This window comes from Leucopleurus acutus, assembly GCF_964270905.1.
Source record: "Leucopleurus acutus genome assembly, chromosome: 6".
Classification (NCBI taxonomy): Eukaryota; Metazoa; Chordata; class Mammalia; order Artiodactyla; family Delphinidae; genus Leucopleurus; species Leucopleurus acutus.
In genome coordinates this window covers 100660992-100729657 of record NC_139149.1, presented here as the reverse complement: position 1 = coordinate 100729657, position 68666 = coordinate 100660992, and the positions used below count along the sequence as shown (strand labels likewise).

The 68666-nt window shown below is 54.9% G+C and overlaps 4 protein-coding genes and 1 pseudogene across 6 annotated transcripts in view; 2 read left to right on the top strand and 3 right to left on the bottom strand.

The window, feature by feature from the left end:
- Positions 1-3912, bottom strand: part of SLC4A3 (solute carrier family 4 member 3) — a gene marked incomplete at both ends in the record, with an annotated part of 13076 nt that extends 9164 nt beyond the window's left edge. Inside the window, 5 exons of the mRNA XM_082841422.1 lie at positions 1594-1793; positions 2203-2318; positions 2477-2754; positions 3366-3531; positions 3862-3912. Of these exons, the coding sequence (XP_082697548.1) occupies positions 1594-1793; positions 2203-2318; positions 2477-2754; positions 3366-3531; positions 3862-3912 (811 nt within the window). The remainder of the gene's footprint in view (positions 1-1593; positions 1794-2202; positions 2319-2476; positions 2755-3365; positions 3532-3861) is intronic.
- Positions 3913-16835: 12923 nt separating this feature from the next.
- Positions 16836-30593, bottom strand: STK11IP (serine/threonine kinase 11 interacting protein). Its single transcript, XM_082841153.1, has 24 exons — positions 30500-30593; positions 28220-28425; positions 27938-28012; positions 27564-27659; positions 27058-27165; positions 26862-26933; positions 25733-25859; positions 25400-25503; positions 25175-25270; positions 24882-24923; positions 24539-24685; positions 24277-24361; positions 23438-23734; positions 23060-23265; positions 22636-22752; positions 22360-22537; positions 20776-21000; positions 20578-20681; positions 19441-19538; positions 19170-19348; positions 18891-18972; positions 18617-18687; positions 17893-18140; positions 16836-17157 (listed from the first exon to the last, which is right to left on the bottom strand). The coding sequence occupies exons 1-24, from the start codon at positions 30558-30560 to the stop codon at positions 17008-17010; spliced, it is 3174 nt and encodes a 1057-aa protein (XP_082697279.1). The 5' UTR covers positions 30561-30593; the 3' UTR covers positions 16836-17007.
- Positions 30594-36759: 6166 nt separating this feature from the next.
- On the top strand, positions 36760-39186 carry LOC309963310 (UBX domain-containing protein 2B-like; annotated as a pseudogene). Its single transcript has 3 exons — positions 36760-36793; positions 38371-38720; positions 38810-39186. The product of its transcript is annotated as a UBX domain-containing protein 2B-like (transcript).
- Positions 39187-44944: 5758 nt separating this feature from the next.
- On the bottom strand, positions 44945-47404 carry INHA (inhibin subunit alpha; the record flags this gene model as incomplete). The annotated part of the gene is made up of 2 exons (XM_082840873.1): positions 44945-45777; positions 47143-47404. The coding sequence occupies 2 exons, from the start codon at positions 47402-47404 to the stop codon at positions 44945-44947; spliced, it is 1095 nt and encodes a 364-aa protein (XP_082696999.1).
- A 1086-nt stretch (positions 47405-48490) lies between these two features.
- OBSL1 (obscurin like cytoskeletal adaptor 1) lies at positions 48491-67888 on the top strand (the record flags this gene model as incomplete). Of its 2 annotated transcripts, XM_082840715.1 has the most annotated exons (21): positions 48491-49502; positions 51046-51315; positions 51400-51651; positions 51817-52119; positions 52292-52588; positions 53861-54133; positions 55191-55463; positions 56103-56375; positions 59179-59451; positions 60480-60755; positions 60829-61116; positions 61305-61580; positions 62203-62472; positions 62612-62884; positions 63903-64169; positions 65028-65140; positions 65680-65836; positions 66014-66175; positions 66479-66583; positions 66884-67153; positions 67812-67888. In XM_082840715.1, 21 exons carry the CDS (start codon positions 48491-48493, stop codon positions 67886-67888), a joined length of 5760 nt encoding a protein of 1919 aa, XP_082696841.1. The 2 variants fall into 2 exon arrangements, with proteins under 2 accessions (XP_082696841.1, XP_082696842.1); XM_082840716.1 differs by lacking the exons at positions 59179-59451; positions 60480-60755; positions 60829-61116; ... (8 more) ...; positions 66884-67153; positions 67812-67888 and adding an exon at positions 56781-56905.
- Positions 67889-68666: the final 778 nt, after the last annotated feature.

The following is a 68666-nucleotide window of genomic DNA, read 5'->3' as shown; positions in this document are numbered from 1 at the left end:
CAGGGTTCCAGCTCAGGGCCTCGGGGCCATTGCCAGTCCCTCCAGCTCTGCCCAGCCATTCTACTCGGGGGGGGGGGTGCCACAGTCACCCAGGGACCATGCCGACAAAACCATATCGTCCAGCTGGGCCATTTCATACATAAGGAGACTGAGGCCCAGAGAGGGGAAAGGACTAGTCCAAAGTCACACGGGGACACTGGCTAAGCCACAGTAAAAAGGCAGACCCCCAACTCAGTCCACAGCCCCGGTCACGGCCACTGCCTCTTACTCGGCAGTGCCAGGACCCACATTAAGTCACCAGGCCCCGCGCCCTCGGCACCTTCCCTGTGCCCCTCGGCAGCCATGTGTACTCCCCCATGGGTACACATCCAGACGGACTCAGGCAGAGCTTCTCTCCCTTCCTTCCCATCTGCCCCTTCCAGGCCCACAGCTGGGGGAAGGCCAGCAGCCCAGTTACTCACAAGCCGGTCCGCCCACCATGGGGCTCAGCTGGCCCCTGATGGATTCCCACAGATCATAGTCCTCAAGGTCCAGCACAAACATCTCTAAGTCCTCTGAGGCCAGCGAGTCTCGAGGGCTGGGGGCTGGAGCCCTCTGAGGGCTCTGACCCTCAGCGTCCCCGGGCCCAGGGCTCAGTGCCCTGTTGGGCTCTGTGACCTCCTCCAGCGGGCTCATCATTCCCCAGATGGCCAAGGCCTCAGCCCCTGCTCCTTCCTAGAGCCCCGGCTCTCCTGAGAGGCAGGAGCCTGGACAGCAGTGGTCTTGGTCCAACCAGAGCTTGAAAGTGGCCGGGCCTCCTGACCCCGACTCCCCAGGTCCCCAGGCCTGCTCCCTGCTGCTTCCAGCCTGCACCCTAGGTCTGTAAACACGCCCTCCCCCTGACCACCCCCCATCCCACCGCTGCTGCCACCGCCGCTGCTGCTGCTGCTGCTGCTGCCATCGGATTGTTCCTGTCCCTGTCCTCAGGCCCTGGCAACTTTCCATGACGTATTGCACTCAGAGCCCTCCCCCCTCCCACCCCACCCCTGCACACACACTGTGGTTCCAAGGGGGAGGAGGGCGGGGTCGGTGATGCCCCTGGCTGGGCACAGAGCCCCATGGGTGCGGACAGGTGGCACAGAAACCAGGGCACTGATAAGATGGAACGAACGTGCCGAGATCACAGCCAGGCCCGACCGAGGGTGGTGTGATGGGAGTAGGAGGCTCCTGACCCAGGGAGAGGCAGGGCCTGGTGGAGTGGCTGGGACTCAGGGCCCTGGTTCCAAGCGGGTAAAAAGAGTTTGCCCCGAGAAGAGGAGCCTCGGGGGAGGGGGGGTACAATGATGTCTCCAAACGTCGTGTGGAAAAAGGGCTGCCTTATTCCAGGGGTGACTCAGAGGACACAACCAGGACGGAAGGGCAAAGGCATCGTGAGGGGAAGTCTCAGCTCTGGCACCCGAGGCATGGCTTGGTTAGGTAGTGAGTTCCCCATCACTGGCCACATTCCAGCAGACAGGGATACCGCAGAGGAGCTCAGCCCTGGGTTGGGGAGAACACAGAGCCTCTCCAAGGTCCCTCACAGGCTGGGCACCCCTGGAAGTGGGTGTCACTCACTCTTCATGTCGTCCAGGTCCGCGGAGCCCAGCATCTGGGCCTCCGCCTCATCAGTGGGCACCTGCTGCTCCGGGCCACCCGGGCTGCCCAGGGCACTGCCTGGGCATAGCCGTTCCCGCAGGTCATAGCTGGCTGACGGGCTCCGTGGCCGACTCTTCTCTCCGGCGACTCGGGAGACCCGGGCCCGGGGACTAGGGGAGCTGAGGAGGCAACACGGCAGCCTTGAAACTGGCAGGGACCCTCGGTGGAGGTGGGCCAGGGCAGGGGGTTCCTCTGCCCTCCCCCAGCTTGGGGCAGGGCCTGGAGAGGCCCCCTGGGGACTACACACAGGCTCCTCCTGAGCAGAGAGAAAAGCTTACCTCCACCTTCCTGCCCCCGTTGCACTGGTCCCCAGTTCCTCTTTGTCCCCATCCTCCTTTTCACCCAGACACCCTCTCTCTCCTGGAGGACTCTCCCTGCCCGCCCTCTGGTGCTCTCCTCCTTGCCAATCATGCAGAGAAGGGGCACGCCCTCCCCGGCTCCTCCGCCCCGCCTCCTTTCCTCCTAGCTTCTCCACTGGGGTCAGGAAGGAGCCTGGGACCTGCTCTCGGCTGGGCTGGAGGCCAGTACCTGACCGAGTGCTGGGGGCTCTTGTCGGAGCGCGGGCCCACCGCGGGCAGGGGCTTGGTGAAGGCGGCCCTCCCCGAGAGGCCGGGACTGTCGTCCTCGTCACTTCCAATGGAGAACTGTGGATAAACCCTGTGTGACCTGGGTCCCTGCCCTGACTCAGCCCCAATACCCCACTCAGCCCCGCCTCCCCCTAACCCTGCCGGGCCTCCCCTCCCCCCACCAGGCCTCCCCTCCTCTCCCTGAGCAGCCAGCCCTCCCTGGGGACAGACCTTACCTTTGCTTTGGGTGGGGACCCTGCGGGTGGAGGTTCTACAGGCTCTGCCTCAGACTCCCCTTCCTCTTCCTCCTCCTCTTCCTCCTCCTCATCCACTCCGGCTCCCCCCTCCTCCTGGATGGGAGGGGTCCCCTCAGAGGGGGGAGCAGAGGTTCTCTCCTTCTTCCTCTTCCTCCTGGTTTGCCGGGCAGAGGTGGCGGGCAGTCGCCGCAGCTTGTGGGGTGGAGGCAGGCGCACCGAGAGCGGGTGGTGGGTGTGGTGGGATGTGTGCCGGTGAACTGGGGGTGCAGGAGAGCTGGTTGGGGCCCCCACAGCAGAAGGGGGCCCCTCACCACCCTAGGGACGCATGCCTTATTCTAGCTCAAGGCCTCAAACAAGGGCGCCCTAGTCCTTCCTCCAGAGTCAGGCTCCCCCCAACACCTGTACCCATAGCCTGTCATTGGGAAGGCCTGGTAGAGTCGGGGGGGATGGAGTGATGGAGAGGGGAGGTTGTGACAGGGAGGATGCGGGGATGAGAGGACAGGACACAGCAAGGAAGGGAAAGGTAGAGTCAGCAGAGCTAAGGAGGGGAGGAGAGGTGGCAGAGAGACGAGAGCAGGGCCAGAGGTATGACAGAGCCTTGAGGAAGATGAAGGTCACCAAGGGAGGCCTCAGGCCCATCTCCCTACATCTCCCCTGTGTCTGGGGCTCAGCTCCCCTAGCAGGCAGACAGGTGATGGGTAAGTGAGGCAGGATGACTTAACATGGCATGGTGGCCCAGCACAGCATCCAGCACAGCATCCAGCATAAGATGACACCGGGTGACCAAGCCAGTGGTGAGCACGGTGATGGTGGCAATGAAGGTGATGGCGGTGAGGGCGGCCACACTAGGGGTCCCCAGGCTACCCACACTCAAAGTCCCGCTCGCTGTAGCTGCGGCTGGGCTTCTTGGGGTCCCAGGCCGGGGGCTTGTTGATGAGGTCCCCAAACCTGCTCACAGCCAAGGTCTTGCCCAAGTCATCATCCTCCTCCTCCATGTCTGGACTCAGAGGGGGCTCCTCCAAGGGCACCCGGACCTGCAAACCCAACAGCCTCTTCTAAGGAACCCTGACGCATGAACGCCACACACCCACCCCAACTCCAAGCCCTAGGTGGAGATGGGGGAGACCAGCAGACTCGTCTTCTACTCCCTGTGGCCCAGGCTGGGGTCAACCTCCCAGGCTTCCAGGGCTTGGGAGGAGAGGGGGCAACAGACCCGAGAAATACCAAAAGACCCCCTCTTTCTCCGTATCTCCCGCCCAGCTCTATCCCTGGATCTGGGGGTCCCAGGGTCGACCAGAAGACCCCCCTATCCTCCTTGAGGTCCCTCCCCCTCCTCTTCTCCCACCCCCGCGAGCGTCAGTCACCTGGGGTAGGGGGGAGGCGCCCCCGGGCGGCGGAATCACTCCATTGGCCATGTCCGGAGAGGCGGCTTGGGGGGACTTTGACTCACTGAGGGACCCGTGACCCGGGTGAGAAGAGGGCGCTGCGCGGACCTAATGGGGAGCCCTGGGGGAGGAGGGCGGGGTCAGGAGCCTCGCGCGGCCGCCCCCCTCCCCCTCCCCGGAGCTGTATCCCCCGCCCGCCCGAGCGCCCATCGAGGCCCCGCCGCGCCCGGGATGCCCCGGGGCCCGGCCCGCCGCTCCCCGCCCCGCCCTGCGGTACCTCGGGGCTCCGGAGCGTGCGGGGCTCGGGCCGACCGCCGCGCCCCATCTCCTTCCCGCGCTCGCCCCGGGGCCTGTCGCTGCGCAGGGCCGGACGGCCTGGGGGCGCCCGCGGCGGCAGCGAGCCTGGCGGGCTGGGCGGACGCAGGCGCCGGAGCCCGCAGCCCGCGGCCCCACCTCCTCTCGCTCGGCTCCGCAGCTCCGCCGCCGCCGCCGCCGCCGCCGGGCCGCACAATGGGAGCGGGCGGGCGGTGACTCACCCCGCCCCGGCCGGCCCGGCCCCCACGCGTGGGCCCCCGCAGGACCCCACCTGCCCCGCAATCCCTTCTCCGGCGCCCCACGCGTTGCCGAAGGCGGGTGCGCCGCCCTCCACTCCCACAATCCCCAGATGCACGCACCACCTTGCTTTTAGCCTCCTCTCCCCGCAAGAGCCGTGGAGGCGACCCCTCCGCAGACGCCAGCCCCTCCAATCTTGGGAACTGAGCTCGCAGGCCTACGGGAACACCCACCACCTGTCCCTTCGGTTCCGGTATAGCCTCAGATGCCTGGCTTCTGCCACCAGGCAGCGCCCAACATTTGACCTTGTCAGTTACCTCCCTGGCCTCGGTTTCCTCAACGTAGCCAGAGGGGCCTGGAAACGGGGTGTTCCGAAGTTCCATCCAGCTCTAAGATTCTGCACCTCAGTTTCTACACCCTCTCTCCCCCTCCTCCACCCCCCTAGGTCACATCTCCTTTTCCAAGGGCAAAGGTGTTTGGAAGGAACGACTGGATCCCAATTTGACCTTCTGGGGGTCTCGCTGAAACTGAGCACCTAGCACAATGCCAGGTCCCTAACAACCCCTCATTAATAGCTGGTGGAGTCACGTCCCTGAATCCTGAGGAGAACTTAGGAGGATGCTGGGGGAGAACCCAAGGTGGAGCTGCTGGGTAGGAGAGGGGCCAGGCCCAGGAGAGAGAAACCAACGCCTGCCCTGGCGGGGGCGGGGGGGGGGGCAGGGGATGCCAGGATGCTGGACACGATGGTCTCTGTGTGGGGAAGAGGTTTAACCCTGTGACCTTGGGCATGTAATTTACCCTCTCTCAGCCCTGTCCTCACCTGGGTCTCAGCTCAACCTGAGGGAAGATTCTCTACGTTCAGAGCCGTCAGGGGGAAGAGGGGAAGGCAGCTAGTATCTGCTGAGCCCTTGGCTTTGCACCAGCAGCCCCGTGCTGGGCCCTCTCCATACTCATCCTGGCTTCACCACAACAGAGATTCATGGAGCCTTGTTACCCTGCCATGGTCACAGCTGGGAAGCAGGCTGCTGACAGGGCATCATGGGTGTATGTCCCAGCCACAGCCGTTTACCGCTCCAAGCCTCTTTCAGGGAAAGAGATGTGCTCGGCCTCCCCGTCTCAAAGGGTGTGCAGAGCATGAACCATAAGGCCCACCTGAGAGCCAGCTGTGTGTAAGTAGAGTGTGTGAACTGTGCCCCAAAACTCAGGATGTGAGACCCATCTGTTATGGGTTGAATTGTGTGTCCCCCTCCACCACACACACACACACACACACACACACACACACACACACACACGCCACCAGTTCATAGGTTGAAATCCCAACCCCCAGTACCTCCGAAGGTGACCTTATTTGGAAATGAGGTCATACTGGGGTGGGGTGGGGTGGGCTCCTTTCCCAATATGAATGGTGTCCTTCTAAAACGGGGAAATATGGACACAGACATACTCAGGGAGAACGCCATGTGAAGATTGGAGTTGTGCTGCCACAAGCCCAGGAACTACCAGAAGCCGAGAGAGAGGCTTGGAACAGATCCTTCCCTTGGGCCTTCAGAGGGAACAGGGCCCTGCTGGCATCTTGATCTCAGACTTCCAGCCTCCAGAACTGTGAGACAACAGATTTCTGTTGTTTAGGCTGCTCTGTTCGTGGACCTTTGTTACAGCAGCCCTAGCACACTAATACACGGCCCAATCCCTTATCGCTCTGAGCTAGGTAACGCGGTTCCAAGTCTCTACCTTGAGTGTTTTGGCAGGACATGCCCTTGCTCAGAGACACACAGGAGACTTGGAGTTCCCCGAGTGGGAACCTTTCCCAGGGCTCTCTGACCTTCAGTCTACCTTTGACACCTTTGTCCTGCTCATGGCCCCCGTCCCTGTCTTCTAGCCTGTAAAGTCGGACAGCACCTGCTTTAATACCAAGACAGCCTGGGGAGGGTCTTGCCAGCCTGGGTCCTGGGCATTGATGCCTTACCACCCGACTCATCCCTCTGAGGCCCCACCCTCCCCAGGAAACAGCCTGAGCCCAAGCCTCATCTTCCTGGGGCCCTCAGAGTCCCATTCTCTTCCCAGCTGGGGAGTCCCCCCACCCCATGCCCAGTCAGCAGCTTTGATCTCTAGCTTTGCAAGCCCCTTCCTCTATCCCCTCACCCCTGGGGAGTGAGATGGAGTGAAATCTCCCCTCAAAGGATCTCTAGACACCCATGCTCATCTCTCCTTCCAGGGTGGAGAAAGAGATGCTGATGGCCCCAGTTGTTTCATACCAACTCATCCTATTAGACAGCAGTGTGTGCCTTCGTTATTCCCACTCAGATCTGCTGGCATCCGGGAGGCTTTTTCACTGTGCATCTGTAATTGTCAGTCCCCTGCGGAAAGTGCCCGATGAGATCTTCATTCTTATGACAAAAGAGTGCTCCTTGCATGCACAAAGGATGGCCACTCTGTATGCATGTCGTGTGTGTGTGTGTGTGTGTGTGTGTGTGTGTGTGTGTGTGTGTGTGTGTGGTGGAGGCTTTGTTGCCCAATGATAGGAGATAGAGGCTCTGGTGATGTGGCTCATTATTCCCAGCTCTCTCTTCCTCCCCAAACTACCACCTAATATTCACTATTCCCTTTAATAAATTCCTTTCCAGCTTAGAGTAGCTGCCATTTGCAGCTCGGCGTCCTGACTGATAGAATCAGAGAAATGGGGTCTGAGTCCAGGGCATGAGCTGTACAGGCACCAGGCATTAATGGTACCAATGTCACGGAGCTGGGGGAGAGCAAGAGAGAGAATAATATCCTATTAGCAGGCCCGGGTAACCCCTGCCTCTCTTATTACGACATCATTCCTCACCAACTCCATCCTTCAGTCCTAAAGATAACAACCATGATCATCTTATTACCTTAAATTTTGGCACAAGCCACTTTAATATTCATATTCTCATGAGCTCACAGCAACCCTCTAAGGTAGAGCATCTTTTTTTTTTTTTTTTTTTGCGGTACGCGGGCCTCTCACTGTTGTGGCCTCTCCTTTTGTGGAGCACAGGCTCCGGACGCGCAGGCTCAGCGGCCATGGCTCACGGGCCCAGCCGCTCTGTGGCATGTGGGATCTACCCGGACCGGGGCACGAACCCGTGTCCCCTGCATCAGCAGGCGGACTCTCAACCACTGCGACACCAGGGAAGCCTAAGGTAGAGCATCTTAATCCCATTTGACAGGTGAGACGAATGAGGCTCAGGAAGTTTAAGTGACTTGGCCAAGGTCCAAGGCTCATAGGCAGCATAACGGAGGACTGAACCCAAGGGCTTCTGGCTTCATGTCTCGTGTTTATCCGCACACCCACAGCGCCCCGTGCCCACCCCCACCACGCCTTGGTGCCTTCCCACAAGTGATAAACTTGCCGTGCCATGAGCACAAACTGAAATATACCACTCGCTCCCCGGATGAGTTTTTTAAAGAGACTTCCTCTTTGCTACTAGAAGCCATTTAGGGGAGTGATCAAGCAGCACAAGTTCTTAGCCCAGCTCTGCCATTGATACTTGCATGACCTGGAGCAAGTTATTCACCCTCTATGGGCCTCAGATTCCCCATCTGCAAAATGGCAGTAAGAACAGAGTTGTTGAGAGGATGACATGAGTTCATCTGTGTGAAACACTCAGACCAGTGCCTGGCGCATAGTAAGTGCTCAATAAACGCTAAGCTAGTTTCAATATTACTACAAATCAGAGACACAAAAGCCTCAGGTAACTTGAGATTTGAAAAATGATGAAATGTACACACCTGAAATAAGTAGAAGTTGGCTTATATCTCAAAGCGCAGTAAATCTTCCAGCCAAACTGAAGATACCAACCACGCCAATTCAAAGAAGACAGAAAGATCCGAGATCTAACTCCATCAGGGTAGATTCTGACAGTCCTTGGGCAATGAACCAATCTTTGCAATTATAATCCTAACTTGGCAGGCTGAAGAGTTTCTGGAAGATGATAGGGTGTGGGTTCATGTAGCCCCAGGTTGTCACTGAGACTGGCCTGGAATTCTTTCTTGCCAACGGTACCTCCTCCCTGTTTCCCAGGAGAGAGCACCCAGTGCCGTATGCTGTTGACTGGCCTCGTGGTGAGTAAGACCTTATTTTATTTTTACTAGAGAAGTAACGTGGCTTTGATAAAAAGCCTAGACTCTGGAGTTAGAGATACCGTATATAAATGCCAGTTCAATGCTTGGCACAGAATATGTGCTCAATAAATGTCATTCTTCTTATTTACTATTGTTGTTACTCTGCAGTGGTTTATCCTGTCATAATCCATGTGTCCATCAGTAAGCCTGGACTCAGTTTTGAAACAAACCCAATCCCAGGACAACACCGCCTGCCCTTGAAGTTTCTCTCGCCCTGCGGAGCCCACCTTTCAGCTCCAGAGGAATGGATTCATCTGTGCTAGGGTGACATTTTGACATATGAGTCTAGGTCCCTTCTTCTCCCCTAACCCCGCCCAAACAGTTAGCCTGCTTTGGATTTCGTCATTTTGGGGGAATGGGTGGGACGGAAGGCCAGCAAGCCTTTTTGCCTTTTGCTAATACAGAGCCGAAGTCTCAGGAAACCTAGGGAGGCTCGCAGAGGAAGAAAAAGAAAAGGTTAGCAAGACCCTCAGTGTCTTGGCCAGAAACTGGGGAGGGGAGGGAGGGGTGGAGGAGCCACCCTTTGCCCTCCCCAATCAGCAAAGCAGAAGGAGGTTACCCCCCGTTCCCCGAGATGGGGGGAGGTCAGTGAACCCTGCCAACCCCATGGAATGGGGGCTTGAAATAAAAGGTTATTTTGAAAATGTTGCAATGTTTCTTTCACTCCCAAGTGTGTAAACTGAGACCCACACACTCACTCTACACTCTACTCCAGGTGTTGGGTATACCTCAGTGAAGAAAATCTGACATGGTCCCTGCCCTGGGGCAGCTTACAGACAACAAACAAGCGAAAACATGAATCATAATTATGCCATGTGGCAAGCGCCACGGCGGGAAGCCCATTTACAGAGAACATTCATGTAGCAGAGTTAAGAACGTTCTCTGTAAAGAGGAGACAATTGCACTAAGACCTGAAGGGTACAAAAGAATCAGCCATGCAAAGAGGGGTGCATTGGGGAAGCAGGAGAAGCATCCCGGGCAGAAGGATGAGCTCGGGAAAGGCCCCGTGGCAGGAAAGATTGGCATCTGCACAGGTATCTGGGTGCTGAGGGTCTGGATGGTGGTAGGATGCGGTATCCCTGGAACCTGGTGCCACAAGGGGGCAGATTGAAAAGGACTAGAGGGTAGGCACCCTGGAAGGTCTAAGAGGCAATAAGGTTTCAGGGAAAGAGAAGAAGGGCCGGCGTTGGAGATCCAGCATCCCCTTGGTGAGAATCACCTTGCTTAACCTGAGTCTCAGCTTCCTCCCCTGTAAACTAGAGATCACACTTTTCCCTCAAGGTTGTACCAAGTGCAATGATGTCAATGAAATGATTAGTACAAAGTAGATGCTCCAAAATGGCTGTTAGGATGATAGTCTCTTTCCATAATCTTTCCTGTCCTCATGACCCAGCTCCAAGGTGCTTTTTCCCCACTCCCTCCACGGACTCCCTCCACCTCCTTGAGAGCCAGAGCATGTCTGGTTCATCCTCATATCCCACCCCTTCCTCTCACAGAGAGCCTGGCACACTTTAGGAGCTCAGTAATGTCTGTGGCATTGAAGGCGAGTACACAAGTAGTTATAGTAACTAATAAACTGAAGAATGTTTTTGTGGAGGGCGTAGAAGTCACTGAGTCCAAGATGATCAAATGACTGAGGATGGGCCAAGAAGAAAGCATGCCATGGTCTGCTTACGTCCCCAGCAGTGTCTGAGGTTCCCTCTGAAGCACACTGGAGAAATAGCCACTCATAAACACACAGGCAGGAAGATGCAGGCTTTCCCTCTCCGCTTACAAAGGGCATTTCTAGGCAACATAGCAGGTTGTAATAACAAACAGGCAGGGTTTTTAAAAACAGCATTTATTTACTGCTTTATGATTCACATAGTGCTTCCATGTACATCACTGCACTCAACAATTTGGTGACCTGGATAAGATATTGATTAGTCTCCTCTCCTCACTGTAGATGAAGGAGCCACAGAGCAGCAAGGGCAAGGTGCTTGCTTGTGGTTAAATAGTGAGATGCAAAACTAAACCATAATCCCGGATCTTTTGGGCCTAAATCCCCTGTGCCTTTTCCTATATGACCATCACACACACTGACTCTTGATTAGGTGGATGCAAAATGCTGCACGCACCCGGAGATGGGCAAAGCAGCCACACAGAACGGCGCGTGAAATTCCAGCCACAGCTAACCAATCTGGGCGGGGTCTTCTTAGAAGCTACCGCAGCATCTTGGCAACAGAGAAGGACGTCACCCCTCACTCCTCATGAAATGATTCATCAGCAGAGATGGACCCTCTCCCATTGAGAAAGAGGGATGGGTCTTCAAGCTGACCTGTTCCCCTCTTCCAAAGTCTTAGGAATCAAAGCTTACACCACTCAGTTGGGCCACTGACCGCCCCCCAGGGCTTCATATAAATTTTTAATATAATTTTTGAATCATAACACATTGAGAGTTTTTTAAAATACTTTTCAGCTAAAAAGTAAATAAAAAATAAAAGTCAATTCCACCCCTCTCCCCCTTCTGCCTCGTTCTCATCTTCGTCCCCTACCACAAATATCTGTTTATTCCCTCCAGAATTTATTTACACAAACAGGAGCAAACAGGAATGTATATTTTATCCCCTCCCACCTTATTTCTACATATGTTGTTATGTACAATTTCAGGGAGAGAATCCTTTCCCTCCACTGCCTTGGGCCTCCACTGCCAGCAAGCCCAAGGCCAGACAGGCAATCGATAGGCACTCGTTGGAGGGGAAAGGCCAGACTGAGCGGACAAATCGATCTCCGGTGTCAGTCCAGGGTGTGTAAGGCAAGTCCTGCAGACTGACGTCTGTGCACAAGTGTCAATGGCAAAGCAGCCCCAGTTTCTCAGGATGTAGCAGGGTCTGAGGAGGAGGTGTGTCCCGGCAACTCCTCCAGGTGGGGTGCAGAGCTAAAGGTCAGACGCTCCCAGGAGTAATGACCTCGGCAGGCAACACCAGCACCTCTGTCCTCTGGCTCACCAAACAAAGAGCGTCCTCAGGACAAAGGGCGCAGAGGACTTCGTTGAATTGTTACAGAAAACAAAGATGTGCCCAGAGATTTTAAGCACAAGGAAATGGAAGAAGCTCCTCTTTCAAGTCCCCCAGCCTCACACGGCTTTTCAGATGACCCTAAAATGACTGGAGATTATTCTGCTCCATCCGGACCATGACCTGATGGGGCTTCTGGGAATGTGCTTGTTGACGGGCCCGGCTTCCATGAAAGGTAGCTCTGGGCCAGAGGCTGGGGAAGGCTTTTGTCAGGACCAACACAGGCTCTTGTTTGCAGATGGTGCAAAATCACTGATGGGGAAGGGGGGTGTGCACACTGCCAAGAAAGTGGACTAATATTTTTGGGAAGTTTTAATTTGCTTCAATTAAAAATTCAGGCCAGCTCCGCACAAAACAGAAGTAGGTGAACTTATTTCCTGAAACTCTGCACCATCCTTTCTGGGGCCCTCCACCCCTGCAGAAGGCGGCTTGTCGCTGAGAGAACCTCCACCCCAGCCAGCTTTTCCCAACTGGCCAGTTCCAAGATTCACACAATTTCCTCCCCATTCTCCGGCCAGATCAGACCTGGGCCCTGCTGGGGATGGGAGAGAGGAACCACCTGGCTCCAAGAGACAGGAAAAACCTGTCTCTGGGGCCTCAGCGCCAGCCTTCCAGGTCTGGGTCATGTCTATACACTCAGGGTTCTTTTCTTGAGCTTACGGGCTCTGTACCTTACAACCAGAGGAACAGGAGAAACACTTGAGAAGATCAGATGCTTTGAACAATGCATGGAACACAGTAAGGGCTCACTAAGCCACAGCTGTTAGGTTGTTACCTTTGTCAGTATTTAGGGGTGTTCCTCTATAAATCTTTAACGGAGCCTCAAATACTGGCCCCACCACATCCTCCCTGCAGTCCTGGCCCAGAGAATGTAGTTGTTTCGAGGGAGTAGTTTATGAGCCACTGGGGAACACCTTTGGCCCTGACATATGCTCTAATGGACTCTGCGATAGAACCTGTGTCCTATTAATCTCTGTGGAGTGAAGGAATGAATAAATGCATCCATTCCCTGGGTTTATGAATGAGTATGTAATGCACATGCTTCAGGAGAGGAACAAAGCCGACCCACATGGAGGTCAGGAAAGGCACAGCTGCTCAGAGTGGCCCTAAACACTCTAACGCCTCCTCCCCCGCTGGGGCCCAGCCGTTCTTTTCCCTCCCTGGAATCCAGGGACCTCGATATGGGACTTTCAGTCCTTCATGAGGAGGGCCTGAGGCTAGTAACTGTCCTCCAGTGGCACCGATTCTTTCCCACACGGTTCCATCCTGCCGGGGCCCAGGGTTTGCAGAGGGCTGGCTGGGTCAAGGGTGGAACAAGATCCCAGGAGGATTTAAGTCTTCTCCCCGCCCCCCAGTCCCAGGAGCCACCCCCCGCCTTGGACTTCCCCAAAACAAAGCTTTACAGTGAGGCCTAAGTTATCAGAACACATCTCTCCCTGGGGAACCCTAAGTTGAATGCCTCTAGTCACGGGTAGGGAGTCACCCTCTAGACCACTGTGAAGGAACCACTTCCCTTGCCCTCTAGGGCCACACCTTCCAAACACTCAGTGTTGACCTTTCCAAAGGTAACAGATAGGAATTCCAGAAACACAGTGGTCTCCCAAATTCAGGTGTGCAAAAAACTAGAACTTTTTCCTCTAAAACTCAACTTTATCTTCGTGATGAGTCCCCATTTCTAACCGACAGAAAAGTCAGCCTGGTAACATTCTGATAAACTCAGCCCAATCAGTGATTTAAACTCAATCAATTCAAGTCTAACTTGGTCACTTCCCCACATGGGGGCCAGGTCTATCCCGCTCTCCTGAAGTGACCCCTGCAGCACTCTCTCAGCTGACCTCCAGGCCCCACTGCAGGCCTGCAGGATCTTCTGGGCCACCTCCCTTCTCTAGTCAAGAGAAGTCTGAGCAAATGTCACCAGCCCTATTCACTTTTCTATTTTTGATCTTGCTCAGTTTTTTTTTTTTTACTTTTTATTGGAGTATAGCTGATTTACAATGTTGTGTTGCTTTCTGCTGTACAGCAAAGTGAATCAGTGATACATGTACATATATCCACTCTTTTTTAGTTCCTTTTCCCATATAGGCCATTACAGAGTATTGAGTAGAGTTCCCTGTGTTATACAGTAGGTCCTTATTAGTTATCTATTTTACATATAGTAGTGTGTATATGTCAATCCCAATCGCCCAATTTATCCCCCCTCACCCCTTTCCCCCCGGTAATCATAAGTTTGTTTTCTACACCTGTGACTTTGTTTTATAAATAAGTTCATTTGTACCATCTTTTTAGATTCCACATTAAAGTGGTAGGATATTTGTCTTCCTCTGACTTACTTCACTCAGTATGACAATCTCTAGGTCCATCCATGTTGCTGCAAATAGCATTATTTCGTTCTTTTTATGGCTGAGTAATATTCCACTGTATATATGTTCCACATCTTCTTTATCCATTTATCTGTTGATGGACATTTAGGTTGCTTCCATGTCCTGGCTATTGTAAATAGAGCTGCAGTGAACATTGGGGTGCCTGTATCTTTTCGAATCATGGTCTTCTCTGGATATATGCCCAGGAGAGGGATTACTAGATCATATGTTAGCTCTACTTTTAGTTTTTTAAGGAACCTCTATACTGTTCTCCATAGTGGCTGTACCAATTTACATTCCCACCAACAGTGTAGGAGGGTTCCCTTTTCTCCACACCCTCTCCAGCATTTGTTGTTTGTAGATTTTTTTGATGATGGCCATTCTGACCAGTGTGAGGTGATACCTCATTGTAGTGTTTGTTTTTTTTTTTGCAGTATGCGGGCCTCTCGCTGCCGTGGCCTCTCCCGTTGCGGAACGCAGGCTCCGGATGCGCAGGCTCAGCGGCCACGGCTCACGGGCCCAGCCGCTCCGCGGCATGTGGGATCTTCCCGGACCGGGGCACGAACCCATGTCCCCTGCATCGGCAGGCGGACTCTCAACCACTGCGCCACCAGGGAAGCCCCTCATTGTAGTTTTGATTTACATTTCTCTAATAACTAGTGATGTTGACCATCTTCGCATGTGCTTTTTGGCCAACTGTATGTCTTCTTTGGAGAAATGTCTATTTAGATTTTCTGCCCATTTTTGGATTGGGTTGTTTTTTGATATTGAGCTGCATGAGCTGTTTGTGTATTTTGGAGATTAATCCCTTGTTGGTTGCTTCGTTTGCAAGTATTTTCTCCCATTCTGAGAGTTGTCTTTTCGTTTTGTTTATGGTTCCCTTTGCTGTGCAAAAGCTTTTAAGTTTAATTAGGTCTCATTTATTTATTTTTGCTTTTATTCACCAGCCCTATTCTTCCAGGTCCTTCCCAAGTGCCATATCTCCATCTGCCCCGGTGGCCTGGGGAGCATCTGACAGGTCACTGTCCTTCCTAATTCCAAACAGGGAGCAAGGCACAGGGCCCACCGCCCTGAGAGCCCCCCAATGTCAGGGGAGTTGCACCGACACTGCCTCTAATGCTCTTCTCTAAAAACCCTGCCCTCTCCCGCTCCAGACCTCTTATCTAGTTAAGGTCCCTTTCACATCTCTTCTCACAGCTTAGCCCTTTCACTTAAAACTGCAAGATCCAGCATCTTGTTCTCTCCAGTCAGCTGGGAGGGGTGAAAACCACCCATGAATTAATACTTCTCCTAACATCTCACCACACTCGGGAGGAAAGAAAAACTTCAAATATGGTGCATCTGGGCCTCCCCGTCCTAGACAAGTGTATGGTTATTGAGAGAGCCCCAGCCCAGGATAAAGTGCGCAGTGATCCCGCTCTAAGCGGGGCTGGCACAGAAGCCCACGCACTGCAGTGAAGGGGCAGGCAGTGCACCCAGTGGTTTGCTGACGGCGCAGGTTTGAAGTCATACTAGCCTGGACTCATCAGGTCTCCTCTACTTACTGACGAGATCTTGGGCAAATCATCCACCTCCTCTAGGCCTCAGTTTCCTCACCTGTAACAAGATGCCACCACCTCCCAGGACCCCTGCATGGAGCAGACTGCCAACACTGAACTCAGTGCCTGGCACGTACCTGCTCCCAAAATAAGGCCCACCCATTAGTTCTCAAAACCACACACACACTCCACCAGAGCCAGGCCCTGGGGCTCAGCGGGAATCCCCACGCTCCCTTCCCAAGCCCTTTTACCAGGACCTCTCTACACGAACGTGTGGGAGCCACTACTCCCCTTGTGTTCATTCTTGGGTGCAGGAAACAGATCCCTACTCAGGCTGGGTCAAGTCAGAATAGGGGTGTATGTAGTTCGGACCCTTCAGCGGCTCATATTCGGCTCAAATTAGCTTAAGCCGAACAGAAAAAAGGAGGGGCTCCCCTTTGGCTCACATAACCTAAAATTCCAGGGCTGTCTGCCTGCGGCCACTATGGACCCAAGGACTCCACGGACGCCTCCCAGACGTGGCCTTGCCTGCCCCGCCTCTCAGCTCTGCCTCCCTGTCTCGGCATGGCTCCACCTCCCCTCAGGGCCAGCAGCTGCAGGCTCGTCCTCTCAGCCCTCCTGGGGGAAACTTGCGTCTTTCTTGGCTGCTCCAGCAAAAGGCCAGGACTGGGCCTTGGTAGAGGCCAAACCGGGCCGCATGGGAATTCCCGAACCGATCACCACAGCCACAGAGACACAGGGAGAGGAGTGGGATCAACCCAACCAGGCCCCTGGGCTGAGTGAGGCAGTACTGACAAGAAGGCAGGAACGGAAACCACCAGGTGGCTGCCCTCCCTCCACAGCCTGGCTCCACGAACCCACTCCCCAGTCACACTCGTATTCAGCTCCCACCGCCAATGGCCTGAGAGTCTCGTTAGTCCCCAGCTGAAACTCAGGAGAGTGACAATGTAAGTGTCCCAGCTCTTTGTTAGGCAGTGATTTCCACACCAGGCCTCATGACAGGTGCTGCTGGCTGAGGACTGGTGCCCATGGGTAGGAGTCCTACTGGATCCCATCAGAGGGGGCAAAAAGCAGGGTTGGAAGATGGGGTCTCACAGTTCAAACAGGCTGCTTGGCCTGTCCGTTGGGGAAGAGCCATGGGCGGGGCAGTTTCTGTTAGAAGTAGTAGGGGAACAGCAGGCCTCACGAGTGACACATCCAACTGCACCCATGGCATCCGGAATGGAAACAACTTTATTGATACCTGAGAAAAAGTGCAGGAGAAACATTCCTTCTGACCACTCAGCCCGTTCCCTCGGGCCAGGTCATCTGGAGGCTGGACCAGTCCTCTCACCCTGCCCCTGAGTTTTGGGTCATTTGGGGCCTTGCTGACCAGTGCCCAAAGGCCAGAGAAGTCTGCAGCCAGAGTCTGGAGAGAGAACATCTGTAGCCGTGGCTCCTGAGGCCGGGGGCGGGACCAGCATGGCAGCCTCACTGGCCAAGGTCTAGAGCCTCTTGGGTCACAGTTCGGAGTCCGATGGAAAACAACTCCTCCCAGGGCTCCCGGATCCAGGCCAGCAGGGCCGTCAGCTGCTCCGGACACACAACATGGAGTGCCCAAAAGCTCTCCAGCCGGGACACCTGGCAGACAACCGGTAGTGAGGTGAGACTCACAAGGGCCACACCAGAGCAGGGGAGGCAGGGAAGGCCTCAGGAGGACCCACTGCCCCTCCCTGGTTCATGGCCTCTTCTCATCCCCAAGCCTGTGTCACTCCCCATAAAAGATCCTGACTCTGAGTTTTTTAAACAGAACCCAACCAGCCTTGACTGAAGGCCCCAAAAGGGCTTTCGCATTTACCACCTGGTTTCTTTAATCCTCCCTGTTTCCAGAATATCATCAGTTCTGGAGTCAATTCCAAGGAACTGCCTGGGCTTCAGTCCTGGCTCTGCCACTTGTGACCTGGGCAGCTTGGTTAACATTCCCAAGCCTCAGTGTCCTCAACTGTCACTGGACTAATAATCGTAGTACCTCCTCGCGTGGAGGCTGTAAAGATCACACGGCTGGCACACAGGCCCCAGCAGACACAAACTCCAAGTAGCCGGGTGCTTCCGGAGGGCCTCCCAGCTGACACAAGGCTGGGCTTCAAGTCCAGGGTGTTTCTGCTGCCTACAACTGCCTCCCTCCCTACTGTCCAACCCCCCCGTGACAGCCTCCCGGTTCCCCGCACCCTAATCCTCTGTGTTCCCCCCTACCTTGACTGCCCGTGGTAAGTTCCATACAGCCCGACACACACACACACACACACACACACGCACACGCACACGCACACGCACACACACACACACTGCCCCTGTCCCTCTTACACGCTCCCACACCTCGTCGTAGAAGACCAGCCGCAGGTGCTCTGGGGCCACGCGATACAGCAGCACGGAGCTCAGGCTGCTGAGTGCCTGCTGCTCCCTGACATGCACTGAAGGGCCTGGCCCGGGGGGTGGGGCCTTCTCAGAGGCTTCGCCCGATGCCGCTGGAAGAGGGGCCTCTGCCTGGGACCCTATAGGGTCCTCCTCTAACAGGTACAGGGTGGACAGAGTCAGCAACAGGGACACAGGGCAGGTAGAAGGCCCTGGAGGGAAAGAGGCAGGGTTAGGCTCGGAGGAGAAGGCCATGGAAGAGCCCAGATCCCCCGGGCAGCGTCCCAGCGCTGCTCAGAAGAGGAGGGACCACACTGAGGCAGCCACAACGCGGCCTGTGCCTCTGGGGGCCAAGGCCCCCCCTTTCCCAAACACCAGGGCTCTCCAGCCTCCAAGACCGCTGAGGCCCAAGACGAAGGGGACCTGCCTGACCACCCCACCTCCCCGTCGGAAAGGACCAGCTCTCGTCTTCACCACAAGGAAGAGGTGGAGCAGACCCAGACGATCTGGGCCCAGAAGCAAAGGTCTCTGAGCCACGGACGCCCCAGGGCACCTCCTGGCCCCTCCCAGAGGGGCCGGGAACACCAAGGCTGTTATTTGGGTAGGAAGTCCACATCCCAGCACTGAGAATTGCTACAAAGGCACGGAGAGGCGCTGGGGGGCTGGGGGGCCGGGGCGGTGGCCTCACCTTCAACCAGGAATGCCCGAAGATAGAAGAACCGGAGAGGCTCCAAGGAAGGGTCTGTCTCTAGCAACGGCCTGGGGAGAAGGCAGCAGGCCCAGGAAGGAGTAGTCAGCCAGGGGATGGGAAGTACCACGACGGGGTAGAGTGGGGAGAAGGCCAGGCCCGGGTCAGGAGGCATGGGCGCTCAGGGCCCGACCAGGGGCTTGTGGAGAGAGGGCCTGTGCTCCATGAGCAGCGTCTGGGCCTCAGCCTGGCCTCAGCCTCCTTATCGACTCACCAGAGCCGATGCTTCGGGGTCACCTCCTCCTCCGTGGCGCTGACGCTGCTCCTCCGGGTGGGGGGCAGAGACTGCAAGACATCTGGACAGAGCCAGCCAGGGACAGGGATCCCTCAAAGACTCCATCCCAACCTCTCAACACCTTCCCATCCTCTGCACTGCGGAACTTCCAAGAGGGATGGGTCCCGTTACCTGGCTGTCTCCGCTGCGGGCACCAGAGCTGGCGCTGTGGCCCTCGGCCCCCACCCCACCCTCCCTCCTCCCCCTTCCCTCTCTCACCCGTAAGCTCCTCCAGGAAGGCCCGGCAGTGCCTGGCATCTCGGGGCAGCAGGACACAGCCACCTGCCCCGGCCGCCCACTCCAGCCGCAGGCTCTGTCCTGCCAGGCCCAGCTCTATGCTACTCAGATCCTGCAGGGGAATGGCCAGGGTCGGCTGCAGCCAGCCAGCCGGAGGCCCGCTGTGGAGACAGTGAGGGCAGAGCGGCAGGAATGAGTGAGAGCATGGGGGCCCCGGACGGACCCCTCCCTGGCCATGGCCCCGCTCACTCACCAGATCTCCCCTGTCACCTTCAACACGTAGAGCCTGTGATCAGACACAACCACGAGACACAGAAACTCCCCAGGGTGCCCTGCCAACACCACTGGCACCTAAGCGGAAGAGGAAGTTGATGTGAAACAGAGAGAACTAGAGAGGCGGCTGCCAGGCTGAGGGCCAAGCTACCGGTGACCCTGCGCGTCCATCCCAGGCTCTCCATCAGCCTTGCTCTCTATCCCACAGCCCCGCCTGCACTCAGACCCACGGCAGGCTCTCAGCAGGTCTCCCTGCCTGTCATCTCGCCCCCTCCAATCCACCCTCTGACAGAACAACTGTGCCCAAACAAAAAACCAATTGCCGCTCCCCTGCTTCCAAGGCCTGTAGTGGCTCCCGCAAGACTCAGGGTCAAGTCCAAACTCCGTGGCCGACACAAGACAATGTTCCTGAATGACCCCTGCCTGCCTGTTCAGACTCCTCTCAGGACCCCCACCCTGTGGCTGTCCCAATCACGGCCAGTTCTCTCCACTAGCTACTCTCTCAGGCCTCCATGCATTTGCTGCTTCCTTGTCCTAGAACATTCTTCTCCTCCCTCCTCCGTAACTCATCCTTCAAGACTTAGTTTAGCCACCACCACAGGAAGGGGAAGCTTCCCTGGCCCACACAGCCTGGGTCAGATGCCCCTCTACGGCCTGAGCCTGATTCCAGCACCTTCACACCGCGTCACGACTGACTGCTCCTCACACCAGAGGAGAAGATGGAGGGCGAGACCCATGTACTCTAGATCCTTAGTGTCCTGCAGGGCTCAGAGCTCCACAGAGAGGGTCTGATGGCGTGGGGGATAAACAATAATGGCTGGAGACCCCAATTACTAAGCGCCAGGGGCTGCACCGGGCAGCCTGCAGACATCGGCTCTCACGTGTGCTCCACACCCCGTGAGGTAGGCGGTATCCTCCCCGTGGTAGAGGGGAGACAACGGAGACTCAAATACCAAGAAACATATTCACAGCCACACTGAGAGCAGCTGCCGGAGTTTAAACCAGAAGCCAGACCTGGAGGCTCCAGCACAACCGCCTGGACACACTTTGCTGTGGTGGAAACAGGCGGAAACCCTGGTCAGTTGGGGGCACAGGGCAGAGCCAGGCTGGCACAGACCTTGAGGCAGCACTGGAACTCCTCTTGGGCATCGGTGAACACCTCGACGTCCAGGAAGAGCCGGAGTCGGTGGTCCACAGAGCGGAGGCCACGGCGCTCAGGGGCTGGCGGCAAGCAGTGGGCCGTCAGCCTGCACCGGCCACCCTGGCTCCAGCGCCCCTCCCCCGAACATCCCCGTCTCTGTTCGCCTAGACTCACGGGGGCTGAGGCTCCAACTGTGGCGGTCACGGGAGGCCGGTGCCTGAGATGGGGCACTGCTGGCCCTGGTGCCGTAGGCACTGTGGCCAGGAGGGCCATGGACGGGGCTCGGAGACTGCGACGGGGCCGGCGATTGCTCTCCCTGCCTCCGTTTCCCACTGGGGCTTCCAGGGGACAGGAGAACCACGTGATCACTACCACAGTTTGGACACACAGCAGGCGATTCTGGGGGGAGGACAGGCACAGTCCCGTGAATCACACACACAGCACCACACCCCCTTGCTGTGCTCACAGCACTCCCTCCCCACTCCCCCATCTCCAGCTTCACAGGCTAGCTCCAGGCGCTCCCAACCCACCTGATGCCCTCTGCAGGAGTGGCTGCTGACCAATCGCTCCCCGCCCCAGTGAGGGATGAGCAAGCCCGGAGCTTCGGCCCACAACCTCAACACACCCTGCCTTCTTATCTCAGGTTGTCTCAGAGAGGGCCAAACTCAGCCAGGCCTTGCTCTGGGTCCCTCTCACAGCCTTGGGCTGGGCATACACTTGATGTCTGAAAGCCCCAAATCAACAGATAAGGGTCCGATTCCAGGCTCCATTACTTGAAGGCTGTCATCTAAGCAACTCTGACAAGTCACCTAAGCGCTCTGTGCCTGGTGCCTCATCTGTGAGACGGGGATGATGACGGTATCTATCTTAGAGGGTGGTCAGGACGAGGGAATGGAATCGGGTAAAGGTTCCAGGACACAGATCAGCGATGAGAAAGGAAACATTCTTTGAGCAGCTACAACGCACTGGGGACGTGCTAGACCCTTTGACGTTGTATCAAAACTCTCCTGAGGGCTTCCCTGGTGGCGCAGTGGTTGAGAGTCCGCCTGCCGATGCAGGGGACGCGGGTTCGTGCCCCGGTCCGGGAGGATCCCGCATGCCGCGGAGCAGCTGCGCCCGTGAGCCATGGCCGCTGAGCCTGTGCTCCGCAGCGGGAGAGGCCACGGCAGTGAGAGGCCCGCGTACCGCAAAAAAAAAAAAAAAAAAAAAAATCATACATTTCAACGCAGGTGTTACCAAACATATTTCTTTCTTCTTCAGTGTCTTCAAAGACATGGTGTTTGACTGGTCTATAATGGAAAAACCTCTCGTCTTAGAGAACAGGATGTGAAGAGATGCCACGAGGCACTACTGGGTATCAAGTAGCTCACAAGGTCAGTCAGGGAAGGACAGTCTAAGCCAACTCCCACAGCATCCTACTCAGCAGCAAGACAACCCAGCACTGCAGTGGGGGCTCAGGAGGTTTTATGTAGTTTCTGACACATTAGTCAAAAGAAGGAGGGAAAGGCTCCAAGTTATGAAAAATTAATGGGTATGTTTAAGCAGTTACAGAGACGGTATTTCCTGACTTTAAAGGGGGAAAAAGGATGTAATTTCTTTTCTTTCTTTTTTTGGTTTTAATTTTTTCTCCAGGCAGAAAAGTTGGTCCCCGCTCCTTTCTGCTCTAGGGCTCCCCCTCCCCACTCCCACCTCAAAACCATTTTCCCTGAAGCAGCAGGAGGCACGTGGGTATAGGAAGGTCAAGGGCAGGGCTGGTACCTGTCTTCCGGAACAGAGGCCTCCAGCCTTCCTCACCGTCCAGTCCCAACCTGGGCTCCTCTGGCTTGAACTCGTGGCCACAGCGCAGACACTGGAGTCTGCCGCCGGGAGGGTCCCTCGCCTCCCCAAGCTGATGCTTCCCCAAGGTGGCTGCTGGGGTCAACACAGCCAGCAGCTCCTGAAACAGGGCGGGCCAAACAGCACCGTGAGCAGGACCCCAGCCCTCGGGCGTCCAACTTCCCGCAGCCTCCTGGGCCCCACGCCAGGCCCCGTCACCTGGACAGCGGCCTGGGCATCTGGCTCCAGCACCACATAGCGACGCAACTGCCGCTCGGGGCAGATGTAGGAGAAGCGGAGAACAAGGACGGGGCCCCCAGGGCGTGGATCTGAGCCCTGCGCAGGAAGAGGGGGTCGGAGGGATGAGGGTTATACTGAGAGCGTGGAGGAAAACAAAGCTCTGGACTCCATCAAAATGCTTTTGCTGACCGCCATGCTCCAGCCCAGAAGCTCTGCTCCTCAGCCCAGCCTCCCAGGCCGCCTGGGGCCCACCTTGCCCCGCTCAGCACCCCTCCGAGGCTCTAAGCTCAGAGAGAGTGTGGGAAGCACGCTGCCCAGTGCCTGGCGCCCGACGCCATGCTGTCAGAGCCGGCTCCCAAAGAAGCCCAGCACCGCTTCCAGAAGCCCGGCTCCCATCGCTCACCTCGGGCACCGGCTCGCTCTGGGTCTGGGTCTCAGCCTCTATCTCAGCTGCCTCCAGACTCTGGAGCTCAAGCCGTTCCAGGGTTCGAGCTGCTTGGAGCTCCACCTCAAACAGGTGGCCAGCAGTGACCCAGAGAAAGCATTCCCTGCCCCGCAAGCCCTCGGGCCCCTCCAGGGGACACACCAACATGGGGTGGCAGAGCTCCACTGAGGAGAGACCAAGAGAGGGACCCTGTAAGGAGAGACAGGCAGCCAAGACTCTGCCCCTCGTGGGGTGGCCGTCCATTCCCAAGGGGTCAGCCACCCCGCACCTGGGGTCTCCTAACTCCCAGACGCGCCCCACCACTGGCCCCAGCCTCCACGCCCACCGCGCACTCACCCTCCACTCCGCGTGGCTCCTGCCCCTCCTCCTCCTCCTCTTCCTCTTCCCCTCCCTCCTCTTCCTCCTGCGGCTCCGGCTCCACCCCGACCTCCTCTGCCTCTTCCTGTGCAGACTCCGTCTCAGGGGGCGGAGGGCTGCATACAGTCTCTGGGCTCGGGGTGCCCGGACGCAGGGTGCCTAGGGCAGGGGTCCCGGAGGCCTGCAGGTGATTCCTGTACTGCAGCCAGTCACGGCCAAACCGGTCCCGGAAGCTGTTCATGAGCTCCAGCTCCCGATGCTGCTGCACAAACCACCCTGGGCAGGCGGGGGAGAGCAGCTCAGCGAGCCCGGAACCGCCACAGTCCCCGGCGGCCCCGGCCTCTTCTGAGCGTGCCCCTAAGGGTGAAGGAAAAGGGGCTGCGACGGCAGGGCGAGAGCCAGGTCAGAAGGAGCACGGCCCAAAGCGCCTTCTGTGGGACACCGTGGTCACGTGCGACTCAGAAGCACGCAGCACCTGCTGCTTTGGGAGACTGGACAGACCGAGCAGCACATTTAAGGTCCTAAGACATCCTGAAGAAACTACTTAACTCTCGTTTAACACAGCTTTTCCCAGACTGATCGGGCCACGGAATCCTTTCATCACCTGACCTCTGACATCCAACAAAAACAGTGTTCTTTGAAAAACCCTTTGATAAGTGCTGCCCAGGAGCAGTCTCTTCTCTTCCCCAGACTGAAAGGAAAGAGGAAGGACGACGAGGCCCCTCACAAAGCTCCACTCCACCAAAACTAAAAGTCCTCCCAGCCAGAGACTGGAGCGCACTGGACGGGGGCGGGGGGCTGGCGCGGGGCTAACTCACCAGCCGGGGAGGGGTCCAGAGTCCGGGGCTCCGGGTCCGTATCACTGGGTTCCGAGATACTCGCCCGCCTCACACGGACTCGGCTCTGAGGTTGGGTAGAGGGACCACATTCTATGAAAGCCAGGGGCCTGCCACCCAACCTGCCCAAAATACCCACCCACAGGCAAGGATAAGCCCTTACTTACTCCCAGTGCATTGGCTAACCAGAGCCACCATTGAGGCACCCAACCCCGGGCACGAGGCAGCCTAGGACACCGTTTACCTTAACCTTACGAACCGGGGGCTGGACCACAACGCCCCCCGACGAGGGGCTGTCACTCAAGTCAGCGCCGCCGGAGGTTTCCGTGGTACTCCCCACCGGCCGGGGCAGAGGTGGGGCCATGGGGCCAAGGCCTGAGGATGGGGAGGTCTGGCGTGGGGCAACAGGAAGGAGAAAGAGGTCGGAGCCAGGGAGCACCTCTGTCCTGCCCGAGCTCACGGAGAGACGGGCCCCACTTGCAGCTGAGCAGGCAGCCCCCTCCTGCACAGCCCTCTATTTTCCTCAGCCAGTGCCCTCCCTTCACATCCTCCCAAGTCGATTCCGCCATCATTCCCACCACACGAACCTGAAAATCAGTCAGTGACAAGGCCTTCCCATCAAGAAGGAACTGAGTGAAGATAAAAGGGGAGGGTAGTGTCGGTGGGGAGCACACGCCCTGGGGAGCCCCAAGCCAGGGCTGGGGGTCCTCCTAGCCCTGTAAGCACCAGCAGGGTCGGCGAGGGGGAACAGCATGATAGGCAGGGGGTCCGAGGCCTTGGTCCCTAGCCTAGGGATGGGGGTGGAGAGGCAAGAGGGTGCAGGGGCTGGGAGGCCTGGGCAGGAAAGGGAAGGCAGAGCAGACGCGGGAAGACCACTCACCCCAGCAGCAGCGTCCCTGGCACGGGGCGACAAGCACCGGGCGGTGGCCGCTCGGTGCTCAGGGTGGAACCACAAAGGGTTCCCCTCCAGGCAGAGCTGGGGACAGGAAGAGGAGGCTGAGGCAGGCCTTGGGCACCCCCGTGTGAGGAGGGATGCTGAGCGACTCAGCATGGCGGGGAGGGAGGGAAGGAAGGAGGGGCGCAAAGCTAGCTCCTGGGTCCTCACCTTGCGGAGCTCAGCCAGCAGCCACAGCGGCGACAGCTCCCTGTGTCTTTCCAGCAGGTTGTAGGCCACATCCAGGTGCCGCAGGTTCCGCAGCTGCTCCAGGCCTGGGGCAGGGGTGAGGGGGAGGAGGGGCATGCGGGTGAGCAAGAGTGGAGGGGGTGGGGGGCACAGCAGAAAGGCCAGCCTGGGCACATCAGACCTGCCCAAAGGCCGCATGAGAGGCTCTGGGGGCACACGGGTCCCAGGCCGCCCTGAGTCTCACACTGCCGCCGTTCCCCTCCACGTCTGCCCTGTCCTCCCCTACAGCCTGGCCGCCCCATCTCCCCCACTCACCGTGCAGGCTCTGGAGCTCATTGCCTCGTAGTATCAGGGTCCCCAGAGCAGCCCCCGAGGGTCCCATTCTCGGCACCAGACGCAGATGGTTATAGGAGATGTCCAGATGGCAGAGCTCAGACAAGTCCTGGGAGCGGGTGGGGGTGAGGAAGATTCTCTCCTTGACCAAACTCTAGTCAGGCTCCTCTGAACCCTCTTCTCGACTAGGCCTCAACCTTGGCCTATAAAGACTGCAGACTGTCAGCACAAATGATTTCGTCCCCCCCACCTCCCCCCACATTAAGGCTTGCACAAATCTACCAGTTTCTGAGAGCTCCAGAATGACAACTCCAGTCCCCTTACACTGCTGCCCAGAAAAACTCAAGGCTGCCAGAAGGATTTAGTTTGCTCCAGCCAACGCCTGAAGATAGGGCCCAGGTCTCCCAGCCTCCATGGGACTTCGAAAAGTGCCAGTTAGCAAACCAGACAGGTTTCACACAGACCAATGCCCGTTTCCTGCTTTTTGTAAATTTCCACTTCCCTGACTTCAGAGGAACTCGTCTAGAGTTTGGCCAAGGCGAGAATCTGCTCAAGCAGCTCACTCTCCGCTGAAAACGCCCACCGACACACAAGTCAAACTTGAGCTCAGTTCACGCTGAGTAGCTTGTTACTGATTAAAATAGTTTTACTACTAATCAAATATCACAAATAGTTTATTACCATTTTAACTAGTATCCAGCTTTATCTAACAGGGAGACATGGGAGAAGTGTCCTTCATCCTCACCACAAAAGCTACCCTTTTCTGAGCTAGGCACTGGGCTAAGTAACATCAGATACCGTTCACAATCATTTTAATACTATAAAAGTAGGTACTCCTAGGATGTGCACTTTACAGATAAAAAAACTGAGAGACTAACTAATTTGTCCCAAATCACACAGGGATAGGAGTTGAGATTTGAACACTGCTTTGTCTTATGCTGGAATCTGTGCCTCCAAACAGTATCACCTCCCAGAACGTGGCTCCAAGGGGGTTAGGGGCCTGGGGGTGAGGGCAAGGGCAAGGTGGGAGCAAAAGAGTCCAGGAGAGAGGGTCAGAGCAGAACAATCAGAGGCCCCAGTGGCTGGGGCCAGCCAGGCTGTTCCTACTCACCATCAGGAAACCCTCACAGTCCTGGACCTGATTGTGGCTCAGGTTCAAGAAGCGCAGAGCTGACAAGAGACGCTGAGGGAGGATGGGAAAAGGAAGTGGAAAATGGGACGCCCCCAGGCAGCCAACTGGCCCTCCTCCCTAAGGGCCCATCCCTGTCGTTCCCCAGCTCCCCAAAGCCCCTCTGAGGCTCACTCACCAGGGAGCTGTCTAAGGCAGTCAGAGTGTTGTAGCTGAAGTCGGCAGAGAGCAGAGCCAGCCAGGGCAGGGCAGAGCAGAGGTCACCACCGCAGGCTGAAAGGAGCTCCTGCGCAGGCAGGCAGGTGCTGTTACCTCCACTCTCCCCTCCCTACCATGCCAAGACCACGCTCTATCAGCCGGCCGTTCATTCACTCTTTATACACTGAACTCAGTCTGGAGATGAAGACTTAAAGAAAGCCCAGGGCCCTGTCCCCAAGGAGTTCACTGTGGGCAGAGCGGGGAGGCAGACATGAGGATATTGCATACAATATGCTAGGTGTGACTGTAAACATACGGACAGGCACAGAGTGCTGCAGGAACACAGCAGAAGAAGCAAGGACACTGGGTCCAGAGGGAGGTGGGAGGCAGGAGGCAGGGAAGGCTGCAGAGAAGGGGGAACCCCAGAGCTTGGTCCTCCACGTCCCTCAGGACAAGGCATCCACGTTCACCCCTCACCCTCCTCACCTCTAATGCCTGGAGGCTCCTGCTGCAAATCAGGGTCTCCAGCTGGGAATAGATGGAGCGGAGGCCATGGAGGCAGTGGAGGGGGACACCTCGGAGCTGGGGCAAGGGAAGGGAGGGAGGGAGGAAGACTGAACTTCACAGAAGACAGAGGTCTCATCCCCGCCTCCCAACAGGGAGGCAGGAAAAGATGACGAAGCCACCTATGGTTCAGGGCAGCATTAAGTGGATGAGAGTGGGTGGCACAGCACTGCAGAGCAACCAGCACACTCAGGTCTGCCCCCGACACCCCACCAAAAGAGGCCACATCTCTTTCTCTGCCCCAAATGGCTGCTCATGCTGGGTTTTGTGCACCGACATCCCCCAACACCCCATACCTCCAGCTGCCGAAGGGACTTGAATGGAAAGATTTTGATGGGCCCTGGGAGGCCAAGACCTGGGACATGGACCAGCTAACAAAAAAAAAAAAACACTCAGGTCACTGAGGCCCAGCACATGTCCGTTTCCTTGGCCTCTCTTCCCTAGCACGGCCAAGCACAGCTCTCACCTCATCTGAATCCGGGCCCTGCAGACTTCGTGCACTCATGCCGTACCCCCAGCCCCGCCTCCACTGCTCTTTTGGGCTTTTTGTATATCCTACCCCATTCCCACCCCAGAACCTTGAGTGAAAGTGTTTTCTGCAGCACGTCGAAGAGGAACTGAAGCTGGAGGATGACGGGGGAGTCGGCGGGGTGGGAAGGCAGAGCCACAAAGCCTGTCTGGCCAGGGCCCCATGGCCCCAGGTGCAGCTCAAATACGTGGTTCAGCTGCTGCAGTGCGGCAGTGAGCAGGCTCAGGGTGCTACGGCCAGACAGGACCGCATCCCCTGCAGGGAGAGGGGCAGACAGGAGGAGCACATAAGAAAAGGCTCTTTCCTTTTATTCTAAGACTTGTGACCCCAGCATACACCCACTCCAACCCGTACTGTCGATCCTCCACTACAGGATCAAATTTTTTACCTCTTCCTTGCTCAAAAGTCTTCAACGGCTCCCCTCTACCTTCAGAAACTCCTAACTTTTCAGCCTGATATAGCAGACTGCTTCGCTACAAGACTCCAACTTTTCTAAATATTCCTTCACCTTCTACTCAAAAGAGCCGGGCCTACTCACAGTGCTGGAAATACAGTCGACTTGGTTCCCAGCTTCCTCATTTTCTGACACACCCCCTTCCACTCTGCCCAGCTTGAGACGTACCTTCTCTCCCGGAAGCTTTCTCAACACACAACACTGCTGAACTTTTCCCCATAATCACTCATTTTACATTAAAGTTGATTGCTTTATCTGTATTTTTTTTCTGATTGCAAAAGTAACATGCACACTTACAGAAACTTTCAAACAACACTAAAATGCATGTCATGGAAATAATCACCCTACAGCACTAAGGTATTGTTATTGCTCTCCATGTTAAAACTGCTTTCTCCAATGAGACTCTCATCCTTGAGGGCATCTTTGGTATTCATTACTGCAACTAAAAAAGTACAACTACAAGGTAGGCAAAGGGAATTTGTTTTAAGTTTTTTGAAAAAATAAGGATTGACGAGAAGGATTTTGCAGAAATAGTACAGACAGGTCCCGCATACCTTTAAAATTTAATCCCCAATGGTTATATTTTATATGGAGTACAATATCAAAACCAGGAAATTGGCATTGGTACAATGTGCATATATAGATCTATGCTATTTTGCTACATGTAGATTCCTGTAACCACCACTACAATCAAGATACAAATCTATTCCATCACTGCCACACTCTCCCTCCTGCTACCTCTTTAGTCACTTGTGTCCCTGCACGTGCACGCATGCACGCGCACACACACACACCATCAGCCCTAACCCCTGGAACCAAGTCAGATTTCTGCTGAATTATCAAATTCTACAACCTTGTATGAAGGATTTTCTATGTACTAAACACTGAGGAGATACAGACAAGGTTCAAGGATTCTCCCCACACTCAAAGAGCCTCCCAGTCTACAAGCGGAGATAAGACATATGCACAGTTAATACTACAAGCCAGAAAGTAAAAACGCTATAGAGATTCCACAGATACCATCAATAGGAGTGCAGAGTGATGGAAGGCAGCTAACGTTGAGTAATATGTGCCAGACATATGTTACTTCATTTAAATGTCATCAGAATCTCCTAAGAAGCACTGTTAACACTCTCTTACAAATAAGGAAATTGGGCTTAAAAGAAGAATCTCGATTGAGATCATACAGTTGGTAGGAAGTTGTCCATCTGATTTCAAAGCCAGGACTTGTTCTACCACAACTAATGCCATCCATTACTGAACAACGACTATGGCTCCACTGTGCCCAGGCTCCGAGGAAAGAAATTATAATAATTACTACCAATTTTGAGCACTTACTATATATGCAATCGTTGTTCTAAATGCTTTATGTGAATTAAAATTAATCCCCATAGCAACCTTTAAGATAAGTACAATCATTATGTCGTTCTGCTGGTGAGGAAAAGTAAGGCTCAGAAAACTTAAACAATTTGGTCAAGTTTGAAAGACTTGGGATTCCAACCCAGGTGGGTCTGACTTCAAATCTCGTGCTTTTAATTATGCTAAACTTAGTGCTTTGCCACAGAACGAGGATTATGACCAGTCCTTGGTCTCGAGGGGCTTACGGCCAAGTAGCCATCACTTCCCTCTGAGAGTATCAGAGAACGCATGAAGGAAGTGGCACTGGCGTTTGGCCTCGAAGGATGGCTAAGGTCTAGACTGTCAAAGACAAAGAACAACAGAACGAACAAACCCCAGAGGAGTAAAGAAATGAATTCTTCGACACCCAAACCCTCGGAACCCTAAACAGCTGTAACCCCATGACTCTTACGGGGCGTGTCCCTGGAAGGTAGGAAGTACCCCATCTCGCCCCAGCCCAACCGGAAGTCTACTCACCGGACTCACGCAGCAGCCCAGCGAGCTTCCACACCAGGGAGTCCCGCGGGGCGGTAGTCATGGCCACAGGACGCTGGGGGCGGAGCCTGAACAAAGAGGAAGCGGAAGAGCTTCAGGTGGGTGGTAGTGCCAAAAGGCCAAGACGTCCGCGCAAACCGAGGCCTCGCGGAGAGAAAAACAAACCAAAAAGAGGGCGAGTAAGAGCTCCTCCTTGGTGCCCTTTCAAGGAGCATAAGGTCTGGCCAGCCAGACTGAGCTTTCTGTATAATCCTGCCACCAGCTCTTCAGCCCGGCGCCTATCAATAATGGGCAGGAAGTCCCGCCCCGGAAGAAAGGCGCGCGGGAGGGACGGCCGTAAAGCAGGCCTCCGCTGCCGGAAACCACGCCCTAAGTCGTGCGAACGTGTCGGATGGGGGGCGGTGCCCGCTGGTTCTGTCGAGGGCGGGCCTTCTGCGGTGGCAGCTGCTTGAGCCCAGACCACTGCTGCGAGTTGGGCCTCCGTCGACCGTGCCCAGCTGTGGGCTCCGCACGTCCTGAGACGCCCGCTGGGCTCGGCGGTGCTCCTCCGAGCCAGTGAGGAAAATCTGACTCCTTGTTTGCAGACTGGGTGGGGAAGCAAAGTTTAGAGAAAAGGAATTTTCTGTTAGTAAGAAAAAGACTCGTCCAACGTGAACACTCCTTTTTCAATTAAAGGAGAGCATGTCCGCCATGGAGGGACTTTTTTTGACATCTGTGTGAAAGAGCTGGAGCTGGCGGAGGTGCCATCTCTGGGGTTTCTTTGACAGTTTTTACTTAATCTCGCTCCAGACTCGCTTTTCTTTTTTCCTTCATCAATATCGGGCTCTCTCATTAGCGATTGTTAGCCCTCCACGTGCACCTCGTCCTTTGTTTTTTGTTGTTGTTGTTGTTTTTACTTTGTTTTCTAACACCTGAATTTAAAAGTTGTTATTGTTTCGGGATTGAAAATGAGAAAACGGATTCACAAAGCTTAGGTTACTTGGGAAGGTCGTTCAATTAGTAACCGATATTGCTGAGACTGCCAAGTTCCCCGTTGTAGCTTTCACCTGGCTCCCGGTCAAATAACAGACATCGACTACAGAATTAGATTAAGAATAATGTCTCTTAACAGAATTTCTTGTTTTCAAGGAGGCTTTGTTTGTTTGGTTGGGTTTTTTTAATGTAGTGCCCAATTTTCTGATTTATTTTCAAAATGAATCGTAAGCCAGTTGAGAGTAGGAATAAGGAATAAGGTCATAGGCATCTTTATCCCAAGTTGCAAAATTTGAAGGATCTTCTTTTCTGAAGACAAATTATTTGAAATGGCAAGTTATGCCACTAAAGCACACAGTTTGGCGACTATGGCATACTTTGTGTGGTCTGAGCCCAAGCCCTAAAAGGCAGTGAAAGGGACTACGAGGAAGCACGTCATGATCAGCGAAGCAGTATACAAATATGAAGTAAAAGTAGGACCTCGATATATATATATATATTTATTTTTTTTATTGGAGTATAGTTGCTTTACAATATTGTGTTAGTTTACCCTGAACAGCAAAGTGAGTCAGCTATACCTGTACATATATCCCCTCTTTTTTGGATTTCCTTCTCATTTAGGTCACCACAGAGCATTGAGTTCCCTGTGTTCTACAGTAGGTTTCAATATATTTTTGTTGAATTATTAATCCCATAAGGGTGATGATTGTCAGTCCCTGTTTAGCAATTGCCTGGAACCCGGGAGGGCGGGTTCTCCCATACTGTTACTGCTAATTCTATCCTTTTTAGACAAGAAGAGACAGATTCTTTTGATGTTTCTGACATTGTAGTGCTTTGAAATCAATTTCAGAGGTGCCTCACCAGCCCACATCATTTTTCACCATTCACGTGGGTAGCTCCTATAGCCATATTTGTTCTGCATCCCCTTGAATGTAAAAGGGGGACAAAAAGCAGCAAAGAAAGCTGAACTACAGAGGGAGAGGAAACCATCTCCTGAGAGAAGCAACAAGAAGAGACCAAGCAGTTCTTTTCTCCAGCCCTGTGTGAGGCCCACTCCCCTTTCTGCCCTTGGCCTGCAGGGCAGGCCTTGGCCACCTTCCAAAGAATTCTCCCCACCCAACCCCATTTTTTTTCCCTAAGTTAGTTTGAGTGTATTTCTGTAAAGTGCTACCATAAGGACCTGGACTAAAACAAAACCTTTGCAAAAACTTAAAGTCTGAAAGGGAAAAAAATTATCCGTTCACCATAACAGAAAAAGAGAGAACCTAGAACATTTTGAGAAATATGCCATATATATATGAAGAAAACTGGAGAACTTTAAGGACATTAGAAATGACCTAAGTAATTGAAAGATAACATGTTCCTGATGAGAAGATTCAGTATTATAATGATGTCAATTTAATGCAATTTCCATCAGAATTTCAGTGGGAAGATTTTGGAACTTGACAAGTTGATTCTTAAATTCCTCTGGAAGACTATACATATGAGCACTGCCAAGAAACTTTGAGGGAAAAAAAGAATAAGAGGCACTTAGAGGGGACTTGCCCTACCAGATAACAAAATGTCCTATAAAGCCACAGTAACCAAAGCAGCATGATACTGACAAAGAGATGGACAAATATTGACAGAAACAACCAAGATTACATGGGGATTTTTTTTTTACTATCCATGATAAAATTGATTTTAATGGTATAAAAAAAAAGTGAGTTGTTCAATAGTTTTGGGACAACTAGCTGTCCATCTGAAAAACACTAAGTTCCTTCCCTTACACCACACACATGAAATTCCAGGAGGATTAAAGAGCTAAACATTATTTTAACAATTAAGTCTAAGGACTCTTTAAAGTTCAAATTTCAAATTCACCTCTTAAAGAATTATTATCTTTATTAAAAAGACATGCAATGCCATTTCAAAAGAAATTATCCTTAGAAAGTAATATAATATACAGGGCTTGCTACTGCATAATTTCATGTTACCATGAATGAAATTATGTTCCTCAGAGAAATGTCATGACATCATGCTCTTAATTGACAAACACTCTTCTGAGTTTTTTTTTTTTTTTTTGCGGTACGCGGACCTCTCACCACTGCGGCCCCTCCCGCTGCGGAGTACAGGCCCGGACGCACAAGCTCGGCGGCCACGGCTCACGGGCCCAGCCGCTCCGCGGCATGTGGGATCCTCCCGGACCGGGGCACGAACCCGTGTCCCCTGCATTGGCAGCTGGATTCTTAACCACTGCGCCACCAGGGAAGCCCTCTTCTGAGTTTTATTCCACAGGAATAACACTCCACCTAAAATCAGAAATGTGCATCAGGTTTCAGCCCCATGTTATTGTGTGAGGAGGAAAGTGAGTTGTAAGCGGCTGCCACTGGTAGCTTCCCTGCCACCCCTAAGTTCCCTGGGGTAGCATCTGCAAAATGCTTGTTACCAAAGGGGTAAGGGAAGGTGTGCTGGTTATAACTTAGGCAGCAGGAATGGAGAGAAGGAAAGAGAGGGTATCTTCATACAAGAATGACAAAGTCAGCTACCGGAGGATACAAACCAGCATCCCGGTCCAAAGCTTGCTTGTTTCTGCTGCCTTGGAGCAGGCAATCCCCTGGACTGTTGCCCACGGGGGAACAGAAGTTCACCTTTAGGACATGAGCCACTGTCTCTGATCTGGACCTCACCACTCTGGTGCTACAGACTCCTGCAGCAGATCGGATAACCGAAACCTAAGGATTCCTCCATAATGAAAATTTCACACTTGAAATTGCATTGTGGGTAGGGAGGGTGAAATTGCATGATTTCTTTGTTTCCTCAACGAGGTATCTTCATGGATCAGGAAGGCAGCAGGGGAGGGGGGCACAATGGAAAGGAATGAAGAGGTGCATATCACCTCCAAAAATAGATTTTGGTAAAAGAGCTTGCACTAGTTTGTCTGTGCGCCTGGCCCCCTCAGCCCCAGGACTGACTGGTCGGAGGCAGTTCTTTCTATGTTAGTAACCACATACCATGTCTCTTGGCTCTGCTGCCAGACTGAGCCACAAAAGACTGGTGCAGGCATTGATCGAGTCACCAAAATCAAACATATGGGACAAATAAGCAGTACTGGAGGAGATCTGGCATGAGAACTCTGCTTTGGACCGTGACCAAGCATCCTGCCTGGTTCCAGGAGAGACTGAATGTGAGGCGCACAGAGGGAAAGCTGGAGAGGCAGAAGCCAAGCTCAATGCGAAATCAGAGAAGCCAGAGCCTGAGAATGGCTGGCTGAAAAGCCACAAAATAACAATATTTCAGTGACCCAACAGCAGCCATGGTCACCCAGCCCAAGAGGAATTTGCAGTTCTGCACAAAATACATTGAGGGATTCCCTGAGTGGCTTTATAGAAAACCTGAGGTCACCTGAGGGTGCCTTTAATTCTTTTCATTACCTAGCCTGGAAACCCATGGAATCATCTGAGAAGGGGGTTAAGAAGGGCTATAAGAAAGATCGGCCTTGTGCTTAATTCAGAACACAGAAAGGAAAAGATGAGATGAAAACTACATTCCCCATTCCAGCTGGTGGGAAAACAGCAAAAGCCTGATTGGAAATGTGAATGGAGGCAGCCATGGAGAAGAGAAGAAAGCAGGCAGAGTCTCGGAGAGGAAGAAAAAGTCACTGTTTCAGGCATAACCCAGGGAAGGCCTGTGGTAAAGTCAGGTACTTATGTGCCAAGTGTCTTCCATCTCAATTCTGCCTACACGCAGGGCTGAAGAGACGAGAGAAATGGTCCACAGCAAGGGAAGAAGCTGCAAATGGAATAGCAATAAAACCTGCAGACAAGCGAGATCAGAGGGATTAGGGTCTCCAGGACCAGGGGAAGGGGAAAGGCAGAGCCTGCTTGGGAATCTCAGAGCCTCTGTAGAACCTCAAATTCAGAGCAGTTTTTCATTCTTTCATTCGTTCAACCAACATTTACTGAGCACTGACTATGTGCGAGATCCTGTGCTGGGTTCCGGGTAAACACCGGCGACAACAGTATGGCTCTTGTTCTCAAGGGCTGGCAGTGTGGTGGAAGAGACTCCTGTAGTCACATCTCAGCATTGTATTCGCTTCCTATTGCCGCTGTAACAAATTACACAAAACAGTTGCTTGAAACAACACCTATTTATTATCTTATAGTTCTGAAGATCAGAAGTCCAAACTAGATCTCACTGGGCTAAAAATTAAGGTGTCGGCGGGGCTTTGTTACTTTCAGGAGGCTCCAGGGGAGAATCTGTTTTCTTGTCTTTTCCAGCTTCAAGAGGCTGCCTGCTTCCCTGGTTCACGGCCCCCTTCCATCTTCACAGCCGGTAGTGACTGATTGAGTCTTCCTGACATCACATCACTCTGACACTGACTCTGCCACCATCTTCCCCATTTAAGGACCCTTGTGATTACACTGGGCCCACCTGGATAATCCGAGGTAATCATCCTATTCTCAGGTCAGTTGATTAACAACTTTAATTCCATCCACAATCTCAATTCTCCCTTGCCATATAACATAACATTTTTAACTAAATAAATTTGACATATAACATTGTGTAAATTTAGAGTGTAGGTATAACATTTGCCCAGATTCTGGGGATTAGGACATAGACATCTTTGGGGGAAGGGGCCGTTATGCTGTCTATCACAAACATGATGCATGTTATGGTAGAGACAGTGCTATGGGAGATGGTTCCTGTCCAAAACTGCAAACTGAATACATGCTGCAGCCTCTACCTCCCATCCCAAATGGTTAGAAATAACAGAAAACATATAAAAATAAGTAAATAAATTCATAATCATCCTGGACAACAAGGAGAGCCCGTGGTGGGCCAGAAATCATGAGGAATCCCTGAAAGAAGGATGGCAGGTGCAAGTTGGTCAGAGAAGAAAACCACAGCTCAGAATGTCCATAGCAGCAGAGTGCCATAGGAGCCGCAAGAGCGCTCTGTGCCCAGAGAGGGCGGATCCTGAGAGGTCCTGGGCTCAGGGGCCATGCACAGCGCACTGATTTTTCAGCATGCCACAGCACGTCAGCCATTCCACACACACTCCCCCTTCTTGTCTTCTGGGGCCAAGAAATTCCAGCAGGATTATCTGCCTTCAGGTAGGAGCAGTGGATATAAGATCATTAGATGGAGAGAAAGGACAGTGTTCCTGGTGACTGATGGCACGTAGGAGGTAAAGGGAGCACCCATTTGCAGAAGATGAGCTGCCAGAACACCCTACCTCACAGCATATGCCCCTGCCAACGGTAACTGACAAGGTTTTGATGTACACCATGACATTACCTCATACCCCTTTTGCCAAGGAGGGTACAAACAATCAGACTGGAATCTGTGGTAAAGGATGAGCTTCCAACCAATAATTACCAAACATTGGGAGAAAGTCAACATCTTAAAAGAGATATCAGTGCATAGAGGAGTTTTCATGCAGTGAAATAGATCACAGAGCAAGACCAAGACTTTAGAATAATTGTAGCATTCTTGAGTGGAAAAGGATATCACACTGATTGTTTTAAATCAACTGAAAAATGGAACATGATTCTGAAGCAACAAAATCCTCAAAAGAATGATCAGAATAAGCACAGCTAAAGGGTACATGTGTGACCCGGAGGACTGAGTAAATATGTTTTTCTATCACATAGCACAACACCAAATATGCAAAGTATTTTATTTTTTTAAAAGCTAAGATACACAGAGGATCGATCTAACACTTTCAGTATCAGCTAATAATAAAGTTCTGAAGAAGAAAATAGAAAGAATATGAGAGGAAGTTAGAGTCAAATAAAGAACAAAATATCCTAGAATTGAAGAAAAACATGAATCTTCAGTTTGAAAGGGCCCACCAAATGCCAGTTAGGATCACTTTTTCAAACTAACATGAGATCTAGTGTGATGCAATTTCAGATGCCATGGTAAGGAGGAAATCTTGAAAACTTCCAATGAGGGAAAAAAAAAATGAACTACAAAGGTATGAGAATCATGTAGTCTCATTGAAAAACAGGATACAAGAAGCAAAGGGAGAGAATTTTTCAAAATTCAGAGGAAAAATTACTTTGACTCTAGAATTACATACACAGCCCAACCATCATTCAAGTGCAAAAATAAAAGGACTTTTCTGTAGTGGGGGACTCAGAAAGTTTATCACCTACAGACTTGCTCTGAAATAAATAATAAAAGAGGATAGATCAGTACCAAGAAAAAGGAGCCCAGGAAAAAGAAGTGAGGGCTTCCCTGGTGGCACAGTGGTTGAAAGTCCGCCTGCCGATGCAGGGGACACGGGTTCGTGCCCCGGTCCGGGAATATCGCACATGCCGCGGAGCGGCTGGGCCCGTGAGCCATGGCCGCTGAACCTGCGCGTCCGGAGCCTGTGCTCCGCAAAGGGAGAGGCCACAACAGTGAGAGGCCTGCGTACCGCAAAAAAAAAAAAAAAAAAAAAAAAAAAGAGGCTAAAAGCAATGGTGAGCAAAGACTTTAGTAAATTTGTTCACACTAAAGAGTAGGACAAAATGGGGGAGAGGGGATGGAGAGAAACATTAAAAGGGTAAGAAGCCAGGGAGCTGGTGGAAAATAGCCAAGGCAGCACCTAGCCCACAGAGTCGGGAGAGGAGGTCTTCAGGGCTGTGGCCCCCAAAAGCACCGGATTTGCAGAATTTAATAAGAATATGAAGAGCTTGCAAAAAAAAAACACCTGAAAACAATCAAAGCGATGATGTATCAAGAAATAAATTGGCCTTAGCAGAATTGTATGAAGTGAAATGCAAATCTTCCTAATCTGATAGACCTAAAATTACAGTCTTTAAAAGCCCACAAATGCCACCCCAAATGTTTTCCCACTATTGGGGAGATGTTCACTTGTTTAAGGTGCTGACCACCACATCATTCCATAGTAAGGTCCTATTCAGGTGAACATGGGTACAGTGGATTACATATCATTTGACCTTCTACTGGGAAAATTGTGAACGAACTTTTCAAAGAGGCAAGGGAACATGGGACCGTCCCTCTGAATTAAGCCTCAAGAGCTTCGGGTGATCACAAATCTAAGTCATCTACAGGTGGAGGATACAGATTGGGTCATTCCTTTCGTAAGCGATCTGAATGCATCAGTGGAGAAAATCAGCTTCAAGGTATCAGATTCTGCTTAAACTGTGAAGCAACAGTTTCCGTTTAGATGATGGAGAATTGAGACCTTACAACGAACCCAACAAATGCTCAGTTTCTTGAGTCTGTTAAGGGAACGGTGACTCTCTTTGCATGTATACCTGAAATTCAGCAACTAATATTAGAAATCCTTTAAAGTGGCATTATTGCTGGCAGAAGATTGCAAAAGAAATTCCTCTGGCGCTTCTGCAACTGGTTCAGAATGGCCAAGTGAATTTGGATATGGAGGATCATCAAGATCAAGAATACATACAACCTAGAATAAGGTTCAGATAAGGTTTAATAGAGAAAGCAAAAACTTGGAAGCCTTACACCTGAAATAGTCAATACACCTTCCTCCCCAGAAGAGAAGTCAGTACTTAATGCAGTTGTTCCTGTTGACGATTCCGTGCCAATGACAAAAATTCCAATCAGGTTAGCCAATGAGAGTCATTCAATACATTACACACAGGATCCCGGATGTTCCGGACTTTATTGTACAGTCCCATCCTGAACTTGCAACTCTTGACTTTATTCTTGGACTTCATTTCCATAGAGCTCACTGATGAGAGCCTGAAACAGATATTCTTAAGAATATCCAAGCAGTAGCAGATCAGAAAGATGATGTGCTGTATTAACAAGAAACATACTTCCAGCATAAAAACAATCAAATTATTTTTATTACTTTACAGATACATTTTGGTTTTATTCTTATTCTGTCTTCCAGCCTTAGTATAGATACATTTGGACTAGTAATAGATCTTGAGATAAATATGTTTTAGTTTTATGTTGATAACGTTTAAACATCCAGGCAAACCAGTTTGTTATGTGCTCAGTGTTAATGTAATCACATTTGTTTGCAGGAAAAAAAAAAATGAACAAAACCCCTTTTTGATAAATCATTTGGTAGAATTTGCATTCAAGTTTCTCGATGCTGCCTTGACCAACAGCCATTAAGAAACATTTCTTTTTGTAAAATAAGGTTTTTTTGATATATACTGAAAAGTATTTGTATTCTTATTTTGAACTAGCTTGATCATTCAATAATTATTTCTCCTATTAAGATTTTATGCATTTTTTGACTTATTGATTTAGCTATATCACTAGTATCAAAAAAATACAGCTTGGGGCTTCCCTGGTGGCGCAGTGGTTGAGAGTCCGCCTGCCGATGCAGGGGACACGGGTTCGTGCCCCGGTCTTGGAGGATCCCACATGCTGCGGAGCGGCTGGGCCTGTGAGCCATGGCCGCTGAGCCTGCACGTCCGGAGCCTGTGCTTCGCAAAGGAAGAGGCCACAACAGTGAGAGGCCCGCGTACCGCAAAAAAAAAAAAAAAAAATACAGCTTGGCATTGTTACCTATAGAGCTATGACCATCATAAACTAGAAACAAAAAGACATTAAGGTCAGCAATCCTTGGGAATATGTGTTAAACAGCACTTTAAAATCAAATGAGGGGCTTCCCTGGTGGCGCAGTGGTTCCGCCTGCCGATGCGGGGGACACGGGTTCATGCCCTGGTTCGGGAGGATCCCACGTGCCACAGAGCGGCTGGGCCCGTGGGCCATGGCCGCTGAGGCTGCGCGTCCGGAGCCTGTGCTCCTTAATGGGAGATGCCACAACAGTGAGAGGCCAGCGTACCGCAAAAAAAAAAAATTCAAATGATTACAATCCCTTTCAGAGCCTGTCTTGATCACATTCATTTTTTCATTCAACACACTTTTCTAGGGGACACCCTATGTTAACACTATTCTAACTGCTCAACCCAGAATATATTCTACTCCAAGACAAAACTAGTGTAGAAATTCAGGAATGTATTTTTTGTCAAACATACTTGATCCAAAGAATGACCAGCATAAATATTCTGAATTGTACTGAAGCCAAGGATTTCCTGGATGAGGCAGACTACATCAGGAATGATAGAAAAGGGTTTTCTTCTTCCCAGACACCACCTCATCTTTGGTCACTGTTTCTGGTTAGTTTTCTGTTACTGCTGTAACAGATCACTACAAATTTAGTGGCTTAAAAGAACACAGATTAATGATCTTACGATTATGTAGAAGCCTGGTATGGGTCTCACTGGGCTAAAATCAAGGTGACGGCAGGACTGCATTCCTTTCAAGAGGCTCTGAGGGAGAATCATTTCCTTGCCTTTCCAGCTTCCAGAGGCTGCTTGTATTCCTTGGCTTTTGGCCCCCTTCCTCCATCTTCAAAGCTAGCAACATTGCATCTCTCTGACTCTTCCCTATCATCACAACTCTCTGACAGCAGCCAGGAAATATTCTCTGTCTTTAAGGGCTCATGGGATTAGATTGGGCTCACTGGATAATCCACAATTATCTCCCCCCACCTTAAGGTCTGTAGTAACCTTAATCACATCTGCAAAGTCCCCTTTGCCATGTAAAGTAACAAATCACAGGCTCCTTCTGGAGACTGCAGGAGAGAATCTGTTCCTTGCTTCTTCCAACCTGTAGAGGCTGCTGGCATCCCTTAGCTCATGACTGTATCACTCCAGGTCTGCAAGGATAGGTGTAGGGTCTATTGTAAAGGGCTGTTATACCACACAAAGCAAGTTGAACTTTGGGTAGACAAGTTTTTCATCACCTAAGGGACAAAATCACCAAAGAAGTTATCCTCTCCGCACCAGGTGTGACATGGACTGGAGAGGTAGGGAGTGACTGCTCAGAGACTGGTTAAGGAGACTGCTGAATTGCTCAATCAAGAATCGCCCTTTAGAATGTAAATTGGTGCAGCCACTATGGAAAACACTATGGAGGTTCCTTAAAAAACTAAAAATAGAGCTACCATATGATCCAGCACTCCCACCCCTGGGCATATATCCAGAAAAGACAAAAACTCTAATTCAAAAAGATGCATGTACCCAGTGTTCATAGCAGCACTATTTACAGTAGCCAAGACATGGGAACAACCCAAATGCCCATCAACAGGTGATTGGTTTAAGATGTAGTGTTGTATATATATACACATATATATGTGTGTATATATATATATGAATATTATATATATAATGGAATATTAGTCATAAAAAAGGATGAAATATTGCCATTTGCAGCAACATGGATGGACCTAGAGAATATCATACTAAGTGAAGTAAGTCAGAGAAAGGCAAATATTATATGATATCACTTATATGTAGAACCTAAAAAGTAATACAAATTAATCTATACACAAAGCAGAAACAGACTCATAGACATAGAAAACAAACTTATGGTTACCAAAGGGGAAAGGGGGTGGGGGAGAGGGATAAATTAGGAGTATGGGATTAACAGATACAAATTGCTATACATAAATTATATAGGCTACAGGGATTTACTGTATAACACAGGGAACTATATTCAATACCTTGTAATAACCTATAATGGAAAATAATCTGAAAAAATATGTATATAACTGAATCACTTTGCTGTACACCTGGAACTAACACAATTTTTATAAATCAATTATACTTCAATTAAAAAAAAAAGAAGTTCCCTTTAAATGGCAAAATAGTGTCTATGTAGAGAGAGAGAGAAAGGGCTTGATTTGAGACATAATTAGGAGGAGGAACCAGCAGTACTTTTCTTTCAGCATCTATCCCACCTTTGTGTGGTAACTGCACTCTACTTTGGGGAAGCAGGTAATAACTTCACCTTGTGCTTTAGGCTCTGGACTCCAGGGGTAGGACACATGATCTAAGTCATTAACTCATTCTGTTCCCTCAGCCACCTTTCCTGGAGGAGCACATGACCCTAATCAGGACAGTCAGGCCACCAAGACCCAATCTGGGACTTCTATAAGCAAACTCCCTCCTGCTAGACCAAGTGGTGTGATGATGAGAGCCTGGAACTGCCCAGGCTGCCTTGGACCTGGGATGGAGCCCACTCAGGGGATGTAGAGCCTATAGCTGGATCCTGGTACAGTAGTGTCTTTTGACCCCAGAATCAAGCCATACCTTAGCCAGCTATGCTTGTGGACTTGTCATAAGCCAGTGATTTTTTTAATTCTATTTTTCTTTGGTCTAAGCCAGTTTGAGTTGAATTTTCTGTTCAATTTGTCTCTGAGTGAAGATTATTCAAAATGTCTCTAATGATTACCACAGGGAACAGGGAAAATCTCTGAAGTCTACTGCTTTTAGTCTCATGGCCAGGAGTGAAGACAGATTTTCTTAGCCACTGTTGGCCCCTCTTAGGGAGGGGTGGACATTTCTTCCTGACTTGCTAAGTTAGTGGAATCAAAGGCCTTAGAGACCCTGGAAGGGTGGCCCATACCAGCGACTCCCAGACTTTAGGATTTCACAGATTTCAGCAGCGAAATTACAAAGAAAAATCTTCGGATCCAAATTAGAATTGCCAAGTTTTAATTTTGTTAAGTAAAAACTTAAAAACAAACAAACAAACCAAACCCCTACCGTCTACCATCACTATGATATCATAAAAGAAATAACATATTGACACACAGGAAGGATAATTTTAGAATACAGGGCAGCCCTTTAGAAAGAATACCTTTGGCTTTGTGAAAGTTACTATGTGGCACTCATTTCTCTCACTCTGTATCAGATATGTGAAAACACTTCCCTAGCAACACGCATCTGCTCACTGGCCTAGTAGAGAACCCTGTGGCCCTAGGTAGAGTGTCCCCAGCCCTCAGATGACATCCACATCCCTGGCACAGGGAACCTCTGGACATCACAGGGTCCTAGATGGCCCCAGCAGGAAGAGGGAGCATCCTAAGGCTAGTAAGAGGATTGAAGATCTCAGGGACAAGCCCCGTTCAGGGCAGGGGCGACCAGGCAAGGGAAGCCAGACAGGGAGAGAGCGGTGCTTAGACGGCCTTGAGGAAAATCTCCCATTCCCACCACTGGCCCAGCCCAACCAGCCCTCTCCCCAGTCCTCCGCCTGAGTGGGGAGCCCAGGGGCCCTGAGCATACCAGTTGCAATGCTGGGTGTCGATGAAGGTGCTGGGAGAGACCCAGGCCTGTGAACAGGCGGGTTCCCAACTCCCTAGCAGCAGCATTGACTGAGACCGGGCCTCTTGCAGTCGGAGTGCGCTGCCCTGGGGGCTCTGGTGCTGTGAGGAACAATAGCTCACCCAGCTCAGCTCAAGTATCCAGAAGGCATTAGCCTAAGGTGACAGGTTGGGATTCTCCCCCCTCCACACCCCTTCCTGGGACAGGAACTTCCTGGCCCATTCCACACCCCGTGGATCTGGATTAGTAGGAGGGAGTCTTGTGTTAGCATAACTACACATTGCAGTTGTGCAGTCAACATCAGAAAGTGCTCTAGAGTTTCGATCTGAGGGACCTGAACATCCCCAACCCTCCCCCTACACACACACACACACACACACACACACACACACACACACACACACACACACACACACCCCTTAAAGGGAGACTGGATGGAACCTACTGGCTGAGAGCCAGGACCTAGGGCAGAGCAGGAGGATACTAAGAACAAGGGGAGAAGGAGGAGAGTGAAAAAGAAAGCAGGAAGGCCGGGGAAGTGGGGCCCAGTCAAGGTGGGGCAGAATGGACTGATAGGAGATGCAACGTGAAAAGAAAAGAAAAGGACTCTGTGCACTCTGGGCTCTCAGTGTGGGCACAAGTTCACACAAGAGCAAATGGTTTCTCTGCCTTTCCACCGTCTGACATTAAGGGCTGAGTTAAGGGATGATGTAAAGATACACAGGGCACATCTATAAATCGCCTGACCTTGAGCTAGGCATCCATCAGCTAGGGCAGAGTGTGGCAAGGAGGGGGCGGTTAGGCCACTTGGGCATAGGCACTATGAGGTGTGCACAGCAGGCCACCCAACCAACACATCAGGTCCAGCTTGTATGACGGCCAGTTCTGGCTCCAGAGTGGCTGTCCTGAGCTGGGAAGCACCTTTTTGTCATCCCCAAGCATTGTAGCTTCCTACCAGATACACATCCAATTACAGCTGGTAAACCCCACATCTCTGAGGTCAAGTGAGGCTGAGTGACCTGAGATCCCACAATCCCATGCTCCCATGCACAATCCCAGCTGGTAAACCCCACATCTCTGAGGTCAAGTGAGGCTGAGTGACCTGAGATCCTACAATCCCATGCTCCCGGGGCCCAGACCTCACCCCGACACACACAACGTGTCAGAGAAGCCTAAGAATACACACCGAGTCATATGCACTATGCTGTTTATTGTCACGTTACCCGTGGGACAGGGACGGGATAGGGAGGGGAGCCTCCAGGCAGAGAGGTGGAAGGAGCGGGGAGGTGGGAACCCTGCCCTTCCTCCAGGCTGGTAATGGTGACGACTCAGCCACCGGCAGGACCCCCTTAGATGGACCCCCTTAGATGCAAGCACAGTGCTGCGTGAGCAGGTTGGGCACCATCTCATACTTAAAAGAGTAACCTCCATCCGAGGTGGTGCGGACACGTAGGGGCCTCATGGTCCCTGGGAGAGCAGCGCAGCAAAGCTGGGCCCCTGGCACCAAAGAGAGGGGCTGGACAGGGGTAGGGGGTGCCCCGGGGACTGGCAGGGACAGGTCCGGCGGGGTGGACAGCCCACAGCCCCCATGACAATAGTGGAAGATGAAACTGGGAGGGTGCACGATCCACCGTTCCCAGCCCAGCTCCTGGAAGGAGATGTTGAGGGCCGCTCTGTGGCAGTCGGCATGCGCGGCGGGGTCCTCTGGAGGCCTCTGCAGCAGGCGCAGTGCGGCGGGAGACCAAGGCCAGGGCAGCAGGGGCGTGGAGCGGCGGGCTCTCTCCCCTCCGCTGGGAGGCCTGGCCCGAGTGTGGGCCACCAGGAAGGGGGTGGCCTCGGGCCGCGCTGAGCAGGAACAGAGAGGACAGTGCAGGAGGAGCACCAGGACGGGATGGGTCAGCAGAGGGAAGGCAGAGGCGGCCAGGTGCAGCACAGCCCAGCGAGGGGGTGCCTGGCCCAGTGACATGGGCACAGCTGTGGGACCCCCGGACGACAGTGCCAGGAGGCCTAGCAGGGGCTCAGAGCTATTGGCGGCTGCTGTCTCCTGCCTGTCCAGTCCCGTGTGGAACCACAGCTGGGCCGACGTCACCTGGCGGCTGCGTGTGTGCTGGGATGGCCGGAACACATATGTAAAGAGGCCCTCCTTGGCCTCCTGGGCCAGCTCTCCGGCAGCTGGCTCGTCCCCGAGGCGGGCACCTGTAGGAGGCAGAGGGAAGGGAGAGAGCAGCCCTGACTGGCAGAACCCGGGACCCTCCTCCTCAGCAGGAGGGATGTGGCTGCCACTCATAAGCTTGCCAAGCGCCCTACTGAGTGCTTTGCCAGAGCGAGACTCTCCTCAGTCTCGGGGGGAACTGACAGAGGCTCCCCGTTTGTTATTTCATCATTAAAGGACTACAAAAATACCAGACGTTGCCAACTTCTCTCTGAAGTGGTTTTACCAATTAATATTCCCATCAGCGACGTGTAAGAGGGCCTGCACTTTCTCCCCTCACCAACGCCTAGAATTGATAGTTATATTTAAATTTTTGTTCATGTGATACTATGAAATGGTACCTTGAATGCTGTGTACACAAGCACTCGTTATATTACTCTTTATGTCTTTTTATGTGTCAGAAATATTGCATGAGAAAGTCTTTAAAATAATTCCACCTTAAAAAGGCAGGTTAACATCAAGAAGAAGGAGGAGAAGGAGGAGCGGGGAGGAGAAAGGATGTAACTCAGAACGAGGACAGTGCTTTCTAAGAAAATGCAGTTGGCATCCTTACCCTGACAGGTATATAGATGGCACCAAACGATCATGAACCAGCATGAGCTGAAGAACTGGCAGCTGGGGCTGTAGGGTTATGTGGGTTATCTCAATATAAACCTCACAATTGATCCATTTTGCAGATAAGAAAACTGAGGGTTAGAAAGATGAACTGTCATTTAACTACTAAGTAGCCAGGCTGGGATTCTGCCTGATCCCAAAGCCACACTCACTGTGCTGCATGGGGCCCGAAGTGCAGGGAGGCAAGGGATCCTCTCTGAGAGCAAAGCGGGCCAGATTACAAGAAAGTTTAGCCACAGGAGGGCTTTACTCATTGAGTCAGTGCAACATGGGGAGATGAGGAGAGAACTCAAGAGAAGGTAGACTAGTTTCCCAGCTAATCTTTCTCCTGCATCCCTGATATCTTCTCAAGTCTCAGCTACCTGGGGCTAAAGAAGCAGTGTTTGGAGCAGGGAACAAAAGCAAAGATAGAAGGAAAGATGGCAGGAAGGGGCCCATGCCCAGATATCTCTGTCCCTAGAGACCCTTGGCCTCCCAGACGACTATCTCCCAAATGCCTCCTGTGAACCATGCACGCTAGATACACCACCTCACTTAATCCTGAGAGGTAGGCATTATTGCCCTTTTTACAGATGAGGAGACAGAGGCTCAGGAAAGTTCAGTAACTGGTCCATTACTGCACGGCCAGTTGAGTCGCAGGTCTGGGATTCAAACGCAGACCTGCCTGGCTCCCAAGCCCCTGCAGTACCACACTGTTTACCAAAGTCAAGGTGCCAGCTCCCCACCCTCGTTACCTGTAGCCGGGAAAAGGATGGCCTGGGAGACATCCTCTTCCTCGGGCTCAGAGCCCCTGCGCATGAAGCCCCTCACAGCATGTCTTCGGGGCAGACGCCTGACTCCAGGATTCCCACCTTCCCCAGTCACTGCTGGGGCTCCCAACGCATCCAGGAACAGGGCCCTCACCTTGGCCAGGACAAGTTCCCGGTCCAGCTCCGGCCCATGGCAGCCATGCCCACCCCGTGGGGCCAGCAGCAAGAGAAGCAGCTGAGGCCACATAGCTCACCTGGCCCTGCCAACGGTGAACCCGCACCCTGCCCCGTACCCCTTCTGCCAGGGTCTGCCCAGGGCCTCCCCACTCTGCCCTCCCCATCCCACCACCCGCCCTCTTCTACCCTTCTCACCCCAGTCTTCCCCAGCCCTTCCCACGCCCCGCAGTCCAGTTGCCCCTGCCCATGGCATTGAGACCTCCTATCTCTGACGTAGATGTCTGTGGCCCTGAGCCTTATCTCCCACTCCCGCCAGGAATGTGGGGGAGGGGCTGGCGAGGGCTTTCACCCCAAGTGACCTGACCCACACGTACAACCCCTCCCCGCTACACACACACACACACACACACACACACACACACACACACACACACACACACACACACACACACACAGAGTGAGTCACAACCCAGCACCCAGCACAGAGGTGACACCAGGTGGGACAGGAGCCTGGAAGCTGGGGTCTGCCAGCTCCTAAAAGCGTTCCTTGTCAGGGAGACAGAGCGCGCCAGCCCCTCAGAGCTTCTGGGGCCCCTTTCAACCACGTAGCTGCTGGGCCAGTCCTGGGGGGAAGGGCTGGGGCGGGGGCTGGAACTGGGGCTAGGGCGGGGGCCAGGTGGTCCCGCCTGCTCTAAACTTGGCCTGGAGGAGCCAGTCTGGGCTCTCGTCCTCCAGCTGTGTCATCAGAGAATATTTTGGGGATTGGCAGCTGCAGGCGCCTCTGCCACTCAGGCCCAAGCCTGGCGGGCGGCTGGGGACCTGGCGGCTGGAGGTGGGAGGGAGGAGGGGAAAGAGGCCCTGGCTGTGGGAGGGGGCTGGGAAGACTTGGCTCTCCGGCGCAGGAAGCCAGGCCGCAGGCAGGGGAGTCTGAGGGGCCCCTCGCTGGGGAGGCAAACAGGAAGGACTGCCCCCTGAGCCCTGGGCCCCGGCCCGGGAATCGCCGCCGCCAGAGCCGCAGCTCCGGGCCGAGGGTAAGGAGGGGAACCGGGAGCGGGCGGCCAGGGGAAAGCTCCGCGAGTCCCGGCGCCCGGTCCCCAAACGCGCCCCGCCTCCCGGGCTCCCGCCGCCGCTCCCGGCCTTCCCCCGCGCCGCCGCGATGAAGGCGGGCTCGGGGGACCAGGGGAGCCCCCCGTGCTTCCTGCGCTTCCCGCGGCCCGTGCGGGTGGTAAGTGGCGCCGAGGCCGAGCTCAAGTGCGTGGTGCTGGGGGAGCCGCCGCCCATTGTCGTGTGGGAGAAGGGCGGGCAGCAGCTGGCGGCCTCGGAGCGCCTGAGCTTCCCGGCGGACGGCGCCGAGCACGGCCTGCTGCTGAGCGGCGCGCTGCCCACCGACGCGGGGGTCTATGTGTGCCGCGCCCGCAATGCGGCCGGAGAGGCCTACGCGGCGGCCGCCGTCACCGTGCTGGAGCCGCCGGCCCCCGAGCGCGAGCCCCAGCCTGCCGAACGCCCGCGGCCGCCGCCCGGGGCCGGGGAGGGCGCCCCGGTGTTCCTGACGGGGCCCCGGTCCCAGTGGGTGCTGCGGGGGGCGGAGGTGGTGCTGGAGTGCCAGGTGGGGGGCCTCCCCGCGCCAACGCTGTACTGGGAGAAGGACGGGATGGCGCTGGACGAAGTGTGGGACAGTAGCCACTTCTCCCTCGAACCTGGCCGCGCCGAGGGCCGCCCGGGCGCGAGCCTGGCGCTGCGCATCCTGGCGGCGCGGCTGCCCGACTCCGGCGTCTACGTGTGCCACGCCCGCAACGCGCACGGCCACGCGCGGGCCGGCGCGCTGCTGCAAGTGCAGCAGCCCCCCGAGAGCCCGCCGGAGGACCCGGACGAGGCCCCCAACCCCGTGGTGGAGCCGCTCAAGTGCGCGCCCAAGACCTTCTGGGTGAACGAGGGCAAGCACGCCAAGTTCCGCTGCTACGTGATGGGCAAGCCCGAGCCCGAGATCGAATGGCACTGGGAGGGCCACCCGCTGCTACCTGACCGCCGCCGCCTCATGTACCGCGACCGCGATGGCGGCTTCGTGCTCAAGGTGCTCTACTGCCAGGCCAAGGATCGCGGGCTCTACGTGTGTGCCGCGCGCAACTCGGCGGGCCAGACGCTCAGTGCCGTGCAGCTGCATGTCAAAGGTACCGCGGCGCCCCCGGGCGGCCGGGGCCCTGGGGAGGGGCCTCCAGCGCCCTCCCAGACCCTCCTAACTCCAGCCCCACTCAGTGTCCAGAAGACGGTGGGGAGTAAGGGAGGCTAAGTATTAAAATGCCATTTCCCGCCCACCTCGCAACCCCCAGGGATTCGGATTTAGTAGGTCTGCAGGGTACCTACTCCAGGAACTTCTTAGCAAGCTCCCCAAATGATTCTGAGGCAGATGGTGGAAAACCACTCTTAGATAAAGGGCTTTAAGGAATGATTCATGTACAGACCCAGAGGGACCTACAACTCCTGTAGTTAATTGTTTTTCAACCTCTTTGTTATTTCACCAACCTGTCCCCGGATGGAAATCCCATCTGGGGCCCCAATAAATAAGACAGATAAAAAGATCATTTTGTGGGTGTAAACTTCTAAATCCAAATTTATAACATGTACTTATAAAGTCAGTCAGTGAGAACAAGGGGTCTATTTTATTGAATATACACATTTTAACCACACATAACTGGGTCTAGTCTGTGAGCCCTATGGGGAAGGCCTGGTTGCAGGTGTCACATTGAGAAACTCCTGATTCGCACCAAAGGGAGAAAAAAAAAATGCCCCGCAATTTTTGACTATTCTCTCATTAGACTGCTCTCAGGTTTGCAAGGAGAAGAAGGTGAAGGAGAGGAAATTTATATATCAAAGTTGAGTCCCCAACAGTATTTAATAACTGCTTACATTGCTCATAAATAGAAAATTCAGGGAGGGAAAACACCCCAAACTCACACTGGAAGTTAAAGCTCTCCGTAATAGGAGTTCATCACAACTCATGATATTATACCCTCACTAGTTATTACCCAACTTGTTCCCTCAGAGGAAAAAGAGTTGGCAAATCTCCTGAGCCCTGCCTGGCACGCAGTGAAGCGTGTGGCACCTGTGCCACAGTGGTGGCCTCTTGGGTACAGTTTGATGTGCACAAACTGGCCGGGCAGGGCTGAACTCTAACCCCCCGAGGAGAGAAAAGCCCCACATGATGACACAGCTTCCCAGAGCCGCACGACAAGACAGACGTGCTTCCCCAGCAGCCCAAGTGAGCCCACTGGCCGCTTCCATCATCCTGCTTTCTTTTTGTTAAATGCAGTTTTGAAAGTGGTTAAAGTACTTTCAAAACAAAATTCAACTCAGACCTTTGCAGAATTGTGTGTGGTGCCTGTGAAGGGCCCCAGGGAACAATCTGAAAATCACTGATGTGGTCCAAGCCCTTCCATCCCTTTCTCCACTTTACGAGTAAAGAAACTGAGACCCAGGATCATGAAAATGGCCTTGGTCAAGGTGATGTGGCTAGCGAGTGTCAGGGTCAGATGAGAATATGTGTCCCCTGACTTCCCTTCTGGGGGTTTCTCTGATTTCACAATGACTGCTGGCTCTGGGAGAAGAGCAAATGGCCGGAGCTAATGTGGGTTTAGGCAGTAGGTGATGGGAGGAGAGTCTTTCTCCTGGTCGGGCCCTCTCCAGAGCCTTCTCTGGTCTCTCCCTTCTTCACAGAGCCTCGCCTCCGCTTCACGAGGCCCCTGCAGGACGTGGAGGGCCGGGAGCATGGGATTGTGGTGCTGGAGTGCAAAGTCCCCAACTCCCGCATTCCCACGGCCTGGTTCCGCGAGGACCAGCGGCTGCTGCCCTGCCGCAAGTACGAGCAGATCGAGGAGGGCACGGTCCGGCGCCTCATCATCCACAGGCTGAAGGCAGATGACGATGGAGTTTACCTGTGCGAGATGCGCGGCCGGGTGCGCACCGTGGCCAATGTGACAGTCAAAGGTCGGCTGGCCAGTGGGAGGAGGCCGAGACCGAGGCAGGCAGATGCCCAGACCCCGGGCTGACGGACTCCCATCCGTGTCTCAGGGCCCATCCTGAAGCGGCTGCCCCGGAAGCTCGATGTTTTTGAGGGAGAGAACGCGGTGCTGCTGGTGGAGACCCGCGAGGCTGGGGTGGAAGGGCGCTGGAGTCGAGATGGGGAGGACCTGCCGGCCACCTGCCAGAGCAGCTCCGGCCACATGCATGCCCTGGTCCTGCCAGGGGTCACCCGAGAAGATGCTGGCGAGGTCACCTTCAGCCTGGGCAACTCCCGTACCACCACTCTGCTCAGAGTTAAATGTGAGGGCCTGAAAATCCCTAGGCAGCCTCCTCAAGGGCTGGACAGGAGGGTCAGGGCTGGAAGGTGATCAGATGCCACAGTCTGGGTTGGCAAAGTGGACTTAAGGTCAGAGGGCTGTGGGAGGCTGGCGCAGGGCTCGGACGCAAACCCTGCCTTTGTCTCAGGCGTCAAGCACAATCCCCCGGGACCCCCAGTGTTGGCAGAAATGTTCAAGGGCCACAAGAACACGGTCCTGCTGACCTGGAAGCCTCCCGAGCCAGCTCCCGAGACCCCCTTCATCTACCGGCTGGAACGGCAGGAGGTGGGCTCAGAAGACTGGATCCAGTGCTTCAGCATTGAGAAAGCTGGGGCCGTGGAGGTGCCGGGAGACTGTGTGCCCTCCGAGGGCGACTACCGCTTCCGCGTCTGCACCGTCAGCGAACACGGCCGCAGCTCCCATGTCGTGTTCCATGGGTCTGCTCACCTCGGTGAGTCGGTCCCGCCAGCCCAGGCTGACAACCGCTGCACCCCAAGTCACACCCTCCCCATCACCTTCCTCCCTTCCCTGGCCCTCAGTCCCTGTCCTGTTATATGCCTTCTACCTGCCAGTCTCTGCCCTCTGCCCCCTGGTTCTGATGGCCGAACTCTGTCCCATCTCAGTGCCCACAGCTCGCCTGGTGGCCGGTCTGGATGACGTGCAGGTATATGACGGGGAAGATGCCGTCTTCTCCCTCGATCTCTCCACCATCATCCAGGGCACCTGGTTCCTTAATGGGGAAGAGCTCAAGAGTAATGAGCCCGAGGGCCAGGTAGAGCCCGGGGCCCTGCGGTACCGGATGGAGCAGAAGGGCCTGCAGCACAGACTCATCCTGCAAGCTGTCAGGCACCAGGACAGCGGGGCCCTGGTTGGCTTCAGCTGCCCAGGTGTGCAGGACTCGGCTGCCCTCACCATCCAAGGTTCGTGCAGGTGGGGACCAGGGTGGGCAGATAGGGTCAAGACACAGAAGTCCCGTTAGCACAATGAGACAGATGCTATTGCTGCTTCTCACACCTGGGCCAGGAGAGTAAGGGGCATCCATGGTGAGCTAGCTCAGATAGAGGGCTCAGTGATCCCGAAGTTCAGTTTCAACTCATGCGCAACGTATGGGGGACCCCTGGTTATCCAGCATCGTAGCGAAATTCTCTGGGGCACTTTGTGCAGGGTTCTGTCATGTGTGTCATCTCAGAGACACAGACCTCGGCGCCGGGTCCCTGACTGCTTCCTGCCCTATCGCGTAACGGCTGGCGCTATCGGAGCAACTCTCTGTGTGCCAGGCGCTAATCCTACATCGCTTTATATATGTTAATTAGCACAATCCTCTCAACAGCCCTACAGGATGGGTTCTTTCGTCATCCCGTTTTACAAGTGGGGAAACTGAGGCACAGGGAAGTTCAGTGACTTGCCCAAAGTCACAAAGCTAACGAGTGCTGGTGCTGGATTAGGAACCCAGGCGGTCTGGCTTCAGAATCACACTCTGCCACCTGGGGAAAGAGGGCAGGAGAGGGGATGAGGCCTCCCCGAGGACGACAGATCCTGGTGGGGGTGTGAAAGTGCAGGGAACATGCTGGCATTTGCCATCGCACCATCGCTGGAGTTTGTATGGCCAGTCAAGGAATTCCTCAGTGCCAAGTGCAGGGCCTTGAGGTGGTTAGCTGCCAGCATCCCAAGAGGAGGACAAAGTGAGAAATAACCAGCAACCAGAGCAGCGTTTCTAAAGTGCAACCCAGGTTCACTAACATCAGAGTCATGTGGAGGCTGGTCTATAATGCAGATTCCCGGGCCCCTGCACGCTTGGGGGGAGGAGCCTAAGAATCTGCATTTTCAGCAGGCTCCCTGGGAATTCTTATGCACACTAAAACCACTGCTCTTAAGAGTTGGTCTTAAGCCTAAAACTTTTTTTTTTTTTTTTTTTTTTTTTGTCTGCGCCATGCGGCATGCGGGATTTTAGTTCCCCGACCAGGGACTGAACCCGTGACCCCTGCATTGGGAGCGTGGAGTCTTAACCACTGGACCACCAGGGAAGTCCCAGCCCAAAACTAATTTTTAAAACCAGCAAATGCATCGATGGCAATCATCCAGCCTGATGTGCCCACCCCCCTACCCTGAGCACATACCCTGGAGTGGGGTGTTTATTGGGGTAGCAGAGCACAAGTAGGGTGCCGCACATGACCACACCTCTCCCCAAGCAGAGAGCCCGGTGCACATCCTGAGCCCCCAGGACAAGGTGTCGTTGACCTTCACAACCTCGGAGCGGGTGGTACTGGCCTGCGAGCTCTCCCGGGTGGACTTCCCAGCGAGCTGGTACAAGGACGGGCAGAAGGTGGAGGAGAGCGAGTCGCTGGAGGTGAAGATGGATGGGCGCAAACACCGCCTGGTCATGCCTGAGGCCCGGGTCCAGGACAGTGGCGAGTTTGAGTGCAGAACGGAAGGGGTCTCAGCCTTCTTCAGCGTCTCTGTCCAAGGTCAGGGACCGTGGCGGCCTGGGCTCCCCCAAGCTGAGGCTGACCCTGGGGGCTGTGTGAACCCTGACCCCCTGGTCTGCCTGCTTGGGGGTCCCTTCCGAAGGGCCCTAGGGGGCAAGGGGACATGTTTGCAGATCGCACTGCCCATGCACCACCCTCCAGCACACTTGGCCCCCATGTAGCCTTTGCTGGTGGGAAAGTGGGGGGGCCTCAGTTCAATTAAGGGAAGGGAGGTGGGAGCTAACATTTGTTAGGCACCTGCTAGCCAGTTCCTATGCTGTATACTTCAAACGTACACTTGCATTCGGTGTTCACAACTATGTGGGGGGCAGTACATCTCCATTCACAGATGAAGCAGCTGAGGTTTCGAGAGGTTATGCAACTTGCTCACGAGCACACGGCAGCAACTACCCTAGCTGGGTTCACACCCAGGACTGCCCATCCCACTGCCCCAGGCGGCCAGGCTCAAAAGGAAGTTTTAGGTGCAGTGGTCCAGAGGCTCTCAGAAGCCAGTACATGTCTGGCTGCTTCGGAACCACCTTGGAAGCCGTAAGTGCGTAGGCTCCCCCAGGCCTCCAGAGCCAGAATATCCAGGACAGAGCCTGGAGATCCACTCTGGGAGAACAACTCAGGAACCACTGATCCAGCTCCATCTTCTCACTTTGAGTGGCCCCATTGCCAGAAGGTCCTCTGGCCCCTGCCTGAATGTACCAGTGATAGGGAGCGCTGCCCCACGGTATCACCACTAAATTGTTCCCACCTCTTCCCCGTCCTGCGATCAGCCCTCCGGGGGCTTCCTTGAAAAAGCAGCAGGTACGGCCCTGATGTGACCTCCTCTCAGCCTAGACAAAGCCCTCTGTGTCCCCAGCCAACCCCCTCTGATCCTCTGGGAACTCACAGAGCCCTCCAGTGCCATGTGATCTGTCACACCTCACCCGCCACGCCCTCAGTCGTCCGTGTCATTGCCCCAGAGCACCCCACCCCAGCCAAGCAGCCAGTGTGCACTCATGTCTCCTGTTTTGGGGTGTCTGTGTGACCCCATCTCTGCTCCCCCCAGACCCCCCCGTGCACATCCTGGATCCCCGGGAGCACGTGTTTGTGCACGCCATAACCTCCGAGTGCGTCATGCTGACCTGTGAGGTGGACCGGGAGGACGCCCCCGTGCACTGGTACAAGGACGGGCAGGAGGTAGAAGAGAGCGACTTCGTGGTGCTGGAGAACGAGGGGCCCCATCACCGCCTGGTGCTGCCCGCCGCCCAGCCTCCAGATGGGGGCGAGTTCCAGTGCGTCGCTGGGGACGAGCGCGCCTACTTCACCGTGACCATCACAGGTGGGGCTCCAGGCAGTCCACAGGAGGGGGACGGTGTGTCCTGCCCCTGCCTGGGCAGCTGGTACACTCCTGGGCCGCTGTTCCCAGCCCCTGCTTCCCTTCCCCTAGCTTTCTCCCCAAACCATGCTCTGCACCCTGAGGTTCAGTCACCCGCAGAAAATGTATTGTCATAACACACCAGTCACAGCTACATCAGTCAAAGGAAAGCCGCCTTCTCTGTTCTGAAGATCTTCCAAGAGGAGGTTTAGGGGTGGCAGTGCTACCACAGGGCAGGGTCTAGGGTGGGTGCGCCCAGGCACTAGAGGGGTCAGAAGGTCTGAGGCCTGCAGGAGACCCCAGCTCCATCTGGGCACCCAACCCTCCTCTCCCCAGTCCTACCCTTCGTGTTGTCCCTGTCCCAACCCAGAGAATGTAAAGAGTTTCTACAGCCGAGGCTGACACCACAGTCCCCACTGTGCCACCGTGCCCCAACTGTGACTGACTCTCCGAGCAGCTGTGAGCCATGGTCCGAGGGAAGACCCTCTTCTTCAACACACAGCCCACCTTCCAGGAGTAGGGAACAGGCGTGGACCAGGTGGGGCAGCCAGGCACCTCGGCCCCAGCCCCTGACGCCCGGCCACAGCTGTCCCTGTCCTCCAGATGTCTCCTCGTGGATCGTGTATCCCAGCGGCAAGGTGTACGTGGCAGCCGTGCGCCTGGAGCGTGTGGTGCTGACCTGCGAGCTCTGCCGGCCCTGGGCCGAGGTGCGCTGGACCAAGGATGGCGAAGAGGTGGTGGAGAGTCCCGCGCTGCTCCTGCAGAAGGAGGACACCGTCCGCCGCCTGGTGCTGCCCGCCGTCCAGCTGGAGGACTCGGGCGAGTACTTGTGTGAAATCGATGACGAGTCTGCCTCTTTCACCGTCACTGTCACAGGTGTGGGCCCACCCCAGCTCTCCGCAGTCACCAGAGGACAGTCCTGAGCCCTTGGGGGAGCTGGCCACATAGCCCCTAGCTAGCATGTGGGGGAGGGGGGAGGGGGGCTGCAAGTGCATGGACCGGGGGGCCCTGCCCGGAAGACCCCAGGGTCTGTGTTCGAATAAGCAGGCTCCTCCCCGGCGCCCAAGGCCAGGGATAGCTATCCTCCACCGGCTCGTTCACTGAGCACTTTCTATGTGTCAGGTACTGGGCCAGGTGCTGCAGGTCACTGGTGCGTATTGCAGACGTGGTCCCTGCTCCCAGCTGCCAGAGAGCTGGGGAGTCAGCCATTAACCAGGGGTCGCAAACGGGCAGTCCCTAGGGCCCCATACAGCCCACAGATATGTTTTGTTTGGCCTGCAGAGTCTTACCAAAGTCAGGACAGTTCAAATAACAACCCGGAGTTATGCGTCCTCTTGAAAAAGCCGAAGACCCGGCGCCTCTGGTCCCGCTTCCCCCCTTGGCGACGAACAGCTGGCGCTGAGTAGCAGCTGCCCCTGTAACACGGGGCCCACATTCCTCTGTCCCACCCTGCCCGCTGTTCCTTTTTGCTCCCCCCAGACCACTTCAGCCACTGACCTTACCTTACCTGGCCCCCGTGGGCATTTGAGTTTGCGACCCCTGTGTTTAACCAATAAACACGCAAATAAATGTACAGCGACACCTCGTGACAAGTGCTGTGAGGGGTGAGGTCTCAAGAGAGCAGGAGGTCAGGGAGGGCCTCGGGGAAAGTCGGTCGCCGTGCCACCCGGGGTGGGCTCCGGACGGCCACTCAGCAGCTCACAGACGCACGCGCGCACGTCCCTCCGGGAGTGCACAGACTGGCAGGAGAGCCGGGCACATTAGAGGGTCTCAGAGTGAGGGTTGCCGGGTGTCGTGATAGGGTGCAGTGGGTACCCAAAGCTGGGGGCTGCTGACCTGGTTGGCAGGCAGGAAGTGCCTTCGAAGTGGCCATCTGGAGCAGCGGCTGAGTTAGCTAAGTGGGGGTCAGGGTTTGGGCTGAAGGTGGGGGGAGAATGTTCCAATCGGGAAAGCACAGGAGGACTCTGGAAGTGACGGTTCAGTGCCAGAAACTTTGGGACTGCAGCCCACAGCGCCAATCCCAGCGTGTGTGAGGGGGATGGGGAGGGTGGGACCTAGGCAGCTCTGGGCGGCACAGAAGAACCCACTGGCTGCACTGGAGCGACCATCCTGATGCTGGCATCATCTGGTTACCCTGCCCTGTCCCTGCCCTGCCCTAGGAACAATGCTTCAGCCTAGGCTTGAGCTACTTAGGGCCCCCCGACTCCCTGCACCCCAGAAGCACACAAGTCACAAAGCCGAAGAGGCCTTTCTGCACATATTCTGTCCCGTAGTGAATCCCTTCAACCTCTCCCGCCCCAACCCCTGGCCAGACATAATGGCCGCAGACACACACATTCCAGCTCATAACTGGCCTCCCCGCAAAACACCAGATTCTTCGTGAGAGGCTCACACAACACACCTTGTGTGGACCAGGAGAATCAAGTCTGATGCCAAGCTGTGGGCCACAGCTGTGCAGGCACCCCAGCCCCATGGCTGCACCCCATTCTCACTCCACTGCCTCCATCACCTCCCCCACCACTCAGGCAGCCGCACTCTGCAATCTACTGGTGGTGCTGGGCCTCAGAGAACCAGCCTGCATCCTGTAGACTCTTAGAATAAGCCCAGTGAGGGAGGAGGCGGAGGCAAGGGCTCAGTGTGCACTGGTGGGCACATCTGCCCTTACACGCCTCTGCAAAGACCTAGACCAGGAAGCTAGCAGTTCCCCAGCCCAGCCACAAGGGGGCCAAATGCTAAAGGAACACGAAAGTGTCCTGGAGACTTGATTCTGGGAGACCTCCAAGGTACGTGAAAGCATGGGCAGGCCCGGGCTCAGTGCACTGGTCACCACCAATATTGCCATGGCTCCTTTCTGTGAAAGACTGACCACTCCAGAGCAGCTGGAGATGAACTCCTAGAAACAGCATTTAATATCCCTGGGGAAATCTTAGGTGTTGACAACTCATGCACAGATGCAAAATTCATTACTGTTTCCTGCAAGCCTTGGCTTGGAGTCCTTACCACTGCTTGCAGAGTCTGACCCTCCCTTTATCAGATGGTAGTTCTTCCTCCTGCCCTCGAGTAGGTATAGCCAGCTATGACCATAAGGAAGTTGCTTAATCACACCATGCCTCAGTTGCCTCATCTGGGAAATGGGTATAAAATAATACCTACTCCTTAGGATTGCTACGAGGGTGTAAAGTGCTTATGACTGTTCCTGGAACTCTAGCAAGCTGTATATAAGTACTTGCTATTACAAATCCACCATCCCTTATCCACAATTCTGAAATTAAAAAAAAAAAACCTCAAAATCAAAAGGCTTTTTGTAAGTTTGGTATTAAAAGTCATTTCAGTAAAATCTGAACTTAACTCTGTGAAGCTACTTGTACTTTTTAAGTAGCCTGCTTAGGGTGAATCTGTATGTTACACTGCAGAAATGTTAATGTGATTGATTATGGGGGGACCACAGTGGGGGCTGAGGGCGGTAGGTGATGTATGATGAACGCACCATTTCTGGAATCGGAAGCATTGTGGATTCTGTAGCACTTCTGGCCCCAGGGATTTCAGAGAACAGATTTCGGACCTATTATTATCCTTATTACTCTTATGATTGTGGGTGACCGGGACTTCATGCTGCCAGATGGCTCCAGGGAGACTGACGGTGAGTTTGTGACAGGCTGTGGTTGTCCCCACTCTACAGAACCCCCGGTGCGCATCATACACCCCCGGGACGAGGTGACCTTGGTCGCCGTGAGCTTGGAGTGTGTGGTGCTGATGTGTGAGCTGTCGCGGGAGGACGCCCCTGTGCGCTGGTACAAGGATGGGCTGGAGGTGGAGGAGAGTGAGGCCCTGGTGCTGGAGAGTGATGGGCCCCGCCGCCGCCTGGTGCTGCCTGCTGCCCAGCCCGAGGACGGGGGCGAGTTCGTGTGCGACGCTGGAGACGACTCAGCCTTCTTCACTGTCACCGTCACAGGTGGGCGGTCTCTGGGACACCCTGGGGAGGAAAGAGGCAGGAGGCTGAGGGACAGACACCCAACCCTCCCAGTTCTTGCACCTTCAGGGTCCCTGACTGCTGCACACGGCTCTCCCCTTGTCCAGCCTTCCCCCTCCCCCAGCCTCCTCATTCTCAGCCATTAGAGAGACCTGACTTGCCCAAATCATACCAGGACAATGACCAGAGACCTGGTGGAGAGAGCCCAGCAACCAAGAGCACTTATTCATTCACTTTTTCAACCAATGCTGATGCGCTCGGCACTGTGCTGAATGCTGAGGGATACAGCAGTGAACCAAGGAGAGTTATTCATTCACTTATTCAGCAAATGCTGATGTGCTCGGCACTGTTCTGAATGCTGAGGGTTACAGCAGTGAACCAAGGAGAGTTATTCATTTACTTATTCAACAAATGCTGATGTGCTCGGCACTGTTCTGAATGCTGAGGGATACAGCAGTGAACCAGGGAGAGTTATTCATTCACTTATTCAACAAATGCTGATGCGCTCGGCACTGTTCTGAATGCTGAGGGATACAGCAGTGAACCAGGGAGAGAAAACCTGTCTCTATGGAGCTTGCCTTCTCGTGAGAGTGGACAGGCAGCAAATAAGGAAAATAGAGGGGTTTTGGGGGGTGATCGGAGGCAGAGCAGGCAAAGGGGATAGGAAGTGCGGGTGGGGTAGGGAGGGATGTGCATCGGGGTCAGACAGATGTGGCTGTGAGTGTGGGTCTACCTCTTTTTTTCCCGTGTGACCTAGAGCAAGTCAGTTCTCTATAAAGAGGCTTCAGGTCCTCATCTGTAAAGTGAAGCCAACAATAGGGAATGTCAGGAGTAGCTGAGCAAAGAGCTGCAGTGCGCTTAGCACAACACCTGGCACACGGTGAGTGCCCACGGATTGTAGGTGGCACCGTTCCCAAGAGCTGCCCTGCAAAGGGCTGAGAATCCAGTGGGGAGGCAGGTAGAGGCCTGCTGGCCGAGCCCACTCTCCCCTCTCTCTATCCACCCACCAGCCACTCCAGAGAGGATTGTGCACCCGGCGGCCCGCTCCCTGGACCTGCAGTTCGGGGTTCCAGGGCGCGTGGAGCTGCGCTGCGAGGTGGCCCCGGCTGGGTCCCAGGTGCGCTGGTACAAGGATGGGCTGGAGGTGGACGCGTCAGATGCCCTGCAGCTGGGTGCCAAGGGGCCCGCTCGCACCCTGACCCTGCCCCACGCCCAGCCTGAGGACGCCGGGGAGTATGTGTGTGAGACTCGTGATGAAGCCGTCACCTTCAACGTCAGCCTGGCTGGTGGGTGCTCCCGGCCAGCCAAGGTGCGGGAGGTGGGAGCATCACCGAGCTGATACCTCTCCTCTCTGTCCAGAGCCCCCAGTCCAGTTCCTTGCCCCAGAGGCAGCCCCCAGCCCGCTCTGCGTGGCCCCCGGGGAGCCGCTGGTGCTGAGCTGTGAACTGTCCCGGGCTGGCGCCCTCGTCTTCTGGAGCCACAACGGGAGGCCGGTGCAGGAGGGTGAGGGCCTGGAGCTCCAAGCCGAGGGCCCCCGCCGTATCCTCTGCATCCGGGCTGCAGACCCGGTCCACGCAGGCCTCTACACCTGCCAGGCAGGGGCAGCCCCGGGGGCGCCCAGCCTCAGCTTCACCGTCCAAGTGGCTGGTGAGTATAGCCCGGGCAGGAAGCCTGAGAGTCGCACCCCGAAACCCATGAGTCTCCCCCTTCTCTAGCACACCTGGCCCACCCCCTGCCCCACTGCTTTCGGTCCCTTTCCCTGTCTTGCCTCCCACTGCCCTCCTCCCAGCCCACGAGCCACTCCCTCCTGGTGACCTCCGGCTCTGAGCCCACAGAGCCCCCCGTGCGGGTGGTGGACCCCGAGGCAGCCCAGACGAGGGTTCGCAGCACCCCAGGCGGGGACCTGGAGCTGGTGGTGCACCTCTCCGGGCCGGGAGGCCCTGTGCGCTGGTACAAGGATGGGGAGCGCCTGGCAAGCCAGGGGCGGGTGCAGCTGGAGCAGGACGGGGCGAGGCAGGTGCTGCGGGTGCAGAGGGCCCGGAGCAGGGATGCCGGGGAGTACCTGTGCGACACACCCCAGGACAGCCGCATCTTCCTCGTCAGCGTGGAAGGTAACAGTGCACCACTCACACCCCAAGGGCCACACGCCCGAACCACTCTGGGCCCCCGCGCCCCGACCCCACCTCTCTGTCTCTGGCTCCAACCCATGCATGCGTGACTATTCCTGGGATGAGGGCTCAGGGCTCCCTTTTCCAGGAACCCTCAAATAATAGGAGGGGCACGGACCAGTGGTTAAAAGCAGGGCTCTGGAGTCAGCGCCACCCACACCAGTTTCCAATCTGGATTCTGCTTCCCAGTAGTTGTGTGACACTGGCAACTTACTTAAACTCTCTGAGCCCCAGCTCCAAAGTGGAGGGATAATGCTTGTCCTATAGGGCTGTTGTGACAGTTAAATGAGATAAATTGGGTCCATAGTAAATGACCTACTATTACTAGGGAGTCAGAGAGGTGGGTGCCAGGCCAGCATTGGGCGGAAGTGGCTAGGAGTAGCAGGGCGTTGACGTCTTGTCCTTTGAAACACCTCATGGCTGACACACAGTAGGTCCTCAGGAAGGTTCTGTTCAATAACTGGAGGATGAGGGCCTGTTACTGGAGGTGAGGGGATGCAAAGGGGATGAGGAGGAGGGAGGCGGAGAGACCCAGCCCACCTCACTGCCTGACCCCACCCCCCAGAACCACCGCCGGTGAAGCTGGTCTCAGAGCTGACACCACTCACTGTCCACGAGGGTGATGATGCCACGTTCCGGTGTGAAGTCTCCCCACTGGACGCCGACGTCACTTGGCTGCACAATGGGGCCATTGTCACCCCAGGGCCCCAGCTAGAGATGGCCCAGAATGGGTCAAGCCGCATATTGACCGTGCGAGGCTGCCAGCTCGAGGACGCGGGGACCGTGACTGCCCAAGCAGGGGGCACATCCACAAGTGCCCGGCTCCACGTTCGAGGTTTGGTCCTGATGGAGACACAATAGTCTTGTTCCTGAACCTATTCTCCCAGCCCCGGCCATGACAGGGGACAGATCCCTGAGAGGGAGCAGGGGGTCAGCCCACCAGGCTCCACGGCCCCCTCTCTCTTTCTCCCCAGAGACGGAGCTGCTGTTCCTGCGGCGGCTGCAGGACGTGCGGGCAGAGGAAGGCCAGGACGTGTGCCTCGAAGTAGAGACAGGCCGAGTGGGTGCGGCAGGGGCCGTGCGCTGGGTACGAGGTGGGGCACCCCTACCACCCGACTCCCGCCTGTCCACGGCCCAGGATGGCCACATCTACCGCCTCTTCATCCACGGCGTCGTACTGGCCGACCAGGGCACCTACGGCTGCGAGAGCCACCACGATCGCACCCTGGCCAGGCTCAGCGTGAAGCGTGAGTGCCCCGTCCTCTCCTAACACATCGCCCGCTCTGTGGCACAGTCTCTCCTGGCTGGCCCAGGGCCCCTCAGACCCCCACCAAAGTGCCCCTCGCCACAAGGCAAGTCAGCCCTGGCTGACCCCCAGGAGTGTGACCTGAAGCAGCCTGCCCAAAGCAAAACTCTTCTTTTTCTAATGTTTTCTATTTACCTTAGAAGTCCATGTGGATTTTGCATTCCATTTCGTATGTCCAAGTTGGCTTTGCTATAAACGTAAATATTATACTCCAGAAAGACTTGCCGTGTTTATCCTTCAGTCACCTGCCCCGGGATACATGGGCCCAGCTGAGAAGTAGGGATGGGTGGCAAATAGCACCCACACCCCCAAGATGGTGTGGTATTAACTGTGTGACCTCATGCAAATTACTTACCTCTCTAAGCCAAGTTTTCTTTAAAAAGGGTCTTTGGGAACACTGATTGGGATAATATGAGAAATACCCACAGAGAGCTTGGTAAATGGTTGTTGGTGGTGTGTATACTCTTCTAATTTATTTCATTCATTTAATCACAATAAACCCATGTCTCAATGCTATTAACCTTGTATAGCTGGAGAAACTGAGGCCCAGAGAGGTCAAGCAATTTGCCAAAGGTTACACAGCACACAAACTATGTGGCAGGGTCCAGTCCTGGTGTGTGTGACTTCAAATTCTGTGCTTCGTCCAGTGTCACAGCACCCCTCACCCAAACTCCTCACCCCCCTAACCACACATCACCCCCCTCATGTATCTCCTCTCCTAACCCTAGTAAGCCCCTCTCTTCACCCAAGTCTGAATGGCTCTGCTCCCTTCTTCCTGCACCCTGGTTCTGAACTTAGTTCTATAAGGCCTTACAAGGTTGGGTGTTAGGGGTGGTGCCGGCAGAGCCAAGGTGTGTGTGGCGGGCGGGGGGGGGGGGGTGAGGTGGGGAGGGGGGCCCGAAAGCCCCGCCCAGATTTGGAGCCCTCATCCTCCCTCTTCCCCCATCTCCTCCCACTAGCAAGGCAGCTAAGGGTGCTGCGGCCTCTGGAGGATGTGACCGTCATCGAGGGGGGCAGCGCCACCTTCCAGCTGGAGCTGTCCCAGGAGGATGTGACCGGGGAGTGGGCACGGGGTGGAGTCCGGCTGCAGCCGGGGACCACGTGCCAAATTCACGCAGAGGGCCACGCTCACTGCCTGGTACTCAGTGGCCTGGGCCTGGCCGACTCGGGCTGCATCTCCTTCACTGCGGATGCCCTGCGCTGTGCAGCCAGACTCACTGTGAGAGGTGCGGCCTCTGGAATCGCTGCCTGCCTGCTGACAGCTCTGGGTGTGATTCTACTGATCCCACTACCCGTGTGGCCCCCACTGACCCTGTCCCAGTGTGGCCCTCACTGACCTCCCTGCCAGAGTTTGACTCCCCTGACCCTTTGGCCATGTGTGGCCCCAGTGAGTGCCTGCCTGAGTGTGTCTCCACCAACGCCCCCATCCCAATGGACCACTGACTGTGCTGCTGTGAAGTGCTTGTGCCGGTGTGGTGTCTGTCTGCCTGACCATGGCCCTGCTGGCCACTCTGAGTGTGAGCCCACTGACCACGCCTGCCTGCTGCAGCCCCCTCTGCCTGTCTGAGTGTGCCCCTCTCACCACCCAAGTCCCAACAATCCACTGACTATGCCAAAGGGTGACTCCATTGGCAACTCTGTTTCAGTGTCCCCCATTTTTGTTTGCAGCCCTGGTCTGTTCCCCACCGACCACATCTGCTCTAGGGTTCCCCCATTGCTCCTGTGAGCCCATGGTGTCCCCCACTGGCCAGTGTCTCCTGTCCATTCCAGCCAGTGTGGCCCCCACTGACCACGTTTGCCTATGGGTAGCTCCACTGGCATCTCTGCTCCAGTTTCCACTATGCCCCTCTAGCCCCAGCATGTCCCCCCCACTGACCACCTTAAATGTGAACAACCCCCAGCAGGCCATTCCTACCCTGTTGACCCCTCTGATACCGCTGTGTCCCCCACTGACCAGCATCCCCTTTGGACCACTTTGTCCCAGCATGCGCTCCACTCACTGGTGGCCTCTGTTGATCACCTTGTCTAAATGTGCCCACCAGTGACCCCTTGTGCCCAATGTGTCTGCCTTCTCCCACTCCCAGAGGCCCCAGTGACCATTGTGCGGGTGCCACAGGACCTAGAAGTGACCGAGGGTGACACAGCTACTTTCGAGTGTGAACTTTCCCAGGCCTTGGCTGATGTCACCTGGGAGAAGGTCAGAGCCCAGCCCCAGCCCAGCCCAGCTCGGCATCATAACATCAATAACAACCCCCAACAGAAATAACTAATACTCACTGAGCCATGCGCCTGGCACTGTGCTAAGATTTACTCTACATTTGATCCTCTAAACCTTACAGCAGCCCTATGAGGCAGGTCTTATTATCTCCATGTTATCTATAAGGAGACTGATGCGCCGTGGGGTGAAGTATTGCCCAGGGGCAGACGTAGAGCCCATATTTGAATCCAGGTTTCCTGGTCCAGAATCCACACGCATGGCTGGTATGAGCAGTACATGACTCTAGGCTTCCCGCGCCCGTGGCTCCCTTCTCAGCCCTAACGTCCCCAAAGGGTGACACCTTCCCAATGAGACTCCTGGCGAGGTCCCGGAAGGCGCAGGACGGCCCTGCTCCACAGCATAAACGTGCCTCGAAACGGCTTGGCACAAACAGAGGGAGCGGCCGCCTACGAGGAGGGCAGGGGCCGTTTGTGCCCAGACGAGCTTTCACCGCGACCCTTTGCAACTCCCGCCCCCAGGACGGGCAACCGCTCACCCCCAGCCCTCGGCTCAGACTCCAGGCCCTCGGCACCCGCCGCCTTCTCCAGCTGCGGCGCTGCGGTCCCTTGGACGCCGGGACCTACAGCTGCGTGGTGGGGATGGCCCGAGCTGGGCCCGTCCACCTGGTGGTTCGCGGTGGGTACCGGGCGCTGCCCGGGCGGGGCACTGCTGTGGGTGCGGGGTCTGCGGACCGGACTTGCCCCGGGGTCCTGCTCTGGGGCGTCTAAGGAGGGGAGCGGGGGGCGAGGGCGGGGCAGGGTACCGCCCCCTCCTCTCCGCCCCGCCCACCTCACGGCCCCGGCTCCGCCCCAGAGCGCAAGGTGTCTGTCCTCTCCGAGCTTCTGTCGGTGCGCGCCCGCGAAGGCGACGGAGCCACGTTCGAGTGCACCGTGTCGGAGGTCGAGCCAACCGGGAGCTGGGAGCTCGGAGGCCGCCCGCTGAGACCCGGAGGCCGCGTCCGCATCCGACAGGAAGGTCTGACCGACTTTCTACCCGCTCTGGCCCCTCGCTGCCCCGCCCTACCAAGATAAGTCCCACCTCCAGGTCAAATGGGCCCCGCCCCACGGCCCAAGGAGCAGTCTCTCGATCTCTCCCTGGCCCCCAGCTCTGAGCCCTCGGTCCTGGACCTCCCCTCTTACCCCTCGGCATCTCAATTCCGCCCCGCCCAGCGCACATTTACCGCGTCCGAACCGACCCGGGGACCTACTCTGGCCCCACCCTCATCCCCGAACCCTCCCGAGGCGGCTCCGGCCTCGCTAGCGCCCCCTTCACCCCCAGGGAAGAAACACATTCTGGTGCTGAGCGTGCTGCGCGCGGAGGACACTGGTGAGGTCCGCTTCCAGGCGGGACCCGCCCAGTCCGTGGCTCAGCTGGAGGTGGAGGGTAAGCAACTGGGGCATGGACGACCTGGAGTGAACACTGTCTACCCTGGAACTGGCAAGCTGGCGGCTGGTCCGAGGAACCCTACCTTCCCCACCCCTTCCTCCCGGGGCTCTCCGGGGGCGGATCACAGAGAGCAGTGTATTTCCTGGGGAGCAGGAGACTTTGGGTTGAGGGTAGAGAGAAACGGGGTGGTGGCATAGAGGTCTAAGACCAGGAGTGGAGGCCACAGCGGGAGGGAAGATGCGTCTCTCCTCCTGGAACCCAGCGTGTCCCTATTAAGCCCTCATCCTCCACCCCCAGCATTGCCTCTCCAGATATGCCGCCGCCCCCCTCGCGAGAAGACAGTTCTGGTCGGCCGCCGGGCGGTGCTGGAGGTGACTGTGTCCCGCTCGGGGGGCCAAGTGTGCTGGTTGCGGGAGGGGGTCGCGCTGTGCCCGGGAGACAAGTACGAGCTGCGCAGTCATGGCCACACCCACAGCCTGGTCATCCATGACGTGCGACCTGAAGACCAGGGCACCTACTGCTGCCAGGCCGGCCAGGACAGCGCCCACACACGGCTGCTGGTAGAGGGTGAGTAAAGCCGACGGGGCAGAGGTCAGAAAGGCAGGTCGGCTGGCCAGGGGTCTCCTAGGAGCTGGTGGGCTGAGACACACCTCCTGCAGATTTTCCAAGACTTGGGAAGGCAAGCTGGTTCTGAGATGTGTTGGAGGTGTGGAATGGGGAGGGGGGAGTTAACAGCCAGGGCTGAGGAGAGGAGGGAGTCCCGTGTTCTCAACAGGAACCACTTGGTTCAGGGCAGCTGTTTCCACCTTTCTACACCCCTTCCTGTCCGAGCTTCTCCTTACTCCCTCCTGCCTCTGGACCATGTTCGTCTCTCCTGAATGCCCCATTTGTACCCAAGTTCCTCTCCTTCCCACCTACCAGCCCCTGGTCTGTGCCCCCCGCCTGTCCCTCACCCTCTCCTGCTCTCTGCCCAGCTAGCTCCTGCCCATCTCAGCAAGCTGCGCCCCGCCTGGGCAGAGGGCTTCTGCTAGTCCCATTTCTTTCCTCTTCCACTTAGGAGGTGCCCCCCTCTCCACCTGAACTCCTGTGTTCCCTTCAGGTGCCTACCTTTCCCCACCTCTGACTGGCCACCCTCACTTTCCTGCCCCCACAGACAGCCCTGACAGAGGCCTAGAAAGGGTGGTTCAGAGGGTGAGGGCCCAGCTCTTGCTGTGTGGGTGCCCAGGCTCTGCCAGGGGAGAGGATTGTGGTGCCCACTGTCTCCCCAGCCCCACTCGCAGTCATTCCTCCGCAGGTAGCTAGGAGGACCGAACCAGGCCAGGCCGGTGCCCTCGGACAGCTTGGAAGGCGCATGCCCTTACCCTGGGAAGGGGTGGGGAGGGAGGGGAACCAGAGGTGTTGGGAGACAATAAAAGTGGTGCAGCCCCTTTCCTGGCTCTCTGTGTGACGTAGGAGGGCAGAACTTGCCTGGAGCCCCTGTGTAGTGAGTGACACAGGGGACCAAGGGCTGCAGTGCTTCCATCTTGGCCCATGGAAGTACCAGCCACCAAAGACCACCACTCCTGGCAGAAGCCTCACAGTTTGGCACATTTATAAAAGATGTCAAACAGGGTGGGGTGGGGGGGAGACAGAAGCATGAGGTGTCCAGGGTGGCATGACCGACACCAGACATGCACCGTGCATTGAAGCCCCTCCCCCAGCCCCCTGCCCTGACCCAGCCCAGAGCAGCACCCGCCCACCCCCTTTCCCTGCCACTGCCCTCAGGCTGGTGGCTTGCAGAGGACAGGGGACCAGGGTGAGGGCTGCTGCAGTTTGCCCCATGGACAAAGACAAGAAGTCTTAGATGAGTCTGGCTGAGAGGTGGAGGCGATGGGGGAGGAAGGTAGACCTCCTCCACTTAGACATGCAGGAGAGTAGCCCATGGGACCCCAGGAGTGGGAGAGGAGGCAGGGCCACCCTCGGAGAAGCCCTACCAGTCAGAAATCTAAGGCAGGGGTCCCAGTGTCCTCTCCAAGCCCACCCCTCCACGCACGCACACACAGGCGACACACTCACAACCCTGAGCACACCCCAGCGGGGC

Excerpts from the sequence above, each read along its gene's own strand:
- STK11IP (XM_082841153.1), bottom strand. The coding sequence starts at position 30,560 with ATGACTACCGCCCCGCGGGACTCCCTGGTGTGGAAGCTCGCTGGGCTG. Across the intron at positions 27,660-27,937 it reads AGTCCCTTCGGCAGCTGGAG|CTCCGAGGTGTCCCCCTCCA; the intron begins GTATGGGGTGTT and ends CCCTTGCCCCAG. Across the intron at positions 24,686-24,881 it reads TGTCACTGACTGATTTTCAG|ACCTCCCCATCCTCAGGCCT; the intron begins GTTCGTGTGGTG and ends GCCCCACGCCAG.